General features: G+C 43.0%; 1 long non-coding RNA gene across 1 annotated transcript; it reads right to left on the bottom strand.

Annotated features, from left to right (window-relative positions):
• Window positions 1–66,577: 66,577 nt before the first annotated feature.
• On the bottom strand, window positions 66,578–71,867 carry LOC142358964 (uncharacterized). Its single transcript, XR_012762004.1, has 3 exons — window positions 71,739–71,867; window positions 67,695–67,814; window positions 66,578–66,970 (listed from the first exon to the last, which is right to left on the bottom strand). It is a non-coding gene; the product is annotated as an uncharacterized LOC142358964 (long non-coding RNA).
• Window positions 71,868–72,089: the final 222 nt, after the last annotated feature.

Genomic DNA, 72,089 nt, shown 5'->3' with positions numbered 1-72,089 from the left:
ACTCTTTCTGAAATTACACAAAAAGAAAATCCTGGTTAGTCCTTGCCTTCCACTTCTCAGTGCCTCCCTTCACAGTTTACATTCAGCTGGGAAAAAGCTGGGTAACGAGAGCAAATAATACTTCCAGCACTACTGTGAAGGGCACAGAAATATCTGTGAATAGGACAACACTTCACTAAAAAGGGAGTTTTTGTTGAATTCCTGTTCTATCAACATAATGATGACACAGAAATAGGTCACGACCCCTTAGCTCTGCACCCTTCTGTGGCTGTTAATAAGCTGAGATTCACGTGTACACCAGGACTTGTGCTATCCACCCTATCAGAAACATGTTGTGGCATTGAGTTTCATGGATCCCAATAACTTTAACGCTGATAGGGAAGAGACTCTTGCCTCTCTTGCCACTTTAAGCTGGCTTGGTTATTCAAATCTGCCGAGAGAAAGAGGAAATATGTATGTTTTTTTACTTTGGATTTAAAACCTAGGGCTTGGTTCCTGTAGATTCTGGCATGTGCCTCTGCTTTCTGTTCAAACAACCCAGACTGCAGCAGGAAAGCTGCTTTTAGCAGCGTTTATTTCTGTTCTTGTGCCTGCTGGTCATCCTCCACATATAGTACATAGCTGAAATGATAGTCCCTCAAAAACCGCAAAATATTTACTGCTGAGATTTGTGTTAGTACACTGGATTTTGCTTCAGAAGTGAGATAGTAAAAAAAAGAAAGAAGTTACCTGCAGCCCAACTGGCAAAAACCATAGAACAGGTGAAAAAGACTACTGTCCGAGTAGGTAACAGGGCCAGAAACTGAGTGTTTGGGTTTTATTGCTGCTCTGATCACTCTATGACCTTTGCTTCTGTTTCTCCATATATGACAAAAAGATAACTTTATACCTCCTTTAAACATCCTTTTGGTTCCAAAGTCCCTAGTCTGTTCTCAGTTTGGTCTCCTGTCCTAACAGGCTCCTCAAAGAAGGACTAGAGGACTGACACTGGATTTGCAATGCCAAAAAAGTAATAAGAAGTCTACAAGGGCAGGTTCTGCTAATGACAAGCTTTCAGCTAAGGCTAAATAACCAGGAAATCTATGACAGCATGTCTGCATCTGCTGTGGAGGGGCTGCCTGGAGGCCGTAATTTCACGATTGGTGTTTCCACATCTCCAACATGGTATAGCAATGAAAGAGCTGGAATTTTTATTTTATTTCTTTGATAAAGAAGAGTTAAATCCATCCATTCAAATAAGGGGATCTGACAGTACTTTGAAAGAGGAGCGAGTCAGATCAGAGCCAGGTCTGCTGATCACAGCCTGTTTTTCTGAAGTTCTCCAGAGGCCTGTCATGTAGCATTTGAGTCTGCTAGGTAATGGTGTCAACCCTAAAAAAAGGACACCCTAATGACAGATTTTTAGGTAGTATCCCATCTTTGGTACTCTGACCTGAAAAAAATGGACACCTTTCACATAGAAGTAATCTCCTGGCCTGTTGGCCTCTGCTACGGATTGTAGCAGAGTCACATAGAAGAAGCAGAGACAAAAAATAACTGGCTGCTTTCTGAATCCATACTAAAAGCTTAATATGATTTTTTGGATCTCAATTGGTACATCCAACTTTTGTTGTTAGCTAGGGAATGCATTAAGCTTTTCACAGCCCGAGGCAGCCACAAGATGCCAAGAGTTTGCCTTCAACCAGCGTAACACACTGCATGTATTATGCAAAGCCACTGAGTTACATATATGCAAGTGATTTGTTCCAAGGATTGTTAAGGATGTTGTTTCTTCTCCATGGTACCACTTCCAGTGCTTGACTTAAAGGCACACAAGTGCACTGTGATGTCTCCATGGGAAAGGTATCCCCAGTGGTTCTTTGCTCAGGGCCACTGCATGTATGTAGTATTCCCTCTAATGCTTTTCAAAGAGTAGTGCTAGGGACAGCAGCCGAGAAAAGTTGTAATCAGGTTTCCTGAGGAAAATGCAAGTTCTACTGACTTCCTATTCATGTCATTCTAATGATATATTTTATACTTTAATGTTATAAAGTACAAATTGGAGAACTAATTTATATTATATTGCATACCACATACAAGCCTCACTCAAGATGAGATTATCATCAAACTAGTATCTCTGGCATGCAGCTAATTAGGAAATCATCTTTATATGTTATACCTCTAATGTACAAATGCCTTGTCTGGTAAGTAGCATTTAGAATACACTGTATTCTTTAAACCTAGTAGTCAGAAGTTCCTAGGATGAAATTTAATGCTGATTTACAAATCAGTCTAGATGATTGACATTATTAGTGGAAAATGATACTTAATCTTCTAGACTGCTTTGAAAATACCTGTCAACATGTCTACTTTTTAAGCTTCTGCATATAGTCCAATTTTAGAACCTGGAAGAGAGTACAATACACAATTGTTTCAACACTAAGCAGTCAGCCAATCTTTTAAATAAAGATATTTGGGAAGAGGATGAATGCTTTAACCTTTAAAACTTCTAGTTATGTCTTATTTTAGTAATTAAGCAGGCTTTTCATCTTTCTCCAGTTTGTTCTGGTTGATGTCTCTTGTTCTGGAGAATAACAAAATGTGGAGCAAGGCTGTAGATATTCTCAACCTCATGGTAAATTCAGACCTCTTAAGGGAGGTCTAAAGGGATTTTTACCTATAGCTAGTATAGTTACTGCTAGGTGTGCCAGGAATGAAAAGAAAGAGGCTCCCTGTGAGGGTGGGGCTGGCTTACAACAGGCAGATAGCACCACACAGCCTACTGTGGTTATGTGCTCTAGGCACCAGTTCATCATAAATTAAAATATTAGTAACCTTACAGAAGGGCCCTTTGCACAAATGGAGAAGAAGAGGACATGTCAAGATGTTAATTTAACAAAGTAAGACTCTTTTTTCTTGAATGATTTTTGTTTAAACACTGGAGCCTTGCAGATTTCTCCTAGGAGGTTTGAATCAGTTTAGTGAAGGTGAAGAAAATCCATCAGTTGAAGCCTACTTCTGCCACTGCCCACCCTTCACAGCATAACATTCTGAGACTCTTTTATGAGGATGGTAGACGAGCGTTGCTTTGCTTATAAAATTATAAAGAGAGAAAGACAATTAAAAGCTAATAAAAGAATACATCTCTTTTTCATTATGTTATTTAATGTGATCATCTACTCTCTTCTTTTCTCACAGAAAACGAAAATCACCTCCTGTTTTCTATTTTTCCCCTTGATTTCTTTAGAGGATTGATTTATTTCGATCTTTTGATTCAATGCAACATTTGCAGTTTGGGCACTCACCGAAGGCATTGAGAGTCCTCTACTATCTGTCTGCATCAGATCTGTTTGGGCAGCTCAATTTTCTTTGCATGTTAGACTGTTCCTATTGTGGAAAAATACACTTTTTTAAAGATTGATAAAATGCCTCCAGTTGAGATTTGGCAGACGACAAAGTATTGGTCGATTCTAGTGCCCAGGCAATCACACAGTGTGATTTTATAGCTGTTTCAGGATACATCTAGCCTGCGTAAACCTCTTAGAATTTCAATATTTTTTCCCCCCAATTACACACGTAGGAAGATGTAGAAGAGTAACAACATTTGCAGCTTATTTCACATGGGATGTGTAAGCCATGATTTCAAGCCCTGAGTATTCTACTTGAATGACAATCTTATATGTCTCCAGATCAGTAATGCTACTTACAACGCAAACCCTAGCCTTACAACATTAGAAAATTTTATTTAGCAGAGTACATCAATAAGCAGACATTCTGTAGGTGTGGTTACAAATCAAGCCCTGACAACTTGCAAAGTACTTCTCCTTTCATGAAGATGTTTCTTTGCCTCACGTCTGCATGTTCTTTTAATGTGAACTCCTCAGTACTGGGACTGCTTGCTGTGTGGCTGCTGAGGAAGGATGACGATTAGCCAAATTACATCTGGCATTACAATAGCTGCACCTACAAAAAATTAAGCTAATATTTAGCATTTAAGAAGAAGTATCTTTAGTGAGAAAATGATAGTTTATAAAATCTAGCTTATACACAAGATATGCATTAATTTTAGTGAGACAGAAAGATTAAAAAACACTCCCATTTTATTTGGTGAATTTCTCAAAAGATTTTATATTTTCCTGAAGGTGAGATAAGTTCTGAGAAAAGCACTTTACAGGTTTTTTTCACTTTTGTATGGAGTAAATGTAGTAATATAAACTTGCAAATGATGTGATTTTTTTTATTTTTGGCTAAAAAATTATTTGAAATCCTTCTTATTAGTTCCTTGAAAATAATATTGCTTTGCCTGGAAGCTCACAATAAGAGCATGAAGAACAACTCTGGATTTGACTTCCCACCCAAAATATCCTATTGTTGAACCGTGTTGCACTTGTTATTAACCTATGTTTCCAGCCCTCAGTTCTGACTGTCAGTGGTATACAGTGGCAAGGAGTTCCGCAAATTAGCTCAGAAAAATATTTCTATTTAATACCTTTTTTTTCTTGGTTTCACTCCACCTGTTATCTAGCTATCAGAATTTTGATTTAATACTCTAGGTTGCCTATCTCATCCTATGATGAAAGTGTACCAGCTGTGAAATTTTGTAATGGGAATCATTCCTGCAATCGATATGAGCACATTTTTCCCAAACACCACAGAAAACCCACTATTGCAGAAACAAAGTGTAGCTCATAATCTGCTGAAGTGAGGCAGAGAGGAAGAAGGGTGCAAAACAAAAGGAACATTCTTGATACTTTGAAAGGGAACAAAGAATGCACTGAGAAAAATGAGTTAATAATGTAAAAATGGCAGGAGAAAGAGGGATTGCTTTTAGGTCGGAGGTCTGGTGTGAATTGTTGAATTAAAATGATATTCCAGGGTAAGCAAAACAAGTATTTTAGTCTGTTAATTTTGTATAAAACATTTGACAATAAGCATTATCCTGGTTTTTGTTTGCATTCAGTGATTTGTAATTTCAGCATCTACAAAGCCAGAGAGTTGAACGCAGCACTGCTGCAAGTAAGAAAGCTGGAAAAACCTTTCGGCAGTGCCACACCAGAGAGGACTGTGAATAAAAATTGTTTGAAAGGCTTTAAAAATTGGTTTAGTTTGTTTTGGAGACCAGCAGATGCAGCTTAAAATTTTATATGGATGTACCCACCTGTATCAGGAGCTCCATGTGCAACCTCGGCAGTTCTTTTTTCTTTTGCTGAAAAACTCATCCCATCATATGCCAAAATCTGAGCAACTGAAGGTCCACAGACACAGCAGTTCCTGCCGTTTTAATGCTTGATTAATTTGAGATCTTTTGGCTGTGGATAAATCACTGTGTGATGATGTCCTGGGTTTGGCCAGAACAGGGTTAATTTTCACCGGAATCCAGGAAGGGGCACAGCCGGGGGGTGGGGGCTGACCCCACCTGGCCAAACAGAGCCCGGTATTCCATACCATGTGACGTCACGCTGGGTTCCGGTGGGGGGGGGCGGCGCGGCGGGAAGGCACTCGCGGCTTGGGGGGGCGCAGCGCCGGTCCTGTTTCGGGAGAGCGGCTGTCTGAGTTGTACGGTTCGTTGTTGTGTTTTCTCCTTATTTGTATCATTGTTGTTCCTGTTTTCCCTCTGTTTGCTGTTCTGTTAAACTGCCCTTATCCCGACCCACCAGTTTCTGCCTCTTTCTTTTCATTCTCCTCCGCATGCCGGCGGGGGGAGGGGCGGCCGCGTGGCGCTTTTGTTGCCGGCGGCAGCCGAAACCGAAACATTTAATTGGCGCCCAACGTGGGGCAGGGATAACGGCAGGGCTGAGCAGCGGGTGTTAAAACTGTTTTCTTACGTTTTGTTAAATTTTGTCATACGCATTTTTCTGTGTTAAATAGTCGCCGGTAAAAATGTTTCTGTCTTTGATCAGATGGCTGTGGTTTTTGAATCCTTATTTGCAGTATGTATTCAATGCCGTCCTGTTCATCATCGCTGGGAAAAAGATCAGGATGATAATTTTGCTCTACTGTACAATATCGACTTATGACATGATAACATCAATGTGCATGAAATTAGGCTTGTATTTGCATGCGGCTCTGCGATCATTTCCGTACCTCGGATCCTATGTCTTAGAATTTGTGAATAATCAAACCCAGTCTGTGGGGAAAACCGAAGGGGATACCTTCCCCCACTCTTTCGCTCCCCCTCTCTCCTTCAGGCCAGTTCTAACGGCTTTTGATAATTTCGAGTACCCGTGGGATGCTCAGGGCAGCACTCTCCTTTTGTTATGCCTCCTGAATGGGTTTTGGTTTTTGTTTAGGGTTAAGCAAGTCGTTAAGAACATCGTGCAGAGACCTGCCCCGGGGCTGGATAGCTGTGAGTGGCTGGGTGTGTGGGACAGCATGGGCAGGTGTCTAGAGCAGTGGGCACCCCCGGTGTTTTTTAAACTCTCCCCTGAGGAAGTACAGGATCCGGACAAACTAGTAAAGTATCTGCAAAAAGTGTGCTGCCACCCTGGGAACTCCAGAGAGACACAGATCACAGCAACGTGCTGGGGTCTGGCCCACGCCTACCGAGCCCTGTTCAACACTGTTCAGTGCCTTAAGGGGGAAAGGGGGGGAAACGAAGCGACAGGCACTGCAGCTGGTGCTGCCCCCCCAGCCAGCCCTGCAGCCCCTCCAGCCCAGCAGGCAGTCCCAGCCCCCCCGACCGGCACCACGGCTGCTGCAGCCACAGCTGCAGGGTCTGCCTCGATTTCCCCAGCGGGCACGGCAGCTGCTCCAGCCCCAGCTCCAGCCACAGGCACAGTGACTGAGCCCAATGACCAACCTGTGCAGGCAGCAGTCGCCCCCGTAAAACTAAAGAAAGATGCAAAGAGAGCAGATCGCTCCGGGAGGGATGATGATGAGCCAGGGTCATCGCGGGAGATAGAGACAGAGATCATCACCCGGTCCCTGTCCCTGGGCGAGCTGCGAGACATGCGGAAAGATTTCAGCCGCCACCCAGGCGAGCACATTGCCACCTGGCTGCTGCGGTGCTGGGATAACGGGGCCAGCAGCTTGGAGTTAGAGGGCAAGGAAGCCAAGCAGCTGGGATCCCTGGCCAGGGATGGGGGCATTGACAAGGCCATTGGGAAAAAGGAACAAGTCCTCAGCCTCTGGAGGAGACTTCTGTCAGGCGTGAGGGAGAGGTACCCCTTCAGTGACGATTTTGTATGCTATCCTGGCAAGTGGACCAATATGGAAAGGGGTATTCAGTACCTGAGGGAATTAGCTGTGCGGGAGCTGGTTTACTGTGACACAGACGATGAGCAGGTACCCACAGACCCAGATGAACTCCAGTGCTCACAATCCATGTGGAGGAAATTTGTGCGGAGCGCACCATCCTCACATGCCAACTCACTGGCAGTTGTAAACTGGAAAGGTAAAGACGCACCAACAGTGGATGAGGTGGCTGTCAGACTCCGCCAATACGAGGAAAGTCTCTCTTCCTCCCTTGTCTCAGCTGTGGAGAAACTGGTCAAGCGACTAGACAGGAATATGTCCTACTCCCCACCTGTACGGGCCAGTGTCTCAGCTATTAGGGGCAGGCGTTTCTCTGCTCAGGAGAGGGAATACAGAGGCTATACACCCCGGGGCACCCTGTGGTTCTACCTGCGTGACCACGGAGAGGACATGAGGAAGTGGGATGGAAAACCCACCTCAAGTCTAGAGGCACGAGTACGTGAGTTGCAAGGTAAAACAATCACCAAAGGGGATTCTGTTAGGAAAAATGCCGCTCCAGTTTCCAGAAGCCAGCTCTCCAGACCAGGTAGACAGTTTGACCTTGATTCCGATCCTCTGGAGGTGACCTCCAAGTCATTTTTACAGCAGGTGAGCAGCAAATTCTCTGACGAGGATTAGAGGGGCCCTGCCTCCAGCCAGGTGGAGGAAAGGGACAACCGTGTCTATTGGACGGTGTGGATTCGGTGGCCTGGCGTGTCAGATCCACAAGAGTATAAAGCTCTAGTGGACACTGGTGCACAGTGTACTTTAATGCCATCAGAGTTCAAAGGGTCAGAGCCCATTTGCATTTCGGGAGTGATGGGGGGTCCCAAGAGCTGAGTCTACTGGAGGCTGAAGTGAGCCTCACTGGGCAGGACTGGCAGAAGCACCCCATTGTAACTGGCCCCGAGGCTCCGTGCATCCTTGGGATAGACTATCTTAGGAGAGGCTATTTCAAGGACCCAAAGGGGTATCGGTGGGCTTTTGGCATAGCTGCTGTGGAGACGGAAGAAATTAAACAGCTGTGCATTTTGCCTGGTCTCTCGGAGGATCCTTCCGTTGTGGGGTTGCTGAGGGTTGAAGAACAACAGGTGCCAATCGCGACCACAACGGTGCACCGGCGACAGTATCGTACCAACCGAGACTCCCTTCTCCCCATTCATCAGCTCATCCGCCAGCTGGAGAGTCAAGGAGTGATCAGCAAAACTCGCTCACCCTTTAATAGTCCCATATGGCCAGTGAGAAAATCTACTGGAGAGTGGAGACTGACAATAGACTACCGTGGCCTGAATGAGTCACACCACCGCTGAGTGCTGCCGTGCCAGACATGCTAGAACTTCAATATCAGCTGGAGTCAAAGGCAGCCAAGTGGTACGCTACAATTGACATCGCCAATGCATTCTTCTCCATCCCTTTGGCAGCAGAGTGCAGGCCACAGTTTGCTTTCACCTGCAGGGGCATCCAGTACACCTGGAATCGACTGCCCCAGGGGTGGAAACACAGTCCCACCATTTGCCATGGACTAATCCAGACTGCACTGGAAAAGGGTGAAGCCCCAGAACATCTGCAGTACATCGATGACATCATTATATGGGGCGACACAGCGGAGGAAGTTTTTGAGAAAGGGGAGAAAATAGTTCAAATCCTTCTGAAAGCCGGTTTCGCCATTAAGCGAAGTAAAGTTAAGGGACCTGCACAAGAGATCCAGTTTTTGGGAATAAAGTGGCAGGATGGGCGCCGTCAAATCCCGATGGATGTCATCAACAAAATAGCAGCTATGTCTCCACCAACCAGCAAAAAGGAAGCACAGGCCTTCCTGGGTGTTGTGGGTTTTTGGAGGATGCACATCCCAAATTACAGCCAAATTGTGAGTCCTCTGTACCACGTGACCTGGAAGAAGAATGATTTTGAATGGGGCCCTGAGCAACGACAGGCATTTGAACAAATTAAACAGGAGATAGTTCATGCCGTAGTCCTTGGTCCAGTCCGGTCAGGGCAAGATGTTAAAAACGTGCTCTACACCGCAGCCGGGGAGAATGGCCCAACCTGGAGTCTCTGGCAGAAAGCACCAGGGGAGACTCGAGGTCGACCCCTGGGGTTCTGGAGCTGGGGATACAAAGGATCCGAGGCCTGCTATACTCCCACTGAAAAAGAGATTCTGGCAGCATATGAAGGCGTTCGAGCTGCTTCAGAAGTGGTCGGCACTGAAGCACAGCTCCTCCTAGCACCACGATTGCCGGTCCTGGGCTGGATGTTCAAAGAGAGGGTCCCCTCTACGCATCATGCCACCGATGCTACGTGGAGTAAGTGGGTCGCTCTGATCACCCAGCGCGCCCGAATGGGAAACCCCAGTCGCCCAGGAATTCTGGAGGTCATCATGGACTGGCCAGAAGGCAAAGATTTTGGAGCATCGCCAGAGGAGGAGGTGACACGTGCTGAAGAGGCCCCACTGTATAACCAGCTGCCAGAAGATAAGAAACAGTATGCCCTGTTCACGGATGGGTCCTGTCGCATTGTGGGGAAGCAGCGGAGGTGGAAGGCTGCTGTATGGAGCCCTACACGACAAGTCGCAGAAACTGCCGAGGGAGAAGGTGAGTCCAGCCAGTTTGCAGAGGTGAAAGCCATCCAGCTGGCTTTAGACATTGCCAGTCGAGAGAAGTGGCCAGTGCTCTATCTTTACACCGACTCTTGGATGGTGGCCAATGCCTTGTGGGGGTGGCTGCAGCAATGGAAGAAGAACAACTGGCAGCGCAGAGGCAAACCTATCTGGGCTGCCCCATTGTGGCAAGATATTGCTGCCCGGCTGGAGCAGTTGGCTGTAAAAGTCCGTCACGTGGACGCCCACGTCCCTAAGAGTCGGGCCACTAAAGAACATCAAAACAACCACCAGGTAGATCAGACTGCTAAGATTGAAGTGGCTCAGGTGGATCTGGACTGGCAACATAAGGGTGAACTGTTTATAGCTCGGTGGGCCCATGACACCTCGGGCCACCAAGGAAGAGACGCGACATACAGATGGGCTCGTGACCGAGGGGTGGACTTGACCATGGACACTATTGCACAGGTTATCCATGAATGTGAGACATGCGCTGCAATCAAGCAAGCCAAACGGGTAAAGCCTCAGTGGTATGGAGGACGATGGCTAAAATATAAATATGGGGAAGCTTGGCAGATTGACTATATTACACTGCCCCAAACCCGCTAAGGCAAGCGCTATGTGCTCACAATGGTGGAGGCCACCACCGGATGGCTGGAAACCTACCCTGTGCCCCATGCCACTTCCCGGAATACCATCCTGGGCCTGGAAAAACAAGTCCTGTGGTGACATGGCACACCCGAAAGAATCGAGTCAGACAATGGGACTCACTTTCGCAACAGCCTCATAGACACCTGGGCCAAAGAACACGGTATCGAGTGGGTGTATCATATCCCCTACCATGCACCAGCCTCGGGAAAGATCGAACGTTACAATGGGCTGCTAAAAACCACTTTGAGGGCAATGGGGGGTGGGACTTTCAAAAATTGGGATACCCATTTAGCAAAGGCCACCTGGTTGGTCAACACCAGAGGGTCCACCAACAGGGCTGGTCCTGCCCAGTCAAAATCTCAGCGCCCTGTAGAAGGGGATAAAGTCCCTGTAGTGCACATGCGGAACATGTTAGGGAAGATGGTTTGGGTTAGTCCTGCCTCGGGCAAAGGCAAGCCCGTCCGCGGTATTGCCTTTGCTCAAGGACCTGGGTGTACCTGGTGGGTAATGCGGAAGGATGGGGAAGTCCGATGTGTACCTCATGGGGATTTAATTTTGGGCGAGAATAGTCCATAAATAAATTGTATAAAGTTAATTGTTAAATAACCCTGTCACTGTCTGTTATCACTGTTATAATTGTTATATTTTGTACCAGTAGTAGCATTTTAAGAATTCTCCAGATTAAAGAAGGATGGACTTTTTCGATGAAAACCTAGCAGAGCACAGCAATGATGGAACTGGACCTGGTTTTCAACAACTGGCATCCAGCAACTTCATCAAGATCAACATCTCCTGCAGACTGTGGGCACGGGCCGCACCAGATACATTAGCCGTGAGCTCCGGATGCAGCAAGTGACCGCCCATCACCACACATCACCTCCCCTGCCACGGAAGACCGTAACGACAGATGGAGCCCGAAGTCATGGATTAAATGAACTCAACGGACACTTTAGAGTGATGATCCATAGACTAAGGGAATGATATCTGGAGACAGGAGAAGTGGTGGTGATCAACTGGACAATGGGGGACCTGGGCATGACGTAGATGGCATGGAATAAGGGGTGGATAATGTCCTGGGTTTGGCCAGAACAGGGTTAATTTTCACCGGACTCCAGGAAGGGGCACAGCCGGGGGGTGGGGGCTGACCCCACCTGGCCAAACAGAGCCCGGTATTCCATACCATGTGCCGTCACGCTGGGTTCCGGTGGGGGGGGCGGCGCGGCGGGAAGGCACTCGCGGCTTGGGGGGGCGCAGCGCCGGTCCTGTTTCGGGAGAGCGGCTGTCTGAGTTGTACGGTTCGTTGTTGTGTTTTCTCCTTATTTGTATCGTTGTTGTTCCTGTTTTCCCTCTGTTTGCTGTTCTGTTAAACTGCCCTTATCCCGACCCACCAGTTTCTGCCTCTTTCTTTTCATTCTCCTCCGCATGCCGGCGGGGGGAGGGGCGGCCGCGTGGCGCTTTTGTTGCCGGTGGCAGAAGAAACCGAAACAGATGACAAATACTGGCTATGACAATGCGGATGACATACAGTGCGATGTCTAATAGTACCTGTCACTCCCAGAGCGGGTTACAAGCAGTGGTTTTTATTTGGAACCCTTGAGCAGATGTCCTGCAGGTGGTAATTGTACTGAAGTCACACAACCCTCTGCTTGGGGGCCCTCTTTTGCGTGTTTTGCCCAATACTCTCTGCATTTACTTAACTGCTGAATTTGTGTACTACAAGGAGCTACTATCTGCAGGTTTTTGAAACGCAGAAGGCTTGCTTGGGTGCAGAGAGGGCTGAAGGAGCTGGGTTTTGCCTGCAGGAGATGGGACAGCCTTCTGACGCAGGACTGGGGTGCAGGAGATCTGAGGTCTGTTCCTGGCTGTTTTGCTCCCCTGTGTCACCCCCACATAGAACTCCTCCCCATAACTCCAAACACTTGCAGAGCCCAGTGCTGTTTATGCTGGTGCATAGCCCGGCCGAGCCACAATGGGAATGCTGCCGGGAACTGTGGGAGAAGCTGAGAGTCCTCCTGGATTTCCACAAATGGCTGTTTCCCATGGCTTACAACTCAGCCAGCTTTCAGAGAGGATATTTTAAGTCAAAGCAGAGCATATTCTGCTTTCAGTGGTTTGCATTCCCCATTTCAATACTTTAGCCTAATCTGCTGATGTTTCGGAGCTGCTAAAATAAGATGTATGCACATGGAGAAAAGAAAAAGAAAACGTTTCTGCTGCCCTGATGTAGAGTTGCTGCTACCTTTGCAGCTACAGATCCTCACAGAGCGGGAATGAACTGACAGCAACTTTCAACCCATGGCTTCCTCAGGTTCACTGGCAGGTCAGAGGTCTCCCCAAAAGCAGCAGAACCTGTGTCTTTACCACTGAGGAATGTGTATCAGTGGTAGACCACCAGTCTTCCCAGGGCATCACAGCTGTAACCATAGTCCATGCAGTATACAAAAACACCTCAGTGCATTTGAAGTAATTCAACCTTTGCAGCAAGGACATGCACACAGGCAGAGTTAAACTTCTGCCCTCTGCATCCTTTACCCTAAGGCAACATTTTTATGCTAGCTGTCAGGACAGGGGCTAGAAGGGCAGCAGGTCAAGGCAGACAGGACAAACATGGGTCCCTGAGCAGAGAAAACTGTTGCTGTGATCTGTTCCCAACAGGCTGACACTTGGAGGGGTTGTCACACGCTTGTGCTGAAGTTAAAAGGCCTTATAAGGCAAAGCCTGAACAAACTGTTAAGCAGTCTGAAGTGTTCCTCAGTGCTGAAAAACCTCCAGGGAATGCACAACATACCCCTGGCAAAGATTACGGCATATTTTACCGCAAGCTCATAGAGTAACAAAGCAGATATTGTATCTTTGAATTTCAAGCTCTGTAGGCTGCTCTCAGCAAGAAAATTAAGATCAGATCACCTCCTTGGATTCATTTTACTGTAGCGGGACAAGCTGTACATCATTCACTGAATCAGTCTTTAAGAGTTCATAAAGTTGCACACCAGATCTTCTTGCTTACATGCAACATACAGAGAAAACAGCTGAAGCTTCGCCCCTGCTCCAGCTAATCTTGCCCTCCCCAAAGGCTCAGGGAGTAACACGGCTGACAACAAAAGCATGAAAAAAATGGCTGCGCCACTAAGGGGGTCAGAGCAGAGACGTTTTGCTGTGGTGGTGAAGCAGGTATGGCAGTGACTTCTCTGTGCATCAGAAGCAGGGGTGAAGGCTTAATATCTTCCCCTGAGAAGGCTGAGGACCTTCTACCCTTTTCTGCTGGAGTTAAAAGCCCTTGGAAAGAAAAGCCTGAGTTTTGCTGGCTTTTCTTACGCTTGTTGGCTATAGCTAGCTACAGCTTCTAGTAGTTTTTAGTAGTTTACCTCTAATCTGCCTTTGCTGAAGCTCTTTAATATACTTTGAGGTTCTTACTCACTCACAAAGCAGTAAACCTTGCCAGAAAGATGTGGGCCATCTCTTTCCTCTATAAACCAGATCAAACTGCTGCAAGTCTAACACCTGTGGCTGTGGAAGCCCACAAACAGACAGTTTCTCTGAAGTTTTTCTCTGTCAGTTCTGCTATTTGCATTCTTTTACTGGAACCTGTTTACTGTTCCAGCCCTTTCCTTGTTACTTTCTGAAGTTTTAAAATAAATCCTTTCCAAATGCTTTTTCTGTTTCTACCCAGCTGCCTGTTTACATTATGCAGGTGCTGACCTAAAACTTACATGAGCATCCAGAGGGAGAAGCGTATTTGGTCACTTTTCCAAAAATTAATATGGTTGTTCAGAACACCTTTATTAATTACAAGAGTAATAGAAAGGTGTGAATGAGAGTGTGGAACGACTTTAAAAAAGCAAGACCATTGCATTGAGATTTGTTTTCTTCCTCTTAGAAGGAAACTGCAAACCAGTTGAGGAACAGACCGGGCTTCTGTTGGGTACCCATGGGCTCCCCACTCATACAAGAACTGATCTAATAGATCTCCCTGCAAGAAGGGCTTGCAAGCACAGGTATCATTTGCAGGTGGTACCTCGTTCACGGATGCCAAAGATAGGATTGGAAGTGCTTTGGACATATCTGTAGTCCACCTCTCTGTGCTACGATAAATTCAGATACACTGCAGCCTATTCAGTTACAGTGAGACACACCTTGTCATGGACACAGAAGATGCACCCATACCTCTTTGTAACATCATACCAGCCATCTTCATCAGAAGACAGACTTATCCCACGTAAGTTTTGCTAGGGCACTGGATAGTGGGACGGTGGCATATTTGTAAGCAATAAATTTCATGGTAATATGGAAATCAGCAGCCAGCTGAAGTGATAGGGGTCAAAAGAGGAGCTGATATCAAAGTTAGCAATCTGCAGCTGACAACTGACAGTTACTAAAGAGGGTTGTAAAGTGCCATTTGTCCTGTAACCATAACAAAAACTAAACATTGTCTGTAAATATTCAAACTTTTCAGCAAATTAGTTTTGGCTATTAACCCACCATTTTGTGCATGGCTTTCTGAAAATTGATGGCTAATTGAACTGGCAGGCATGCCCATAAACACAGAGCCTTAAATGAATATTACAGAAAAGTACATCTGAAATCCTTCAACACAAGAACATTCTTGTTGAAGACATATGATCTCTAGGAAATGCCTTCACCTCAACTACAGAATAGCAGGAGCTGGTGGCCAGAAAAAGCCAGACTGAGGTATAGTTATTTTAAAAAACTGGTGGTAAAGGCAAGCATGTAGAAAAAACCTACAGAGAAAAGCAGTGTGAGCAAATACTAAGCAGAAAAAAAAATCACTCAAATCAGAACGGAGTTTAGGGATATCAAATCAGTGCTAAACTAAAGGTCAGAGGAATCAAAGTATAGAAATGGACACAAATTCTCTACTAGCCAAGGCAGATATAACAGATGGGTCAAAGCCTGTTATTAAGGTTGGTTCAGGCCAACTTGAAGTATGACTCTATTTGGTGTGTAACATACATGACGGCTTGCGTCTAGCTAAGGGCATGCAAAGCTTTCAGCAGACTCCTTTCGCAGTCCTTTTGTGGTGTAAAATAAACTCCAGGCTGACATAAACTGCTGACACTGGAAACTTCTTTATGTCTCCTCTATGTTTTATCCACAAACCCCATATATTTTCTAATCTTCAGCATCATTATCTGCAGCAGTGATAAGAAAAGAAGAACTCTAATGATTTCCAGAGCTTGTAGGAAGAGGTGGCTGAAAGCCAAAGAAACTTTTTCAGAAAATAGTACATGGATGCTGGGGTTTGACTTTGCTTAATCCCTTAGTATTTACAAATAAATAATACCAAGGAGGTAAGCTAGACAGTTAAATGCTGTGCATTTGACTCAGAACAGATCTTTGATAATGCCACCCTTGACTGGTGTTAAAACTGTGTATTCAGGAATGGTCCAGAAGCTCAAATACCACCACCTAACCTTTGCATACTTTGAAGATAATATCTATGTGCCAATTACTACCTTGTAGTTTTTGCTGCATAGTTTTGAACATAGATGTTCCCAAAAGCTGCTGTTTTCTCTGCAGATACCTGTGAAGGCAAGAGAAGCAGAGTTTTCAGCATTCAGTATTTTATATTTACACTATCAAGCAATGAAACTCAACAATAAGAAAAACATTTTTTATAAAGCACGTCTGTGTGAAACCTCTACCAACGGAAACCCCTGTACAAAAAAGGTACAAAAAGAAGCTTTGACCTCCCACCAGAAACTTTCTTGTTAAGCCTGCCTTGGTCCTAGAATAACTGAGAGTCAGATTGGTGGGTATTCTACCCTGTTGATGAACAGTTTGAAGCCTGTGCCTCATTCGACAGGATTTGTACTGATCTGGCCTATGAAAATGAGTTGAACTTTCATTTCCAAGGTTACTGTGGGTCAGAGACTGTTGAAGGCATGTATGTGGTAAGGGGTACTCTGATCTCTGTACAGGGGATTAAATTCTGTAGAGGTAGAAAACCGTTCTCTTTTATGGAATAAACCTGTGAGTGTTCACTGTCTTCTCTGGTTAGTGTGGGATTAAGAGCAGAGGGACCTGAGTGAAAGTGAAATTCTATTAAAAATATTTTTCTGAGCTGACTAACTACAATGCTATTAGAAGGGGAAGCTGCATGGAGGGATGAATTGCTGTTTGTCTGCTTTATGATTCATTCATCTGATTATGCCAATTGAAACAATTTGCTGCAGTGTCTTTTGTACACAACCAGGAAACACAGAGGCTCTCAGAGCTCCAGCAGTTCTCTCATTTTCATATGGCTTGGTACCATTTGCATTGATCTGCATGTAATTAGACTCCGAAGTGTCCCACATCACACACAGAGGGACTTTTCTCAGGAAAAGCAGGCAAAGTCATATCAGGTCAAATTTGCCCAGTCCATGTAAGCCAGCCTGTGATGCTGGAAGACTTGTAGGAGACAGCCATGCGTGCATTTGAGATCAAGGAAATCAGTGGAGTTGTACTGACTTGATGTGGCCCAAGATCCCAGGATAGGTGAATGTTTGTTACTATGAACCTGTGCAGGTTGCATGTAGAATCACAGAGGTTTGAACTTGTTCTCTCCCGCCGTCCCTCAGAGCAGTGATCTAGCCCTGAGTAGGCCAGTAAGCTACTCATCAGGACACATTACAGAAAGCCCTAGGCACATGCAGCCTTGCAGCTGGCTTTTTCTCTCATGACTAGATCTTTCCATGTGTCCTTGTTCTTGCCAGATAAGAGCAGAAGATCTCTTTTAAGTGCTTCTTGGCTGACGCTGACCTCTTAATAGACAGATAAAAAATAGAGAGATTTCCTCCTCCTGTTTTTCCTCCTCCCATCCACAGTTGTCACTTATCTCACCAGCTAAGCCAATTATAGTGCCTCAGAAGTGTCCCGATGAAGAAAGGGAAGCAGCCAGACGGACACCAATTGAATTTCCTACAGGCACTATACAGAGGTTGCTTTGTTCCTGCGACAGAGCCATTACTCCCTTGTGCCACTGGTGACTCAACTGAAGACTGAGTCCTGTGAAACAGTAAAAACTGTGCAATAGTCCTAAAAATCCAACAAGGACTGCACAGACACAGCATGAAATTATTGATTTCCTTATCAAGGAGTCCAAACTACACCCTAACCTATAGTGTTTCAGGAAGCTGAAAAGGGGGAGAAAAATAAAGGAAGAGGAGGGGAAGGTAATGGAGAGGAAAGGAGGGCAGCACAAGGTAGGAAAAGGAGGAATAAGTGATCATATATAAAATCCACTTCCTTTGTGTGGATGGCTCATACCATCCGTTAGCTAGTAAAAAAAAAAGCCATCATTATTTGTATTCCAGTAGCAACCTGGCCTTGGATTAAGACTTGAATTGTGCAGGTACTGCACAAATATTAAACAAAGTGCAGTCTAAGGATGTGGCTCCTCTACAGAAAGGAAAAGCATGTCTATGCTAGCTTAAATCCATCTCACTTGGGTAATAATATAACATGGCCTCTGCAATACAAGCTGGAGTATTGGGTAGCTATCCGATTCAGTACCTAGGGTACAATTCGCACAGATGTTCTGCTGCTACCCAGCGCAGCTAACAGAGAGCTGTTGTGGACCTGTTCCTCATGCTGCAATCCCACCTTTCAACTGTGGCTCAGATAACACCTCAGTAACAGTGGGAATGCAGAGCAACAGCAGGGACCCAGCAGCCTACCAAGGGCAGCATTCAAACAAGATGTCGGTAAGTTTGATGTGAGTTTTAATGACTGCAACAGGTTGTCACCTGAAGATCAAAGTCCTAAAGCATTGTCAGTCTATACTATAACAAACCCACATCAGTACTGTTTTGTTAATATAATTGCATCAACAAACCTGCACCAGTGAAAACTCTAGAGCTAATGGCTGTACCTGGCAAAAGAGTGTTTTGATTAGAAGAATTTGCACCATTGTCATCATGTGAAATGAGACCAGACAAAGTACACAAGGGGTTTTGCTGGAACAGCAATTTTACAGAGCAACCATATCTGTTACCAATAGAGCACTGCTGTCAATGTCTTCTAGTGTGGGACAACCCAGCCGTAATTTCTTTAAAGTGTGTATTCTATTGAATGTTCATGATGCCTTCAACATTTGCGTATAGTCGTTTCTAACCAGCACTGCTGTCCCCTGAATATTGTTTGATAGCACAGGAGGAAGGAATGTAAGAAGAAAGGGAAAAGGGAGGAAGTGAAAGTTTTACCTCAATCTTCAAAGAATAAATGAGAAAACCTCCATTTTCCTAACTTCAGATTGCTGTTGGATTTATTTTGTGTGTAAATTTGTATAAATTATGTTTTGGACGCAGACATCAAAAGTGTAAGAAACTTGTGTAAATGTGTATGTATAGTTTAAAATGAAAGGTGTGGTGTGGAAGATACATTGCTTTGGCTAGCAGCACATTCGTATGTAATTAATACCAAAGACGAGGGAACAGGCTTTTGCCCTTTAGTTTTATGCGCCTAAACTGGGATCCATGAAAGTGGCTAACTTTCAGTTATGTCAGGCATGTTGTTGCTTGAAATAAAAATCTCATCTCATCTCATCTCATCTCATCTCATCTCATCTCATCTCAAGCATCTTTCATTGAAAGACATCCCTCACAAGAAAAGCAAATCCCAGAGCAAAACACTTTAATTGATTCAGGTGATTGCCACAGATGTTTATTTTGCCCAATGAATCAAAATCCTTCCTACAGCTATTGACAAGACAAAGGTAAAATCTCTTTTCAAATCCAGTGAGAAGACGTTATTAATGTATGATAATTATTTGGAGAAGTCATCTTATGTTCCTCCCGGGGCACAGCATCCAACAGTTTCAGGAATGTGTCAAACAACAAGTTGAAGTATGGAAGTTTCCTAGTTTTCTAAGTAAAACTCTGGCCCAACATTTGACAATCAAGACTAATTAAAGACAAGTGGGGATAATTAGAATTTCAGTGCCTGTAGTGAAAAGCAAGGAAGAATCTGTTCAGAAAATAGAGTGATATTTTGTTGGCTAGTCTAGTGAATAAAACTTTAGCAGTACTAATCAAGCTCAGGGAAGGCACTTTTAGCAGTCTACATTTTTTTTTCTTGTTTTCTTGTATCAGCTCATGCCACTTAAAGTAAAATAATCTTTCTCCCTGCCTGCTAGATCAATCCAATGAAACCTCTGTATTAATAATGAAATGATGCCGTGAAAAGCTGGAGTCGAAGACTCAATAGTCAGCAGACTATTAAGCAGGTATTCTTTATTACGGCACTGGGCACACGGGGGATCTCTCCTCCAAACATGAGTGCCAAACACCCTGTCATTTCAGGTTAAATACAATCACAATATACATATTCATTATATTTCCGAGAAATACTTAGCATATTCATGACTTTTCCAAGAACTAATTAGCATTCCTTAATGTCTTTCATGCATGTCTGTTAGTGTCCTCAGGTGGTCTTTGGGGTCCTAAGATGAAGGCTTATAGTCCTCATCAGTGTCCGCTGGTTGACCTTTGTTTCTGCGGAAACTCAGTTCTAAGATCAGTGTACCGTGTCCTTCCAGGTTGTTTGGCTCTGGTCTTGTTGCCCTCTTGGTGCCTCGTTATCTCTGTAGCTTGGTGCATCTGCCCTCCCAAGGCCAAGCTGTCTGGAGTAGAATTATTTAGGAATCTCGCTATCTTAGAGCTGTCCTCTTGCCCCCCAAAACAGCAAGTCAGGTTTGTCTTACTTAGGAACCACTTTACCTTAAAGCTTTCCTGTCTTCTCAAAACAGCAAGGATCTACTTTAGTTTAATTACAATCACTCTGGTAAGTGGAAATTTTACATTTACGGGTATAAAATCCATCCTTTGACAGAACATTAGCATTCCTGGAAAAAACTGTGAAGTCACTGCATCTAAACACCAGGTGTCTCATCCTCAGATCAGGACAACTGTGAACTTTCCCTGTATGAACATCTCTTTCTCAGAAGTAAAAACATGACTTGCAAGTATCCTGGGAAAGTCTTACTGATTTTTCAGGGTACTTTGGGGTGTTTTGTGTTATTTTGTAGTGCTCTTACTGGTTCACACTTCTTTCAAGTAATTCACCACCACACTGTGAGGAGTTAAAGGGCCGAAACACCATCACTGGTGCCAGCTGATATTATGCTAGGGAATAGTGACTTGACTTGCTCTTACTTGCCCCATTGCAGGTGTTGCTGCATGGAGCCTTCAGCCATACCCATGAAAAGCATCCCTCCCTTCTGTTTATAGGAAGATGCACACTTGGGATGATGACATTTGACAGTGTCATCTGGCCATCTGATACCTAAAATTCCTGTTCTAGTTTTTAAGACTGAGCCTCCTCTTTTCCAGCTCCAGGAGTTTCAGCTGGGATGGTGAGGGGTGACTGACCCTTGCTACAACATCTGGGTACATCACTGTTTGGCTTCCAAGCAAGACGTAGCAAACATGCTTCTCTACAAAGGATGACTTACCCTCCCATCCACACTCCTTTTACATGAGATCATATCCATTAAAACATCAAAAGAAAATTCAGTTACATAATTTCTTATTGAACACAACAGCTCCTCAGCTACTAGTGAAAGAGTCAAGTCTTAGGTACACGCAGTCCCTTCAGATGTCTCAGAAAAGGTAAGTAAGCAATGATCACGTTAGCCAAGCCCTTATGCTCCTTTCCTACTTTCTGATCTGTATCTGCAAAAACAATGCTGTCTGATGCATTTCACAGCTGCTTACCTGTTGTGTACCCTGCAGATATTTTACTGCTACAGTACATCATGAGTTGATGGACCTTCCATTAGTAACTACTGAGGAAGCTCACAGGAAAACTTAGGCACCATGCTATCTAAAAACACAAGTTTATAAAAATGATGAAAAAGGTGTGAATAATTGGAGACACATTAGTTTTTCCTGAATTCAGGTGCCTTATAACTTCTGAGAAGCAAGGTACTTTTGTGAGTTTTACACCTGTTTACTGCATCATCAGTACACTGATACTGGAATTCTTAAACAGAATGCATAATAGAGGCAATTTTAGTCAGACTGCTAATGTCTGTGCGGTTAATTCTCTAGCTCATCAGTCTCACTGAAAGAATTGTTAGTACCACGCATGCTTTGGAATCAGGGAAGGAAGGGTATTCTTTTGGCATATTTCCAAGATGTGAGTCTGGCATCCATGTTTCCAAAGCGAAATAAAGTTATGTCTTCTTAAAGAAGCTTATTAGCCTATATTAAAAATAAAAATGAAAATAAAATAGTATTTTAGGGTATACAGAATTGAAAGAAGCCATATGAGGCAAGCTTAGTGTATTTTGGAAATAAGGATCTTCTGTGGTGTCTCAGGATAGTCACATGAAATCCATTGTCATCAGTGTAGACCATTTAGTTCAGTATACCTATGTTTATCTTCTGTGAAAGTGGTGCTTGCATTGTCAAAAGAAGACAGTCCATTTTAACTGCAAATTACTCAATTTGCAAGGATGTCCTGCATTCTTTGACTTCAAACTCATATTGATGGCAAAAATAATTATTCTGGATAGCATCCAATTATTTAAAAGGTTAAATTTTGTTTCCTTGACCTATATTTAGTGAAATAAGACTCACTTCTCTCTGCAGCTTTGCATGTAACAACAGTCCCAAGCCACAGTGCCTGATAAAGAATTAAATACTTCAAGTCCTGTAGCTCAGCATTTAAAGCTATATAACTGTTACTTTCCACTCTTATCCCTGATTCTCCACAGCATTTTTGGTGTAGGAAACGATTTTGCTGATGGAGCAAAGGGCAGTCAGATGTTCTGGACAAGTGTACAAATTACAGCCCCAACAAAGTCATACAATGCAAGAGCAAATGTGCTGGGCCAGCCCAAAGAGCCATTGCCTAGTGTGACTTAAGAGGCCCTTAGGGAAGAGGGTGTGCATTAGAAGTGCAGTCATATATATGATGCTTCCTCCAACTGGTCTCCCGGCTTCCAATCATTCGAGGCTCAGAAGCTTTTTGAGCTGGACATAACCCTTGGACTTTGCTGCCTTTTGAATGTCAGTAGCCCTTTAGCACCAAGGCATCTTTCAGCCAAAAATGCCTCTTCGAGCCATTCATGCTTCATCGATTTTTACCATGCTTCCCCCAGTTCATCTTTTTCCAGGCTAACAAATCTCATCCTGCACAACCATCCATTGCAACAAGTGATGACTCCATCCCTGTGGTCATCTTTCCCAGCCTTCTCTTAGTCTTCTCTAATTAGTGGCAATATTCCTCTAATTCTTAATCACAGGTTCTTTACATATATCTTCTTAAAAAGTGCCATGGGATCTTTGCATTTCCATTTGAGCAGCTTCTTCAAAGTGCTGAGTTTTCATATCATGCTGTGTCTAGGGTATGCAAGCAAATGAATTCAGGCTCTGAAGCAGCAAAACTTTCCTTCATTTTTTGCTTATCTAACAGGGGGTAAGTAATCCCATTATCTCAAGCCTGTGAGGGTCTGTATGGTGAAGGGCAGCCTTCATCCTGCAGCCTGGCTGTGTGATGAAGCTCTTACACAGGATGTGGAGATGCACTACTACCTAAAAGGGCACTGCCTGGGTGTAATCTACCTGCCTTCTTCGCATGCTTTTCCTACACTCAACATGAAATTAGGCTGCTGTATTCACCCGGAGAATCTCATGACAGTAAGATGTTCCTCGTTATTATATTTAAGAACCATTTCAAAAACCAGTCTATGTGAGATCTGGAGGGAGCAGTAACTATTATGAGGCCTGATGACACTTGTTTCTGTGTTCAAGAAAAGCACATTCTGGGCTGTTTGGGGAAAAATGTTAATTTTATAATATCTCCCACTTGGCTCTGGCTGACTGTAAAATACCACTGCTGTCACAAAGGGGCTTTTGCTGAGAAAGGATTTCTGTACCACAGCTCTTTCGGGTCATCTTGTTTTACTTGCAGCAAGCTAAAGCACTATTGATTATTTAGTTTTTATTATTGACTTTTACTTTATTGCTTTTATTGACTATATTACTGTTGACTATTGCTTTAGACTAACAGTGTTGACTTTCAGCAAAGAGAACCTCAGCTTCTGCATTTTACAGCTTTTACTCCCAATTTATGTAAGATCAACAGAGAAACATTGGCCTCATATATTACCACAAAGCTCTACCTTTTTTTATTTTAACCTTTTTAGGTATGAAAAAACTCAGACGTTTTGTAATCTCTGAAAAATACCGTTCTGCAGATGATAATGTTCATGGGATTGCATTTCCTTCTGGAAAAACAGCGTCGTGTCCCTCAGTCCCCTTCTTAATTTTCTTGACATCCTTTCTTCACCTAGCTACATGGAGCATGGTGCAGTGTGCTGTTGGCATTAACTTGCCAGGCCAGCTATGGGTGAAGAAGGGATGTGTAAAGTGTGTGGAGTATTAAAGTCTTGTATAAAGAGAGATTGGCATCTTAAATGGATGGAGGTGCCACTGAACTGACAGGACAATACATGTATAAGGGACAGAAACAATCTTATGCTCTTCTGCTTAAGAAAAATTACGATGCAAGTCCATCTTGGTGAGGTTTGATCACAGGTCCTGTACAGAAGTGGGAATAGCATCTCCACAACATCTGCCATGGCAGTCTACAAACAGTGCTGGGAGTGATACTACAATGTAAATTAATGAGGACAATATGCAGCAGCATGTATCCGGCTGCTTTTCTGAACAGTGGTTGTCAGTCAGAGCTTTGGGCTCTGCTGCGAGACATGACTCATGACAGGACAAGCAACAAAATAAACAAAACTTAGGTTTTAAAATCCTTCTTGGTAGATTCTTATTCCAAAGGAAATGCCTCCCCTTTTGAGAGAGCTATTTTTGGAAGAAGGAATAGCTGTGTTGTGGAGTCATGCATGGCTAGAGCAACGCTACTGCAGAATTAGCATTTTCAATTATAGGTTTTCTTTGTATCCTCTGAAAATGCAGTCCTTTAGTCAAGACATTAGAAACAATTTTATGCATGGCTGATTCTAGTCCGCAAGCAGGAGCAGCACTCAGAGCTGCTGATCAGGGCATTAAAAGGTTTAATGATGAATAACTACCAGTCTGTGAAAAATCAGCTAACATTACTGCGTTATGTTGCATTATAACTCCATACTGAAATGTTCCATTAACCACTAGAGTCCAGATGCTGTTTTGGTTTGCTGACTGTATTTAATTTCACTGTATTAGCGTTGGTGTGCCCTAGAAATTATTTTGTCTTTGCTTTATGTCTAGTACAAATTTACAGAGAGGGATGATGCAATTTGTATGTACTGTACTTTCTGCTCAGATTATGTAATTTTTATGGAACCTTTCTAATATAAATGATCCAAACTTGTATTCACTGAGTCTGCGTTTGTTAGCTGAGCTTTGTGCCCTCATTGCAAACATCACAGACTGTCATAAAAGAGTGTGAAAGCTTACAGAAAAGCAAGGAAATAGAAACAGGACCAAAACAATATCAGCGCACACAGGATCAGTGCATGGAAGTGCCATAAACCTGCAAAGATCTTCATAACTTGTACTGTCAGTAGGAAAGGCCAACCACTTTTTGTTTCATTTGAATTGCACAGCACCATTCACCGTGTTTTAAAATCCTTCAGAAATCAGAGGAGATCTGTCAATGGGTGTCAGTGATGAGATATCAGGACTTTCCAGTCCCCATCTACGTTCTGGGTGCCCCTACCTGCAAAATGCTGTGTAGCAGGCTGCTTGGCTGCTGCTCACCACAAAGCAAATCTAAACTACCACAAGCTAGATGTTTATCATGGAAAACTACAACACAGCACTCTCACCATGCTTCTGGCTTCTGTGCCAATTAATAAATGTCATCTGATGCAAAAAACATTCCAGCCAACAGTCAGGTTTCTGGTTCACGTAGCCTCCTTTTGTGAAAGATCACTATCAAATCACCACCTATTCCTACAGAAGTGCTGCTGTAAGACCCAACCCTGCACACGACCCTCTGCAACTGAGCAGTGTCAGCTTCAGAAGAACAAGTAGAAGTAGAAGGTCCTCCTCAGCCGGGAGCAGGATGACTCATGGATATTTTTCCTCCCCGATGTAATGTTGAGAAACGTACCTGGTCAACATGTTCAAAAACACAGTGTTGAAAGGGCAGTTATTGTACCCAGCTGGAACAGATAGGTTTTTGTCAGATGGGAATCCTATTTGTTTCCTTTTTCGTTACCATAGCATGGCAGAAAGCTTGAGAATAATTATTTGAACCACAGAAAGGTCATTACAACTGGGCAAGCTGAAGAACACCATGAACTGAAAGTCTGACTCAAGGATTTCTGCCTTGACCTCATTAAAAGCTAGCATGCTGCCGCTGTTGTAAAATGGAAAATGTCATTTTCTTTTTCCTTTCAAACTATATGTATACATATAAATGTGTGTCCAATTATTTCACAATCTTTATAAAAGTTTCAAGGAAAGTACGCAGCTAAGTCGTGAGAGAAGTTTCTGGAAAAAATACGTAGATGAGAGGGCAAACCATTGGAAGTCATGCAGAGATCTGTGCTAGCCAATGTATTCATAAACAACCGAGGAAAGTGGGTGTGTTGTGGAATGGTGACATTCAGGGTAACAAGTAGAAGTGCTGAGTGTGAAGAGCTGCAGAAAGATCTGAGTGGTTGGGTGAGAAACCAACATGAAATTCATTATAGGGAAATTAAATATAAAGTGTCCCACAAGGGGATATATCATCTGAGCTTTCCACATAAAATAATGGTCCCTGAGTAGATCATGACTTCTTAGGAGAGAGGTCTTAGGGTTAGGACAGATAGTGCCAAGAAAATGTCAGCTCAGTGTAAAATAGTGGTTAAAAAAAAAGGCAAGCCAAAAGCTGGCAAGGAACAGGGAACGAACCAACGGATATCACAGTGCCACTGAATAAATCAGTATTTTGCTCACCCTTTGAATACTGTGTGTAGCTCTGGTACTTTAATCCCAGGACAGATATAATGGAGTTGGGACAGGACAAGTCAGGGATGTCCAAAGACAAGGAATGGTTTCTGTATAGGGAACTGCTGAGTAGGTGGGGACATCTCAACCTGCAAGAGAGAAATTTAGGGGGTATTGTAGACATCTATCCACAAAATTGTGAATATCAGAAAAGGGCTGATTGAGTTCACTGTTTTCCAGTTTTACATCAAGAGGGCATCAAATTCAGACAGTGGGAACCAGGTTAAAAACATACAGTGGGAGGTTATTATGCAGGAAACAGGTCTGTGAAACTCCTTGCCAAAGGATGTTGCTGGACTGCAGGTTTAGATGGCCCAAGGGCCACTAGGGCTAACTAAATACACAGAAACACATGCAAGTGCAGGAAACACCCTGAAGTGGAAATACTTGGAGGCTGGCAGAGCGCTAAAGAGAAGTGTCATCTGTATTTGGCCTGTGTGTATTGTTTCCGAGGTAAAGTGACTGCTGGAATCAGAGTAGAGAAGAAGATAGACCTTTGGTGTGGCACAGTGTGGATGGCCTCAGGTACATCACTCTCCAAATAATCTCCTGCCCCTATATATGTGTCTATATATATATAAGTGGCAGAGGGCGAGGGGCTAATTTTCTATGCGCTCATGGCTTCGGAAATAGTACTGAAGGATGGAGAGGGAGAAGAGTTGTCTCACCTGATATAGTTATTTGTATTCATCTTGGTGACGTAAACCCAAGAGTTTTGGTTTTATTGTTTGGGTTTTTTTAAAAATCTTTTTATCTGCGGTAATTTATCTCAGCACGTCTTGTAAAGACTTCCTTGCTCAAGAGCTTTCTGAAACAATCCAACACAAAGTGGAACAATACGGTGACAAGTCATACGGTGTGCATTACATCTAACTTAACCTCATCAACATCGAAGCTGTTTATCCATACGTTTATACTGTATAACTGAACTTCACCTCCTGCAAGGAATATTTCTCTTTGTGTTCAGAGAAAAAAAAAAAAAAATGTAAAAAAAATTACTACAAAGGATTGTGGTCAAAGTCTTGTGAAACACATCTTCAGCAGTGTCTCCTGCCCTGACAAAATGTAGGCTCTGGAAAAACTCTGAAAATTTGAGGAGTATTGAACACAAGCGTTCCTCCCTATAGCAGTGCCCTGAAACACCACCATCTATACATACCTAGGAGTTGCTTTCACAGCAAGTTTGAAAGTAGTCTAAATCATGGCTGCTGCTGCCACATGCTGCCTCATCTTTCCACATACGGCAAAGTTTTCCCTCTCAGTCTCCTACATTGGTCTGTATAAGTAGGCAGTAAGCCAGTTCAAGGAGTTGATCCATCGAGAGATAACCTGGCAAAGAAAAATTACTATTTTTAATTCGTATCAGTTCCAACATGTGCAAGGGACAGGGGCAATGCCAGGGAGATGGTCTGCCTGGTCAGTCACTGGTTTGCACCTTGCTCACCTCAGTGAATGCTGAGATGAAAGGACTGTTTCCAGTAAAGAGAATATTATTTTTTAGTGTTTTGTAAGGATAAAAGGATAAAGCAAAGGCTATGGAGATTTAATAACTTCAATAGCTCAGTCTGGACCACTGTCCTTTGCCTAGCGGAGAGGGATTTCAAGCAGTTCTTCTGTCCTTGGCAGCACTTTTTCTATTGTGAAAGGCTTTCCTTACATGTAGCCTGGCAAGATTGTCTTTCCTTTAATCCTTCTTCTGTATATCTGCGCTGCAACAGCAAAGGAACTTGGGAAAACATCCCTGATAGGACTCCTGACTTTTTAATGACTGTGTTTCTCTTCCTACATATAGGTTTACATATTTTATGACACTGCAGACCAGCCCTCAGCAATTCACACTGTCTTAACCAAGAAACAAATATCTTATCTGCTCCGACCTCCAAAATCCAAGCTATGCTGGAAAGGTGACTTTGATTATAAATTGTAACCACATGTTGTATTAAAGAGCATGTCAAAACTGATCTCTTTGCAATTTGCATTTGCGCTAGCATCTGGAATAATTTAAATTATAAATGAAAAACTGACCTCTGTGGTTAGTCAAATCAAAAGGCCTGAAAGACTTCGTGTTTAAAGAGTCATTTTATTCCAAAACAGATCAGGAAGTTGGAGAAACCAAAATCTGACCAAATCCTTCAAAAGAAAGTAAGTAGTACAAAAAAAAAAAAAAGGAAGAGAAGAAGAAAGAAGAAAAAAGAAAGAGACAAAAAAGGAGAAAAGGAAAAGGAAAAGGAAAAGGAAAAGGAAAAGGAAAAGGAAAAGGAAAAGGAAAAGGAAAAGGAAAAGGAAAAGGAAAAGGAAAAGGAAAAGGAAAAGGAAAAGGAAAAGGAAAAGGAAAAGGAAAAGGAAAAGCACTAAGCCGTTTGCTAAAAAATTAGACAACAAAGCACAGACAAAAAAAAAAATAATGTATACATTCTGCCAACACTAAATAATGAACTTGTCTGGTGACCATTTCAACAATGTACTTTAACACATACCTGATTTCCTACCAATGACTTAGTTGAAAATTAAGCAAATGTTTGGTGTCTTTAACAGGAAGGGTTGGGATTATTCATGATGTTTAGTGTTAAGGTCTGGATGGCACTGGGGCCATAGCCAGGGCAATGTACTCCGTAAATGCAAAGTTCCTTGTTGAACAAGCCTCTGCTACCAGGACTGCTGGTAGTGGTCTCCTCATGGGGCTGCCAGCTCAAGTGCCCCAGCCCTGCACCAGGTAGAGGCGATTTCAAAGAGAGTTAACCAAAAACTGCATGAGGTTTGGAAGATTTCCAGTGGCTTTCCTCCGTTACATGAGTAAGAATTGTTAAATACATGCAGTCAGCACTGTGTGGAGCAATTCTGCTGAAAAATGCAATATCTTTTCCCTTGACTTAGGCAGGGGATTAATTAAAAACACATATACATTTACTATCCTGACAGAACTCAAGCTGATTTAACTAGGTCGGCTCTAAATGTGACCAATTCCCTGAGCATCAATCTGAATTAGCATACCATGTTGAGAGGGTCGAGGCTAGTTCTTTCTTTGGCCAGGATGTCTTGAGATCAGGGAAAGACCTTTAGCTTTTAAACAAACGCAAAGTTTACCAGATTACGTGGGGCACATGAGGATAATACAGCAGAGCATGTAGGCTTCTCTGCAAAAGTGGGAACTGTAAATGTCAGCTCAGTATATGAAGAAAACAACTAGCCTTATGAAACTCAAGTTACTCTAAGATGTCAAGTGGAGATTGGCTCTCTAGTGTAAATCCTGGATATTTATGCTATAACTGTTTTCTTCAAACATGTAACGAGCAGATCCTTGCTTTACCATTAGCTAAGCATTGGCTGCAGTCTCAAATCCTGGATATGACAGGAAAGGACGAAGCTTAAATTCATAGGCAAAATTGCTGCATAATCACGTCTCAGCCTTTAGAAATGAATAGTCTCATAGCTCACTATCAAGTCAGTAATTTTTCTTTTTCTGAAGAGGAAAAAACACTGAGTGGCTATAAAGAAGGGCTATTACTATCCTATTCTATTTTGAAAGGTACTCAAGCGTTCTGGAAATAAATCACAAATTGGTGTTCTCTGATAGAAGTATAAAATCACATAATCAGGCCTTTCTCAGCAGTGGATACAGAAGAAGTGGTTTCAACCTTATAGAAGAGATCTGTAGAGAATAAAAGTAATGAGCACTGTATAATTTAATATTTCTAGTTGTATTTCAGGAAAAAATATATGTGATTCTCATTGAGACATTCCCTAAACATCTAGTTCCTGCAGTATTTTTGAACTACACATTTCATTTGTCTAAGAAGACAGCTTATGGAAAATTACTAATAGGGAGAAGGAAGCGTGGGTTTCTAGTAAAGAATCAGGAAACATGAATTCCGTTCCTGGCTCTGTTATAATTCTCCAGATGACCCCAAGCTATTTTCTTAACAATCGTGCACCCTCAGTTGAACACACTAGCATGTCTTTTCCCCTCGTACAGTCTCTGGTTGTCTCACTCAGCAGCAAGCTGTTTGGAGCAGGCCAGTTCTCACTACACACTAAGTAGGTCCTATGACAACGATATCTGATTTTAACTGTTACCAGACACGTTCAATGAATAACATCCAAGATAGAGATGGAAGCATCACAGAGGGGAAAAAAACCAGTGGCACGGGCACTGTAGGGAAATGTTATAAAGGGATATAAAAAGTTCTGTCTTACGGGCTTTGTGGGTGGAGGGGAAGGTAAACTGAGCTGTGATGTGAAGGTGGAATAAGGCTCTGAAATGCATGTAAGGCATAAAACACTAGACTCCCAAGACAAGAAGAACCCATCTTGTTGCTTTCCCTTTTCCTCTTTCATTTACTGTTTTGGGAGATGCCCCTGAGAGTGTGCTCCCCAACTTCTACTGCCAAACACATGCAGGATGAAAAAAATGAAATAAAAAGGCAGGCAGATCCTCATAAATTTGAAGACTGACAGTTTTGCGAAGCTGCAAAAGCAGCACACGACAGTATATCTCCCAATCTCCAACCATTGTAGGCTTAGGAAAAAAATCACCAACATTTTCAGAGGGAATAATGCTAATCTGTAAAATTTGCTTGGAAATCACTCAGGGGTAACATTCATTTCATTACTTTATAATCAAACTCCTCCTGAGGGTAAATTGAGTGCAATTTTTCTTTTATCGCTACCCCTTCCTTCCCCTCCCCCATGCACATGATTACTGCTATGTAAAAGCAGAGAGGATAAAAAATCTTCTGAGATAGCATATCTTTAAAGGCCACAGCCAAGTCTAGAAAGCTTGGTTCCCAAAAGGGAAAATGTTTCTCTGAGTTAAATCATTTCAAGATTCTCTTTCTGTCACTTTCATCTGCTTTCCCATCCTGGCATGTTTAGTCTGAGTTAACATGTGGATGTTGTAGTGGTGGGTTCATATAATATACCAGTACCCTTCTCACCTTCTGCCTTCACCTGATCTGGAGGGGAATGAGTCCTCTGATAACACTTCATAGCCCAAGTGTCTCCTCACTCCAAGAGCCTCACCAAAAATAAACATCAGTCTGATACCATATGAATATAAACTTTTATGTGATATCTATAATACTATATATAGTCTGACAATGTATCTGTGTAGTCTGATACTATATATAAAACAATATATAATAATGAGAACAAAGAAGGTATTAAAAATGGCTTGGAAAATCACTCAACCTTTACCATAGATGGCTTTTCCAGTGTATTTAAGCCCTAAAATCCTCCCCTATGGCTTGAACAAAAAGATTTCCACTTCTGTGTGCCATCTCCTTGTAAATCAGACCTGCAAAAATAAACAGGGCACAGCTCCACTTGCTGCAGAGAGGAGTATGAAAAGGAAGGGGTGAAAGGTGAAGATTTGCAGCAAAGCACAACTCCTGTGCTCTGCTACTGAGTGCCAGAGAGCTATCTTTTCTTTTTCCTCTCCCTCCTTCCCTCCCAAATTGGTCTTTCCCCTCCTGCCTCCCAGATTCTGGATTCTGGATAAGAAGAGTTTTTTCCCTCTCCTCTGCAGCACAGGGAACAGTCACAGAGAGAGGAGGAGATAAGACCCTGCCACAGTCTTATGGATAGAAAGATTTCTTCGGTATCTTCTTGACACATGTGCCTTATGTATTCATGATTAAGCTGACAGACTGCTTTTGGGCTAGGAAATATACCCCTGCTCCCTCAGTTCATCCAGGACTACTGTCTGGTTTTCCTGTTCTGTGCTTCAGAACACGACAAGACACAGCCCACATACTCAGAAAATCACCTACTGCTGCAGGGACAGGGGCAACGTGCTCCTCCTATCTGCCTGCAGCACTGCACAGTTGTACTTTCTGGTCATCTTTCACGGACCTGACGTTCAAGGCTTTGACAAGTGTTTTGAGGCTTGTGACCCAGGACGCAGGTTTTCTGCAGTAACTGGTGGATGTTCTGGAAAGGGATTGATAGAGGGGATTGTAAGAAACGTGCAACTATAACAAAAAAGCCTTAATATTTTTTAGTTTTTAGCAGTCTTTAGTACTGTAACTTGTATTTCTGCATGCATAGTGATCTAACGATGTAACCGTTACACTAATCCCTGTTTTCTCATTAAGGAATGTAGTGGAAGGACATGGGCACAAGCTATCATAAGCTAGAAGCATGGGGTAGGGGCCTAGACCAACAAATACACTTGATTAAACCTGGAGATTGGGTTTTTGTTAAGACTCTTTCAGGTGATCCCCTTGGAGAGAAGTGGAACGGACCTTATCAAGTGCTGCTAACCACTTTTACTGCAATCAAAATCCGAGAACAACCAGCTTGGATTCATTATTCAAGGGTCAAGAAAGCCTCTGTTCCCTGGACTGTAGAACAACAGTCGCCTCTCAAGATAAAAATAACATGACGACCATGACAGATCTAACTCCGTGGGTAATGATGGTAGCCATGAGTCCAGCTATTTGATAAGCTCACCTCATGGCTACCAAATTTATCCTGGTTAAAGAACCTGTTTTTCCTAGCTCTTGTGCTAGTAGGTGTATGTGTTTTGGCTTGCATAATGATTCAATGCTGCAAGTTCTGTAATCGATTGGGAATGTAAGAATGGATTGATCTGATGATTATTAAGACTTTTTGATCTAAAAGAAACAAAAGTCTTAAAGAAAAGGGGGGAATGATAGAGGGGATTGTAAGAAACGTGAAACTATAACAAAAAGCCTTAATATTTTTTAGTTTTTAGTAGTCTTTATTACTGTAACTTGTATTCCTGCATGCATAGTGATCTAACGATGTAACCGTTACACTAATCCCTGTTTTCTCATTAAGGAATGTAGTGGAAGGACATGGGCACAAGCTATTATTTAGTCGTTAGACAAAATAATTAAGTGAAATAAAAGTGGTCTTAGTTCTCAGCAAATAATTGGGATAATTGTGGGATAAAAGAGACTCCTAAATAATTCTACTCCAGACAGCTCAGCCTTGGGAGGGCAAATGCGCTAAGCTACAGAGATAAGGAGGCACCAAGAGAGCAACAAGACCGGAGCCAAACACCCTGAAGGACATGATGTACGTGATCCTGGAACTGAGTTTGCACAGAAACGAATGTCAATCAGTGAACAGCATGATGAAGAGGATGGGCCTTCATCTTGGGACCCCCAAAGACCACCCAAAGATGCTAACAGACATGCATGAAAGATATTTACATATGCTAATTAGTTCCTAGAAATATAATGAATATTTACATGTGTCATTGTATTTAACCTGAAGCAACAGGGTGTCTGGCGCACATGTTTGGAGGAGAAATCCCCCGTGTGCCCGGCGCCTCAATAAAGAATACCTGCTTAACAGCATACATTGTACTGTTAGGTTTTTCCTACCGGATCTTTGAATCAGGATCTCCAAGTCAGAGAGGTCTTGGAGGTTGCTCTGCCTGTGAGCTGACTGTCTGGGTCTGCAGGTAGGGCTTGAACATTGAAGCTGTTTCTGAAAGAGTCACCATCCCTGCACTGTTCCTGTTACAGTGTTAAGAGAGTGTGAGCTCCAGAAGTTTGAGATTAGTTCTCGTTAATAAGAGTGTTAAGGTGTCATTTTGCTTTTTACAAATTAACCTAAAAATATTGAGTGGTTTGTAAAGGAGGGGATGCTGTCTCCACCATTTTTCAAGCCCTGCTACATTGAGTCCCTTGCAGAACAGATGGGTAAGGTGTTGGACACCAGATGTTCGTAGTCTACAGGAGGAATCCTTATATTTCCCAGGCTTGGGGTGGGCCCATTAGTATATTTCAGGGCTCACATGTGTTCAAGTTTTGTGAATGTTTCACTGAGGGCAGCAACCAAAATTACTTCTACAACTGTCAAGGTCTTACTCTTAAACAGCAGGAGCACAGAAGTGTGTTTCAGGTTTTAACCTAGACCTTATGGTGCCCTACCTGGTCTCCTATATGACAACTTTTAAGGACTGGAGAAATAATTTCTGCCTTGAAATCTCTGCTTTGTTTCTCCTCTCTCCTTGGCTTTCTTCATCTATTGTGCAGTCCTCCTACATCCTCTCTAACTGTGCATTTATACAGCACAATGTTTGGGGAAAATTAGTAGACTTTATTTAATATTTGCTTCATTCTCTGGATATTATCATAACACCATTTTTGTGAATAAATAATACAACAGCAATCTTTCTTTCCCTAGGCACTGTAAATTAGCTATTTCTGGATAGACAAGGATCTCAAGAAAAAAAGACACAGAAGTGCTGCTGCAATTTCATCTATTTTAACCAGAAAATTTTCAGTGTCAAGTCAGACATACACACCCCAAAAGGAAAAAAAATATTTTCCATTTGCATCCAGCAGAATGTAAGCATCCTGGGTAAGTTTAAAACTGCCTCCAGTAGTGAATGAATTCACCAGTCGTGGGACACTGTTCAGACAACATGCACCACTAGATAATCGAGACCAAACTGATCTTTCTGTGAGCCTCACTTTTTGTTTTACAAGATCACAGTGGTGGCTCCATCTACGAACCATCAAGCAACTTACATGGCTCAAACAATACTGTTTGCTGTTCGCAGGAATCTCCATTTGCTGAAGTCTGGTGACTTCTGTACTCACCCAATCTGCTGTAGGCCACAAGTCCCATCACTCATAAGCAGCTTTGCAGTTCCCAGTGCTCCTCCTCAACCCGTGACTGGGGAACTCCAAACAGTGAGAAAGGCTCTTTAGAGAAGGCATCTATGGGCCCAAGAATCTGCAGAGCAGTAAGAACAGAGGGACCAAAACCCCTGCTTTCGGATGTGGGGAGGAGTACAACAACATTACAGAGGAAAGCAATCCTCTCTGCTGGGAATGGGTGAAGAGCAAGAGTGAGAATGACCAGAGAGTGAGAGCTGAAGATGAAACAACTTCCCACACTAGTGCAAAGAATGAAGAAACTTGATGAGGTTTCTTCCTTCTGTTGCTGCTTCTTTCTGCAGCTGATCATGAATGAAGACCTCACGCCCAGACACAAACCCACATTTTCTTAATTTGGTATTTGTTTCCTTCAAAATTTTCATGTGCTGGTCAAAGCTGAAAGGCAAAACCCAGTGCTTTTCATCTTCCTTCTCCTAACTTTGTGCATTTCAATGCACCAGAAGCATCCCAACAAAAGCAGACAAGGCCCTCTCCATGTTCTTTATTGAGTAAGCAAATCAAAATCTCCTTTTGAATAACTGGAATGAAAATAACTTCACTATTTCCCCCAGTTTTTGACTAATGCTTATGGTGTCTTTGCTTGCCTGGGTGCAAAAGCAGAGGACAGCACCTTGCTGTGGCCAAATGCCGTAGACTGTGAGGTGACAAAAGAATCAAATGACATTTTCTGGGTATGTCAAGCTACAGGATAGTCATATATAACGACATTACCTCAGCTTTGAAGAGCCTGGAATATTCTGTTCTACCACACTGATCGCCTGTTTTGATAAGGCAGAGGTTATTGTTATATCGCTACATCCTAATTAAAGTTTTTTTTGTCATTTGGCAAAACAGGAATTCTAATTAAGGCAGAATAAATATACTAACTGAAAGGCAAATATCCCTCATATTTTCTCCTTCCTCCAGTCCTGGAATTCTGCACTGAAACTGGGGATATTTTATGAAGGTTAAACAAAATATTTAGAGCAAAGTCTGCTTTTTATAAACCCTGTCTCTGTCTAACCTTTCACTCTCAATAACATGAAGAAAAATATACAGTACTGAATGTCTGGCGGCAGCTCCCAGCAACTGTGAGACAGTTACGCCGCTGCTAAATTATTTTAGCTGGAAGTTTGCAACAGTGAGATATTCTTGAGTGTTTCGCCTCTGTTCCTACGCAGCAATGTTTAGTGAGAGATTTTTGCTTGAATCTCGCTTTGCACAAATCTTTCCCCATTATTTATCATGACCATCCATTTTACAATGATGCTTTTAAAAGCTGTTGATGAACAATCTTTCTGTACTTGCTATTCTTTAATGGAAACCTTCTGAAACCATTCCAAGGATCTTGTTGGTTTGCCTGCCAGATAAAGCCTCAGCCTGTCTTTGCCCGCCGCTCCGTTTTTGTTTTGTCAAATTTAGCTCTATTTCTTGATTAGGTGCAAGTGACTGAACAAATTTTGTCTGGATGATACGTACTCACAAACATGCACTTATTACAAGTTAAAATGAGCTACTGCATGCTTATCATCCTCTGATTTGGCAAAAAAAATATAAATCAATGAAATGAGGTGAAAGCAACTCCAAAGGTAATAAATATAATGAAATCCTTCTCTGAGGCCTCATATGGTGATGGACAAATAGTCCTTTTTTTTTTTTAGGACACTTGAAGACTGTGACTGCAGTAAATCCTTTTTAAAGAACGGTTTGAAAATAGATAGATAAACATTGCTCAGGTTGGAAAATCAGCACTCCAGTTCTGCTGTGGACTGAGCAAAGCACTTAAGTTCGTGCTCAACTTTAAGTCGCTGCTGAGCCAGGGCATTGATAACGGTTTTCTTTTAGTTTCAGGGAGGACAGCTGTGTTTATTTCTTTTTCTCCTTAGAATGGAGCAAAAGTGCCTGCAGGTCTGGGTTAGATGTCTTTGTTAAACTCCTATATAAATCTAAATAATAAACCAAAACCAATAAATTATTTTGGCCAAAGTCTTTCTCTGCTTTAATTTAATAATCTGATGAACCATTCTTTCTTGCTCTCCATTGCTCCATATGTGCTGTGATGAAACCTGTACTTCTTAACCACTCAGTAAAACAAAATGCTTACATGAAGTCTCCATGAAGATTTATAATGCCCTTAGCCATTAATTTCCTAGCTTTTCAGTTCTTGGTTTTGATAAAAGCTGGCACCACAGAGCAATATGAAAATGATGGCTCTGGCTCTGCCCGCACCCAGCAGCACAGCCTGAAAAGGGAAGCCAGGACCCATCCTTCTTCAGCCAAGAGAAGGAAGTTTCCACGCTAAGATTCCTGCTAGATTCTGAAACCAAGGCGCTGCTTACCCTTACCTACCTACTGGTCTGCCGTATGCTGTCTGCCAGTGGAAGTCAGTGAAGCCTGCTGAGCTTCCAGGACCTCAGACACCATCAGACTAAGACTTGTGATGGTCCAAAGACCACCACTTCAGGAAAACTTTTCCGAGGGCCTCCTTCCTTCCTTCTCCTCCTCACAGTTCAGGAAATGCTTCTCTACAGCCAAGGTCTGTGCTGTGATACTGAGAAGTCTGGGCCGCGTCCCATTTATGATTGAACTCAATGATTTTAAGGGTCTTTTCCAACCTAAATGATTCTATGATTCTATGATTAGTGCTGCCAACATCCTCAACCATTCTCACCTGTCACTTAGCTGCTTAGATACACATTTCTCATGCATTTTACAATCAGAACCCTTTGGGTCAGTAATTAAAGAAATATACTATATGCATATTTGTATTTTGATCAAATATTTCTGTTGTTACTAGAGAATAACCTTCAAGTTTTCTATGTATACATGTTTAAGAGAAATTTAAGTAAATAAATATAAATAAACTGCTATAATGCTGAGAAGAATCTGGTTATCAGTTTGCTTTCCACTGGGCAAAGAAGAAAACATCCTCCAGAGTTAAATTTTCTAAGACAAGACAAGGGTCTTTAGACCTGACAAGAGTGGATAATTAGATTATATACATGCTAGAAAATACACAGTGTACCAACAGATGCTTAAAGTGTTTATGGTGAAGGAAATTTTGCTGACCAGATTCACCATCAGCAGATACCAAGCACAGAAATTATTGCTTGGCAGTACTGAAAGCAGACAGTTTATTCCAGCTAGAGGACTGGCCCCATTTTCATTCACACCATTTTTAAGAGAGGATTCAATGGTGTACACCAGAATGAAGAAGACGTATGCCAGGGTGAGAAGTAAGCTGGATCCCACACCCACTGACAAGTGCTCTGTCATTCTTCACACCTCTGTGCATGCAGAAACCACATGGAAGGAAATGGTGTAGCTCCCACTCTTAATTTTAGCCATTTAACTATGTCTCCAGATCTCAGGAAGGCTACCTCAGGTACCTTGATGCCAGCCACAGAAATACATCATTATCATGGTTCAGTGGCTAGCAAGTCTGGTAAAGGCAGAGAAATCTCAAGCAGGAAGCCCTTAGTGTAAGCCTGTTGTTGGATCCCCTTGACATTGATGGCAATCTCAGTAATCCAAGCAAAACTAAGAAGTGGCAGATCAAAGTCCTGCTGCTGCCTCCACTCCCTGAGATCACTATTCAGCTGCAAAGCTATTCTCAAATAAAAGCCAGATGTTGAGCTGGCTCCATTTCCTGATTAGCTGAGATGTCACTTTGGAAGCCGACTGCTCTTGTCCCAGTCCTGAAATTGAACCAGCCTTTCCGGTGGAACATCAAGGTAAATAGAACAAAGGGCATAAAATTGGTGTTGTTGGTGATGAGGACAGATTATGTCTTAGAAAGTGGCCCTCTCACAGGGATGGGGTAAATTTACTACGGGAGAGTAGCTGGTTGTTTGTGCGGTGCATTACATCATCCTCTTTTAAACCAAGCAATCTGCAGAGCAGACACGAGCAATGCTTCTTGCGGCTAATAACACTAAACACTGACAGAGTCCCATAATGAAATACATTGCTCCTGGTTGGAGGCAAAAGGAACAAAGGCAGCTTGTATCTTAACACTGGCAAGGCTGATTTACCTGTACTTTCCTCTGAGGATGAAGAACTTGAAAAAAGCTGATCAAACATGAAAAAAACCCAGAAGCAAAATCAAGTGTTTATTCTGAATCTTTCCTTTTGAATGTATGTTTCTGAAAATGCAGTTTTGTTTAAATTTGCAACATTTTGATTGTTCTTAATATTTTTCTATTTGTAATTCTTGTCCAGAAAGACTGTGAGTTCTTTGTCAAAGTTTGAACTTTCCAGCAAAAAACCTCATACAACTTGAAATTCTGGAAATTTTGTCTTGATTTTGGCAAAAGTACCTTGCATTCCTGTACAATTTAGTGTGCGAATATTGTGGAAGATAGCTCTCCTGAGTTATAAGCCTGTGTCTCTTAAAAAAAACCACCAAAACAAAAGTGTGATAAAACATGTTTAAATCAGTTTTCTCAGCTAGTCTTCTGCTTCTCCATTTCTGTTTTACACAGGCATAACTCCTCCAGTCCATGTGCAGCCAGCTAGTTTAAGCTGTGGAAAAGATGTGTTGCCAGGCCAAGCGCTTGATTTTAACACAGTCCTACTAACACCCACTGCTTGCACTGACTTGGTGAGAGCTCAGCCCGAGACACCCTCTTTAATTTTTGTGCAATAAACAGCTGCTATCAAAAATTTTAAAATTCAGGATTTGGCTTATAGATTACAAAGCACACAAATATTTTTTTTGAGATGTAGCATTAATGTGGGCAGCAGTTTTAATATACTCCACCCGCCACCTTGAAGCTGAAGTACCCCTGGAAAATGATTTTATATTTCCTAAGACCTGGCCCTTGGATTTCAGCATTAATATGTTTGCTTGCACTGGACTCTCAGCAGACTGCATGGATCTGCTCCCTGTCTGAGAAAACGCATGTTTCACAGTTTGTTTATTCTTCACTCACAGCTCTCCTTTATGAGATCCCACTGTAAAGCCTTAATTCAAATTTCTAGCTTCACACCCACATCTCTGGAAACTGACTGGGCTTTTTCAAAAATACATCCCTGGGGCTGCAGAGGAGACTTCAGGAGAGGTGGCGAAGCATTGTATCCCCCAGTTTCAGGCTTAATAGCAAAGAAAATGCCAATTGTTCTGCCAAAAAAGACTTGTTTAGAAATATTCCTTCTTTCCAGCTTGTAGGTACCGTGCATGAAAATCATCCTACAATTACTTATTTTCAGTTTTTGCTCGCTTTAATTCTGTGAGCTCATTAACAATGACTGCAGATTTAATGACCTTTCTCAATTCTTTAAAAGGTCTGGGACAAACCCAGCTCCAAGCTACAATGATAAATATTAAATGCTGTAGTAAAAGAAATCACGTCATTGGTTTTCACTGTGCTGATGGCTACTCACGAAAACAGAATATGACGCTCTATTTTAAAGAAAGACACATTACTGCAAAAAGCGTGAAAACAAAATATTGTGTTCTTTCCTGGAGTGGAAAATACCACGACAGTAGATGTAGGGTTTCTGGAGAAACAGGGACATATTGTGAGCAACCCAGACACCCTGAATATGGACTCGATCGGTTTGTAGTAGTACAGGCTTCAAGCAGCACAGGCCTCAAGGCCTTTCTCAGGCCGGTTGTGGGAAAGACAATTGTTCTCAGGCCAGCTGCAGGTAAACAGTCATTCTATGAATACTGACCAATCATAGTTTGAGTATTGATTATGTAACCGGGGTGTTTTGTTGGTAGATGTTTTTATGTATAGTAACCAATCATAGCTGAGTGTTGCACTGAGTGTTTATGTATAGTGACTAATCACAATTAAGTTCTGTCTATATAATCTAGATTCTTTACTAATAAAATTGACTGTTATGGATCATATTGGTTGAGTCCTAGGTCCCGCCGCAACAAGTAGAAAAGACTGCAGCCCTTAATGCCTTTTTTGATATTTTCCTGTTTTAAAAAAGTTTCCTTTATTTCATTTCACTGTTTCACTAGGCTCTCTGCCCCCACGTGGCTCCTTACAGGGGAGGTTTGGCCATGCACAGGAGAAGGTGACATCTCCACGCGTCCCAACCAGCCCACTAGAAATTTCGGACAGGAAGAACTTATCCTCCAACACCAAATGACAAATACTTATTCCTCTTCCCCATTTGCCCACAAAACCCTCATGATCTGAAGGAGCAGTGCTTTGGAGCAGTGATTTAGGGACCTACCTGCCAAAGCATGAACGGCACTGGGAAGAGAGCATAAGGGTGGGGGGTGGAGCACTGACACGTCTTATCTCTGCGAAGGCTGTTTCCTCATTTTCTTCCAGTGATGAATGAGAATACAGTTTAAATCTCAAAAAAAAAGCAAACTATTTATAACCTATCTCTTTACAAGTACACTTTTCAGAGTAGGTGACAAATGCCAGAATACAAAAGCACTACACAGAGTCGCTGTTTCTCATTTAGAATCATTTTAGCAGAAGGAGCATCTAATACTGATAGTGATAAAAAAATTTTGCTATACTGCCACGTAGTATGCCAAAGGTCGAACATACAGTGGATTCAAAGCAGAAATAGAAGCATTCAAGTTACCCCCCAAAACTTTTGAACTGGCAGAGAATTGCAGAAAGAACTGCAGTTTTACTGCCCTTGTGAATTTGTGCTTCATTAATAACAAAAATGCATACTTTTATTGCTGGAATGACAACTTGGTTAATGAAGTGCTGCAAAAAATATGAGGAGTACAGCACCACTCAAAAGTAAGGTGTAGTATCACTGCAGAATTGCCACAACTATTCTGTCTCTGAGTTGCTTTCCTCTCAGTATGAAAAGAAGTACAGTAAGAACAATAGCCAGACTTTAGTTTAATTTATTTAAGTTTAATATAATTCAATATCATTCTTTTCTATTCTACTTATACTTTATTCCCCCCCCTCCTATTTTTTTTTCATCTTTAATCCTTTTCAACATGAACTACAGAAAGAAGGAGAGGGTGAGCTACAATCCTGTTCCCCAAAGACCTCTGAGCACTTCCAGAAACAAAACGTGCTGGGATGACTCGGCACCCTTCCACGCTGACCCTGGGTCCAGTCTGCCTGGGAGGATCAGCACTGGTATGTATATGTCTGGTCTCAGGCCCCAGAACTGCACAGCAGAGGAGAGGAGGAAACTCCTGACCTGCAGATACCTTGCGGCCTCTGCTAAAGAGGGTGATGCTTGAAGCAGCAGCCGGAGTCAATTTCAGCTTCAGGTGTAGCCTTGCTTTTTCTATGTCCTACTTCCTGGTCCTTCAGAAGAAAATGAAATAAATGAAAAAGAACTGAGATATTCAAGGGGCAACTCACCAAATCCATAAAATATGTGCCAGGTCTGGTGCAGTAACCTCATTTTCTGTTTTCTTTTTCTATGTGTGTGTCCTTTCCCAGCTCAAGCTACCTCCCAGATGATTTTGTGGCTGGCCCGAGAACAGCTTTGATATCTACTTACTTCATACCAATGGACTGGCAGAGCATTTGTGTAAAATGCAGTAAAGCAGTTTAGAATAACTGTGTGGCTGTGCCAAAAAGGTACTTCACTGATGCATCCTAACAGCCTTGATTTTCAGTGATTAATGACAGTGTTCATTGTCTTGGTTGCCTCATCACACATTTTGGGTGTTTTCATTTGACATAATTTCTGCATTATTTGTACACGGCACTCTGTGTTGCTGCTTATAAACGGATAGAACTTGCATATTCTATCATACAGTTACATCTTTCAACTGCCTTAAAATGAAGGAGTTTTACATGCAAGGTCCAAAGCTACTTCTGTTCCTTTTTCAATGACAATTTAGGGAAGCAGTGAGACTGAGGAGTTTTCAACATAAAATAACTTAGCCACATAGAGTGCTCTGAAAGGTAGCATCTCAGAAACCATACTGCTGAATTTGGAACTTCTATAAAAACACAGAAACTGAAAGAACGAATTGTTCACTTTATTTTTTTAAACAATGCCTGGCTGAATGGAATGCATTATTAATCATGTGAAAGTCCAGAACTGGGAAGGAAAAATACCACGCAGTGCCACCCGGTGTTTCCATTCAGCAGCATGGCACCTCAGGCACGAGGCTTTGGTGTGCTTGACGTTCTGCAGAGAGGATTTGCTGCGAGTGTTGGGGCATCCACGTCGAACAAAGGGAGCACCAAGCCTCTTTGATGCTGACCTCTTTGGAGCAGGACCTCAGTGACCTACCCAATTGCATTTGGTAGTGCACATATCTTCACAGAGCACTAAGCACATGGAAAGAAAAAACTGGGGCTAGATTTTGTATGGGGTTCCCTGGTGTCATTTTCGGCTCCACAATGTCTCTATCAGCCTGCAGCAAGAGTTCCTCATCTGTTTTCAAGCCATCTGAACTTGTGTGGTTTCAGAGAATAAGTCAGAAATTAGGTTGTGTGGAGGTTTTGTTCCTCTTTGGAGAACGGCAGTATTGATAAAAAATAAGAAGGCCCCACAGTAGATTTGATAGCCTAAAACCTATGCAGCTTCCCATATACAGAAATGTATGGATAGTGAAGAAGTGAGACATTCTCCTGGAGAATTATGTACTGCATCCAGGTATGTTCTTGATTTTGTGCTTCGACACAAGGAGGGATGGACTCCTATTGTGTGAATAATGAGGCTTGTGAACTCTTTATTTACCCTGCAGCACACACGTATGGTGATTCAATGGGCCTTCTGTTTAGTTTATAGCCCATCCTCTCACCCAGAAGCAGAGAGTAATGATCACTACCTGGGGACAGTTGCAAAGCATACGTGGAAAGCTTTTCAACCCTAAGTCTCTAATCTCTCCTGTTAGCCACCACTGCCATGTGGCAAGGCTATTACCATCCCTGACTCTGAAGCACAGTTCATAAACTCCTTCCACATGGTTTATACAAACCCCTACAAGGCTGTGCTGCATCCTTCTGCAGGCAATAAATGCATCAGCCTTCACTTCCCTCTTCTCTTGCTGAGCCCAAGAGAAAATTATTTGTCAATGTTCATTTATGAAATAGTAATTGAATTCTTCTGATGATGATTAAAGAAATTACAGATGTTGACATGTACAACTTAAATGAAAACAAAATGCTGACCAAACTAGAGTCATGTGGAGGGACCACTCTTACCTCCTGATGCAAACTACAGATTCCAGATGAATCCCAGATGCTTGCTGGGGTATGTACAAAGAGGACTGTGTTTATTGTCACTGCATGGTTATCTCAGCAGTATGTCCAATATAAAATGATGAAACTTGCTTTCAAGCTATTTATCAGAAGAAAAAACAAACCTAAAAGCTTAGGAGTCTAGAAGGTGTCTTGACGGACAAATGGGAATTTTAATAGAAAAGATATTGAAAACCCTTGGAGTTGAGACTCATGCTAGTTGAAAAGGGCCTTTATTTATTTTGTTCACTTTTTTTGTTTCTGTTCATACTCTGTCAGTCTTTCTAACTCGGCTCTAACATCCCATTAGAAGAGTACGAAAAATCTCTGAGCAGAAATCCAAGATATTCCTTCTGAGGTGCATCGCATCTACACTTTAAACTTTTAATGAGAAATGGGCACTTCAAGGTGAATTCAGTTGTACTTCAGGAAAAATAGTGGTTTCTCTAAGTTTTCATAGAAAACAGAGGTGTTCAAATTTGAAAGATTATTAAGGCTCATGACTATTTTTTTTCCTATTAAACACACAGCTTTTATAGAATTACATCCTACTCAACCCTTTTATTTTTCTGAAGAAGTCAGGTTAATTGTAGAAGCTATAATAAGAAGTTACCCACACAACAGGGATTTTGATAATTTATGTCAACAAAACTTGAACATGATGGGTCAGACCTCCTGGTTATGACTGGAAGAGTTCTGCTGATTTGCACTAGCAGAGCACCTGTTCTGTAAATTACGCTGTTATTTTTACTATATACTGAAAGAAATCACTTATTTTTTTTTTAAAAAAAAAAGCACTCTTTACACAGATCCCCACATATAGCTTGCAAATCTGCTGGCCAGGCTTTAGGCTGGAGCACACACTTAGGCACAGGAATGTAATTTGGGGAATAAATCTTCTGCAGTGGAAAGGCTGACATACTCCAAACTATTCACAGCAAATGCAATGGAATAATGGAAAGGGAAAACATGTAAAGAACAAGATGTATTTTTACAGGAAACTCAGTGAGAAACTGCATTCCAGTAATAATGGGTATTCCCAAGAGAAAGCAATTTAGCTTATTATATTTCTTGCCCAGTAATACCTTACTGTCATTAAAACTAAGTGCAACTCTTATGTTTGGGGTTTTTGCACAGATAGCCTTTGGCAGAACAGTCATCTTAAGGTTTATTTTCCATGAGCCAGTATGCCTGGTATTTGATTCCTTCTTCCTTTTCTGGGATTTACAGTCAAGCTGCAGATTTCAACTGAGGTCAACTTCCAAGATTTCTGGAGCAAACCTTACTCTACTAGTGAGAATACTGGAATATTTTCTGGCTATGTTTACCCTCATTTTGTCTTTAATTCAAAGGTACTTGTTAGCCAGGTAGAGGAATAGACAACTGCAGCTGTCTGCATTTAGACTTTTACTCAGATTTTTAAATACATAATCTACAAAGAAGTAAGCATGCAAATGTTTGTTTGTAGCGAGAACTGAGTAAGAATACTCATAATCAACGATTAAACCAGAAAAAGATTAAAACCTCTTGTTTTCTTTTGTGCTCAAAAGTTCAGTCATCAGGCTCATATGAAAAAGAGGCAGGAGAAAAGAATTTAAAGATTTGTAGATACACTTACTCCCTCCCCTAGTATTCAGTCTTAACAAGAGGAAGACAGCGGGGACTGTAATTCTGTTAAAATTTGAAAAAAGTGTTTAGAAAATAATCATTCTTTATGTTTGCATTTTGTATTTTGTGAATACAAATGAACCTCTGGGATATTTTAGTTAATTTCTACATAGATTATAGATTAAATGTTTGGTTTGTGGAACACATTTTGTAAGTGTAAGTGCTCCCTAGGGGGATAACACTATTTATGTTTCTGCATTCTTTCACTTTTATTAAAAGACTCAACTACATAGGACAAGGGGGAAGCATGTTCCAGACATTACAGGTCTTAGCAGACCTGGAGTGACCAAATCGTTGCAGACTCTTGGGAGTGCAACTGACTGAGTTAAAGGCATCCTTACACAGGTAATTTTGAAGGCAAGTTGCGGGTCAACAGCAAACTACAGCTGCAGAAAAAAATCTCCAGGAGTTTGTAAGATGGCTGAGCCTTAGCTGGAGAAAAAGCATCATGATGTTTTGCCTTGCTGTGAGAATTGGACTAGGCTTGCCCTTTGACTGCACTGACTGCTTGCTAACTGCCTCTTCGTGCCCCTGCTTTGTCCAGCTTCAGCTGGACAGAATCATTTGTGCTGTGTCTTGGTCCTCCCATCACTGATGCATCAGCAGCCCAGTCTGCAGACAAGCAAACTTGGACAATGCTGCCATGGCAGCGGGAAGGAGAGTCAGAAGATAACGGATGAGCAGTTTAAAGGAGAGGTTACTCCCATTAGCCATGGAAAGCATTTTCCATAGCAGTCATGGACATTAATAACACTGTCGATTACACCAATTAACAGTCTTCCATGGTAATATGAATTATAATTAGTAGGAACATTTTGCTAATTAAAACTTGAATTAACCTCAGTATCAGCTAATTAAATTAGAACTGCAATCAGTTTACTGTAGAAAAAAAATTGTAAAGCTTTTTTCTCCCATCTCCCCCTGCATCCCCTCCTCTCCCCCAAGTCTGTCACTAATCGTCACTCTCCACAGTGCCATTTTATATGAACCATGTACAAGCCTTACCTGTGCTGTGGATTTGTTGCCCTATGAGTAGCCTGCTTAGCTGTACTATCAGGCCCCTGGTAGGAATACAGGGCGTGGCATCAGGAGATTTTTCTGCTAACGAGGCGTAACTTTCAGATACACTAAGGTGAGCTGACAAAAACTGCCTTCTGCTAGCGTAGCTACATTAATAATGTTTTTCTGTTAGGTTTGTTGTTGTGGTTGTTGGAAACTGGAATAGTGATGTTAACCAAAGGTGGATATTTCCAGCAGAGACCTAACACCATGCTATTGGTGAACTTCGTAGCATTATCCGGGCTGAGAAAGTCTCTGAAGGTCGAGGTGGTTGGCACAGTTTTTTTCTTTCAACCCTTCTCCACCTTTGTGCATTTTCTTCTCGCATTGCTATCCTCTAGGAGCAGCATTCAGAGGACATCATGGGGTCATCACACACCCTGTCTTCACATTCTGGTTTCGTCACTATATGATTATGGCAAATTCATTCTCCTTCCCTACAAATTTCATCATATTTGAATCAAGAGAGTGGTAACAAGAACATTTATAAAATGCATGATGACAAATAGGAGAAAAGTGGTATTTCTAGTTTCTCTCTTCTATGCACTTCAGAAACAACCATGGAATAAACACTCCTCTTCTTGAACTAGATTTTTTTAACATAAAAAAATGCAGAGTAGTCTTACAAATTTTTATGTGCTTATTACACAGAAGCAACAGGTACAAGAAGCAGGATTATAAGAGTTGCAGAGTTAATTTCAATAAATATCATCAGTCAGCTTGCACAGCTGTTGGCTCAGAGAATTAACAGTCGTCACTATCAAAACATTCAAATGTTCCCTTTTTATTTACTTCACATCAGTAAAAGAATACAACTGCAGTCCTTAAAAGACTACACCTGTAATGTATTACAGAAGAATATTGGGAGTGGGGAAGTGTAATGCTGTTCAAGGATAGATTTCTTGAAGGCAGGGGGGTCCAAGAGTGCTGGTCGCTGTTTAAACATCACTTCCTCCATGCTCAGGAGCGGTGCATCCCCCTGAGAAAGAAATCTAGAAAAGGAGGCAGGAGGTGACCCTGCTTCAGCAGGAGGGTTGGACTAGATGACCCACAGAGGTCCCTTCCAACCCCTACTATTCTGTGATTCTGTGATTCTGTGATTCTGTGACCTGCATGGTTAAACAAGGAGCTTCTAGCAGAGCTCAGGTGGACGAGAAAGGTCCATGGAATGTGGAAAGAGGGACAGGCCACTTGGGAAGAGTACAGGAATGTGGTCAGAGCATGCAGGGATGTGACGAGGAAGGCCAAAGCCCACCTGGAATTGAAGCTGGCAAGGGATGTCAAAATCAATAGGAAGGGCTTCTTCAACTACATCAGCAGCAAAAGGAAGGCTAGGGACAATGTGGGGCCGCTGCTGAATGAGGCGGGTGTGCTGGTGATGGAGGATGCAGAGAAGGCAGAGCTACTGAATGCCTTCTTTGCTTCAGTCTTCAGTGCCAAGGCAGGCCCTCAGGAATCCCAGGCTCCGGACGTAAGAGAGGAAGCCTACAGAGAGGATGACTTTCCCTTGGTTGAGGAGGACTCTGTGAGGGATCGCTTAAGTGATCTGGACGCCCACAAATCCATGGGCCTCGATGGAATGCACCCACGAGTGCTGAGGGAGCTGGTGGGTGTCATTGCTGAGCCACTCTCCATCATCTTTGAGAGGTCCTGGAGGACAGGAGAGGTGCCCGAGGAATGGAGAAAGGCCAATGTCATTCCAATCTTCCAAAAGGGCATGAAGGAGAACCCAGGGAACTACAGGCCGGTCAGCCTCACCTCCATCCCGGGTAAGGTGATAGAGCAGCTCATCCTGGAGGCCATCATCAAGCAAGTGGAGGAAAAGAAGGTTTATCAGGAGTAGTTAGCATGAATTCACCAAGGGGAAATCATGCGTGACCAATATGACAGCTTTCTATGATGACATGACTGGCTCGGTAGATGAAGGGAGAGCCATGGATGTTGTCTACCTAGACTTCAGGAAGGCTTTCGACACTGTCTCCCATAATATCCTCCTAGGGAAGCTGAGGAAGTGTGGGCTGGATGAGTGGTCGTTAAAGTGGTTTGAGAACTGGCTGAATGGCAGAACTCAGAGGGCTGTCATCAGCAGCGCTGAGTGTAGTTGGAGGCTGGTAACTAGTGGTGTCCCTCAGGGGTCAGTACTGGGCCCAGCCTTGTTTAACTTCTTCATCAACGACCTGGATGAAGAGTTAGAATGTACCCTCAGCAAGTTTTCTGATGACACCAAACTGGGAGGTGTGGGTAGATACACCGGAAGGCTGTGCTGCCATTCAGCGTGACCTGGACAGGCTGGAAAGTTGGGCAGAGAGGAACCTGATGAGGTTCAACAAAGGCAAATGCAGGGTCCTGCACCTGGGGAGGAGCAACCCCATGCACCAGTACAGGCTTGGGGCGGACCTGCTGGAGTGCAGCTCTTTGGAGAGGGACCTGGGTGTGCTGGTGGATGACAGGTTGACCATGATCCAGCAGTGTGCCCTGGCAGCCAAGAAGGCCAATGGCATTCTGGGGTGCATTAGGAGGAGTGTGGCCAGCAGGTCGAGGGAGGTTCTCCTTCCCCTCTACACTGCCCTAATGAGGCCTCATCTGGAGTACTGTGTCCAGTTCTGGGCTTCCCAGTTCAAGAAAGATGAGGAGCTACTGGAGAGAGTCCAGCGGAGGGCTACAAGGATGATGAGGGGACTGGAACATCTCTCCTATGAGGAGAGGCTGAGGGAGCTGGGCTTGTTCAGCCTGAAGAAGAGAACGCTGAGAGGGGACCTAATATATACTTACAAATACCTGAAGGGTGGGTGTCAGGAGGATGGGGGCAAGCTCTTTTCAGTGGTGCCCAGTGACAGGACAAGGGGCAATGGGTACAAACTGAGGCACAGGAAGTTCCGTCTGAACATGAGGAAGAACTTCTTCCCTCTGAGGGTGATGGAGCACTGGAACAGGCTGCCCAGGAAGGTTGTGGAGTCTCCTTCTCTGGAGATATTCAAGACCCGCCTGGACAAGGTTCTCTACAGCCTACTGTAGGTGACCCTGCTTCGGCAGGAGGGTTGGACTAGATGACCCACAGAGGTCCCTTCCAACCCCGAACGTTCTGTGATTCTGTGTGATTCTGTGTGATTCTTTGTCTGCCCATTAACATATAAGTTATTTCTCCCATTTTTTAAAAGAAAATGCAACTGAGGTTCTATGTGCTTGTGACCACTTCTGCTTACCTACAGTGCCTGAAATAAAGCACCCAATGAGAGAAACTATGAGGAAGGAGAATGTGCTGTTCCAGGAGCTCTGAACTGAGGAAGAATTTAATCTTAGAAGCCATTTAGATACTACAGAGATGGTTACCGTAACACTGAGTGGTGTCAGATGGAACGTGTGTTTCTCTTAGATGCTCAGGAAACACCAGTATCGCTTTCCCATCATGCCAAGAAAGCACAGCAATTAAATCACAGACATGTTTGGGCAGAGCTCTTCGTGTACAGTCACGGGTCTGTAAACAGAAATGGCTGTCGAAGTGTGACATCCATTGAAGCAAGGCTTTGAAGAGGAGCAAGGACATGGGACTGCTGTAACACGCTAGTGGAAGAATTAGTTGCTGTTAAGGATATGCTGTCATTAAGGACTGGAAAACTTTTGTGTCCAAGCGTTATTTCTCTGGGAGCTTCACCCAAGCTTTGATCATGCTAATATCACCAGCAGTTTTCCAAGGAGATCTTTTATGGGAGGTATTGAGGTAAATGTCTCATCTCACATTAGATGTTCACAAGGAAGAAGGAACTGGCCTGGTGGTGTGGTGCTCTGGGCTGTCTTTGCTCCCACTGACTTTGGGAAGAAATATTTAGAGATCATTGTCAGCATTTGTCAGGGAAATTGCTCCAATTTCATGTTGCACCAGTACATCATGTCTTGAAGTAAAACAGCCTTGAAAGGAATTGTGTGTGTGGTTTGCTTTGCTTTCTGAGTTGGATAAACAGTTCATGAGTTTTCATGGGGATATTAATCTCTTCCTTGCCCTCCTTCACCCTTTTACACTAAAAGCAGTGGATTTTACAGCGCTCTCACAAAATGAAAGCTGTCTCTGGGGTGGGAACCTGCAGATCTGAACATAGCTTCCTTGTCAGTCTGAGCATGCAACTCATGCTGTTTGTCCTGATGACAGACACAGGCTTTTCAAGCAATATCCTTGCTTCCACCCGTTGTCCAGTCTAACATCCATTAAAGTCAAGAAGAAAGACTCCTACAGATTTCACTGGTCACAGCATCTCAGCCTTTCTCTTGTAATTGCCTAGTCCCTTAACTGGTTTTAATTCTGAGCTAATATTCCTTACAGCATGTTAAATCTAAAGATTTAGACAACCTCAACTTTGTAGATCATATAATTTGAGGCTTGATGAGTGAAAATGTGCATGTAACTGAGGAAATTGGACATATTCATCCATTAGAATTATGCTCTTCACCAGTTCTATGGAGTTGGCAGAACTTTCCCTTATATGATGAAAGGGAATTAGAAGAAAGTCTGACTCAAAGCAATGAACTGTTTCAAAGCAAAGCTGGATTCCTTGAGGTTAAGCAACAGTAAAATTTGCAATAGGTACATAGTTGAGAGGCTTAGATATGCTTGTTGTTTTGGCTCATGGCCAATGATAAAAACAATGTCCGTGAAGCTTAGCAATTACTGATGGTAGAAGTAATTCCATGAAGAGATGTTGGCCTTTAGACAAATGTGGGGAAGCGGGGAGGGGTGGGAGAGGGTTGTCTGCTAAACAATCTATTTTTCTGCCAGGATGAAGCAGAAAGCAAAGGACTCTTTCACTTTGATTCAATTCTGAGAGCACATACAGAAGCTGTAAAGCTGTTTCAGGTGACCATGCTGGTAAACCACCCCAGCACTTCTGTTTGAGACAGCCATAAATGTACCTCAAAGTGAAAAGTCCTTTCACAAGCTCTCATGTGGTGACCAGACTGAAAGAATAGCACAAGTCATGTCAGTGTTTTAAGTTGCAGCAGAGGTGGAGAGCCATCCTTAGTCATACTGGGCAGGAGGCCTGTCTCCAGGCAGGCAGGGAGGACTGGTGAGGTGTGTGCTGGTGATCAGCAAATCACACAAATAAACTGCAGGGAAGGGATTTCAGGATGCTCTCAGTTTCTGCCCAGGGGAGTCTGTCAACATAGTGCTGTAACATGGAATCACTTTCATAGAATCACAGAATGCTTTGGGTTGGAAGGGACCTTTAAAGGTCGTGTAGCCCAACTCCCCTGCAGTGAGCAGGGACATCTTCAACTAGATCAGGTTGCTCAGAGTGCCATCCAGCCTGGCCTTGAAAGTTTCCAGGGACGGGGCACCAACCACCTCACTGGGCAAACTTTTCCAGTGTTTCACCACCTTTGTAGTAAAAAATTTCTTCCTTATATCTAACTTAAATCTACCCTTTCTCAGTTTAAAGCCATTGCTTCTTGTCCTATCACAACAAGCCCTGCTAAAAATATTTTCCCCATCTTTCCTATAGGCCACCTTTATAAGTACTGAAAGTTCACAGTAAGGTCTCCCTGGAGCCTTCTCTTCTCCAGGCTGAACAGCCCCAAGTCTCTCAGCCTTTCCTCAGAGCAGAGGTGTTCCAGCCCTCATATCATCTTTGTGGCCTCCTCTGGACCCATTCTAACAGGTCCATGTCTTTTCAGTGCTGGGGGCTCCAGAGCTGGATGCAGGACTCCAGGTGGGGTCTGACCAGATTGGAGCAGAGGGGCAGAATCCCCTCCGTCGCCCTGCTGGCCACGCTATTGGGGATGCAGCCCAGGATGTGGTTGGCCTTCTGGGCTGCAAGTACATGTTGCCAGGTCATGTTGAGCTTCTCATCCGTCAGCACCCCCAAGTCCTTCTCGGCAGGGCTTCTCTCAACCCCTTCATCCCCCAGCCTGTATTGATACTGGATTGCCTTGATCAATGTGCAGGACCCTATGCTTGCCCTTGTTGAACCTCATAAGGTTCACACAGACCCACCTCTCCAGCTTGTCCAGGTGCCTGTGGGTGGCACCCCGTCCCTCAAGCATGTCAGTTGCACCACTCAGCTTGGTGTCATCTGCAAACTTGCTGAGGGTGCACTCAATGCTGTTGTCTAGGTCGTTGATGAAGATATCAAACAGTACTGGTCCCAGTACGGACCCCTGAGGGATGCAACTTGTCACCAGTTTCTATCTGGATGTTGAACTGTTGGCCACTACTCTCTGGACGTGACCATCCAACCAATTCCTCTTCCACTGAATGCTCAATTTGTCAGCCATCCCAGCAGCACTGCTCCTGAAAAACAAACTATAAGATAAGGTATTCCCTTCAAAGGGAAAAGAAGAACTTGCTTCTTGCATAGGGATTAGTTTGGCTAGTCAGACACATATAATTTGGCCCCTTTAGAGCAAAGAAAGTATTACTGCAAACAGAGATTCTGCAGACTTTGGTGTAATGGTGAGTTCAATCAGCAGAGTCTGTGATCTCTGTTCTTCTCTTTGTTCACCCCTTTTTCATGTGTTCTGTAAAAGTACAAAATGTGGAACACACCTTGGAAGATAAGATCAGTTGTCCTTTATTAAGAGACAGTCTCACAGAACTGGCACAGAACAGAGTTAGGCAAGTTGATCCTGGGATGTTGGGTAATTGAGATTATAGGGCTGGTTGGATCAAAACCTCCTTTCATTAGTTATAGGCTGAATCAATGCACCTTCCAATGATAAGGAAACACCACTACATTGTCAGAAAGCACCAAAGGGGAGATATTTGGATATTGCTAGATCCATTCTTCCTAGACCAGTGGCCTGTCATGTCTACTCCAGATGCTGTATGCCATGGAGAGAAAAGACAGGAAGAACTGACTCCTCAGTCTGTGAATGAAAGAGTGAAAAAACCCCCACGGTGTCCTGGTATTTGGGCTTTAGAGACATAAATACAGGTGGAAGAGAAGCTTTCTCCTTAGAGGGGCTGGAGTCATCAGTGTTGATGACAAAAAGGTGGAATCTCTGCAGGGAATTTTGTCCTATTGAGTAACACTTCTAGGAAGAAAAAAATCAAGGCTGGGCACTTTGGATGCTTGCTGTTATAGCTGATATGTGCTGATGTAAAGAGGCAGGAATTACTCCCAGGGAGGCTACTGTGTTTCATAGCTAAGTGAGAATGAAGGAAAAATATTTAATACAGCACATCCTACTAAGGCTTCTGGGAGTGAGTGAATGCTAGACCTGCGCTGAAAAAGCCTGTTATAGCTCAGAAAGGCATAGAAGCCCTGGAGAAAGGTATCAATGTGATCTTCCTCAAAGAAATTGCCACTGTGTGTCAGTAGCTTCCAGAAAGGGAGAGGATGAAACTGCAGGAAGGGAAAGAAAATAGGTCTCCAGTTATATAGTTTGGACACTATTTTAGCTTCTTGTGTTTCTGGCAGTAGCCCATCACATCTCAGATCTTCTCAGGTTTGAATTCTTTTGATAACATGCTTCTCACGGTCTTAGTCCCAACTACACCAGACTTCCAGGTAAATTTAGGCTGTTAGCCTCCAGTACTGTCAGTTTAATGGCTTTCACTGGAACTAACATAACTTTAAAATATCACACTCCTGAGATACATACAATTTATATGTCTGTACATGTTGAAACAGTCCTTATGTTAAATAGAATGCTGTATAAAATGTCTACATTTGAATAATTACGCAGCTGAGGCTATTTTATGACTTCAAATATTTTCCACTTTATCATGTATTTCAGACTGCATACCCACCTGAAATTTGTCATTATTTATAAAGGTTTTAGTTTCCCTTCCTCTTTTTTGGGGGGAAAGTAAAAAAAAAAAAAAAAAAAAGAGATCAAAATAAGGAGCTAAAAATACTTTTTTTTTCCCCTGTGGAATTATATCTAGAAAGCTTTTACACTGTCCAGGACTCTACAATGTAAAAGAGTTGAAGAGAATAGTTATAACGGCTACTGTGAATTCAGCACTTAAATGCTGGAATAGCTGGCTAAAACAGCAACATATGCAAAGGTATAAAAGTCTCTTTTTTTTGTTGTTGTTATTCCCATTTAATGAAGTCATTAAATAATGTCTTTCTAAAGGATTTGACATAGATCAAAATGAATCAGCACAGGATGCAGAAATGACTTGAGTTCAACATCTTACGCTGCACGGAAATTTGGACTACATGATCATAATAGCTCTTTCTGAGATTAAAAATTTATAAATAGCTACCTGCTTCTAGTGATTTCTTAGGAGTGAAATTTGGCTTGTTGGAAACAGGTCTGTCACCATCAGAATCGACTGCTTATTCAGGCAGACAAAAGGAAAATCTGGCACTGATAGAGTACTAGCTCAATTATTATGCTCAAACAGAATTTTAAATAACACTTTTGGCCTGCTTGAGATTCTGTATAACTGAAATGCCAATTACATAAGTCTGTAATATTAGGCATTAAATCCTCCATACCGTGAGGTATAGTAAGCTATTTATCAGCTGGAAAACATGACTCAAAAACCTCTGAGCATATACACAATACTTTTATATACAGGACATTAAAGCAGACTTCTATTAAAAACCAGCAGTTTACTGTAGTTGTAGTGTCTCAAGTATTATGGGATTACATACTACTCTGGAGGGGAAGAAACCCTTAGGTGTTTTTGCTTGTTTTGCTTTCTCTTTTCCTGGCAGTGGGGAGGGGATGAAACAGACCCTGATTTGTTGAAATGCTATAAAGGTAACCAAACAATCGTTAAATTCCGGAGCCATTTGTCAAGATCTGCTCAGGCACAAATGCAAACAAAGCTAACTGCAAATTAATTCCATTTATGCTTTATTACAGGAAAAAATGTTATCTCCATAAGAGCAAAGTAGGAGCCAAATAACAGCTGTGCTGAGCTCCGTGAGAAAACTGCAAATATTTTACCTTTTCTCCCCAAGAAAACTGTTAAATATGGTTACTTTGAAAGGAAAAAAAAAAACTTTAAAAAAAGTGATGTTCAGGTTTTTGTGACTTTTCAGCTGAAGAAAACTGTTTTAATATGTTTTCATATGCTGATTTTCAAGCCAACTTTCTGTGAGACTAATGTTACCTGCATCTCTCATGACTCGTATTTCTGCAAATGCAGAAGTTTGTACAATTTTCCTGTTGATATGAAGCTGCCCCCAGATGGAAGTCCTGGCTCTAAAATGCTTCTTTAGTAATGACTGCCAACTGTTCTTAACACCTGTGTTTGAAACACACCCAGACCTGGAAGATCTTGGACACCTGGAGCAGGAGATGCCAAGGTGCATCTGAAATACGCTGTACACTGGAGAGTGAAGCTGACCATTAGAGGCTTAAGGAGGAGCCCAGGAAAAAACAGTCCTTCGTTTGCAGAGGAACAGCAGGTCTCTGCAGTCTTGTTTCCAGAAATTGCACGGAGATGGAAATTCACTGGCATATAAGATTGCCTTAGTTTTACTACTCCCATCACACTTTTGCCATCTTTCTCTTCTATATTGGAGGTCATAGAGTTCCTCATCTGTAGAGAAATTTCTCTGTGGGCAGACTCTTAAGAAAGATTCAAAATTAATCCCAGAGAACATTAGTAATATGTTCCCTTGTACAAACAGACAGGAGCAAAGATAAACTAAGTCCAAGGTTTAAGTCTGGGACTCCTCTTCCTTTTTTCATGCAAAATGACAGAAAAAATAGCTGACTTGACAGTAATTTCACCTCTGAAACATAGTTGGGTGTTCTGTAATTGTAGGAGAAAGACTGTTCTTTAAAATTAGTTACCTTGCTGATAGCAGAACAGGAATTTCCCCAGCGCTCTGTTGTAATTGGTCCCCTTTGTGGTGTCCTGTGGTGGAGTGATGGAGTATTTGTGTGGAGGAGCCAAGCCTGATTTTCGTCATCAAAGACAGAACATGTTTTGTCTGATGGGAAGCACCTGTCTCTCGTGGGCTGCTAACAGCTCGCTAGACTCATCCAGGGCAGCAATGGGAGTTGGGGAGGGGGGCTGCTCCAGTTGGGAAACGTCTCACCAGTGGAGAGGAGACTGGGCTGCTCAGCCTGTGAATGCCTCCCTGAGTTAGGCAGGGTTTCACCCATCACACAAGGTTGGCAGTCCTGGAGGACATCTCATGCCCTGGCTCTCTTTAGGTGCAAATTTCCCAGGACACACCGAGGATGTGATGATTTTAACTCAATCTCTTTTAAGACTGTGATTTTTCTTACTTGCTAATGTCCAGGAGATTGCATTTCTTTGTTCCTAATCAGTTATAAAGCCTGCAACCCGAGTTAACTGAGAAGTGAATTTAGCTTCAAATTCTCCCGCTCCATACCTAGGTTTTGGTACAAGTTGTTGTGAATGGTTTTAATTGCTTTGGCTGTTGGAAGATATTTCTCAAACCTATCCCAACCGTGCCGTGTGTGCTCAAATAAAACCTTCAAGCCTGTTCTATAGACCTGAAAATGACTCTCGAAAGCAACTGTGACCTGCTAACTGGAAATTACTGCTCTTGGCCCTGATTTGAAAATGGACTCGCTGAGAAACAAGACAGAACACCAGTGTCTGTGTGTGCAGCCACCTTGAGACTCCCCTGGCTTCCCTTTGGCCCCAGGTTTTGAAGTAAGTACTTGTGCCAACACAGAACTGCTTTCCCATATTTGTGATTTTTTATGTAATGCAGCATCATGATCTCTGCACACGAAGCAGTTACAGACCATAAAGTTAGAGGAGCACGTTGCTCTGCACATGGACTAGACTTCTGGGTTGCAAAAGAGTTTCTCACAACCCATTTCAAATGCACGAACAACAGTGTCAGAGCTATCCTCTGTTTGGGCTGCTGTCAAAATGCAATGCAATTAGGCCTGATTGTCACTGTTATCTTTGAGCATCTTTCCAGAGATCCCATGAGGATCCAACAGTTGACTCATGACTGCAATTAACCATCTCATTGTATATTTGTAGACATTTGTAGCAGCCGTGGAGGGGAAAAAGTGAATGTGTTGCCTAAGTAGAACAGAAATGTGTGTCCTGTCAGGCCTTCTAACCATTTTTCCCAAGCTACATTTAATTTTGAAAAAAAAATCTTCATTATAAATCAATACCTACCTCATTAGAACAAACTGAGCAGTTGCACTAATGGCTTACATTTAATTGACATAACTGGGTAAAGGAAATTAACAGTGTACCAGAGCGATATTGGATTACCCAATGTCATTAATCCTTTTTTTAATAAAGGAGCTTTGGAAAACTACTTTGGGAAAAAAAAATTGAAATGCTAGGTTAACTCGCTGTTCTTACCAATAGAAAATGTCAGGTTCTTTGGCCACTGTTGTTAAATCAGACAGGCACAGAACTCCTGGTAGGAGTGATATATAGAGGGGTTAGATGGAAAGGCTCATTTCTGACTGTGGGAAGATCGAGGATCTTGACAGAGACACAAAAAGGCAGCAGCCCAGCAAACTGTCCGATTAACTCTGCACTGTGGGCTGTCCCCAGCATTATCAATGAGACTGCTCACATTATGTCTGGTTTCACACAGCCTATGGGTTTTTTTTTGCTTCTGTGGGAAATAGTAGTTCAAGTGTTATTGATCCTGAATACAGGCGTCTATCCAAGGCTCAGCGTAACTGGTGTCTTACTCAAAGGAAGTATGGAATCCAGTTTCAGGCTGGCCACTAGTGGAGAATCCTGCTGCGAGAGCTTTTTTAAGTCTTTTAGCAATTAAGGTCTGCAATGTTGCTAGCAGAAGAACTAGTGGGACACTGTCAAGCAAAGAATTCTATTTTAAAAGTTTTTCTTTAAATGACATTTGTCAGACAGTAAATAATCTATCATATGACAAATGCGTACTTCAATTATGTGGCTGAAAATACAGTTATTAAATATATTAAATAAAATTCCTTAAAGAACATCTATTAATTTAAATATTAATTTTTAAATGCTTTTTCTCTAAATCAGCTCACAAACATTGCTCATTTTTATATCCCCTCAGTGGCATGGGCAATACAAAACTTGTGAGCAGGATGGTTCTGAATTTTCTGTCTGATTACCTTAACTGCAATGCACCTCATAAAGGCATGATGTCTCAGCAGATGTGCTTCTCTTTTAATGGCCCATTTTACATCCCAAGCTATCTCTTATGCTTTGCAGTTGTGGACTTGTTTACATCTATGCAGAGAAGTGTAAAGTGCAGACCTAATAGAAATAGTTCATTTTGTCACTCTCCATGTCAATGCAGCTCCCGTATGCTCAAAGTCTTAACAAGGTTAAAGCAGTGGTTAATTAGCACATTGAAATTAAAATCTAGTGGCGTATATGTTTACAGTTGGACTTGATGATCTTAAAGGTCTTTTCCAACCTAAAGGATTCTATGATTCTGTATTTGATACGCTGGAAAAAGTTTTGATGCTGTGTTCCCAGCCCAGCCTCACCTTGCCCTCGAGCACTTTTTGACCTTGCCTGCCACCCATGTCAAGGGGACCTGAAATGCTCCGTATGGCAGTGGAGATGCAAAGCACAAGCTGTTTACTGGCCATCCTGCTATGGCTGCACTGAAAGCTGAAATCACTTCCCTGCTAGTAATCAATAACCACAGAGCTTCTGCCTACTGAAACTGCCCACTACTTGCAACTCTGCCCATCAGAGGTGGCATTTGCTCCCAATGTAGGGAATGCTGACGTGTCTAGGAATAATCGTATTGGAAGTGTATTTAATACAGACAGATGGAGGAATATCTGCTTAGGAAAACACCAGAGAGCTTCCATGTGATGGAGCAGTTCCAGTGCATGCAACCTGATTGTATGCAAGTTAGCTTTGTAAATTAATTGAAAGGCAAGGAGGCAAGGGTTGGCACCCAGGTTACCTGCACACCCTCCTCTCTGACACTGAGACGCTTTCTCCTTAAGGAGATGTGATTTGCAGATCCCTTTGAAGTAGGAAATGTCTCTTTAATCCCAAAGGACAGACAGTAAATGGAGACCCTGGGTGTATAGCCGGGAGGGTTTTACAGGACCAAGTGGGGAGTACAGGCCATCCAACTTACGTGAAGAAATGCAAAGGAAGGTAAAGCGAATTGTGGCAGGTGAAATTATTTTTCCTCTGGATTTAACACTAAAAAAGGACAGCGGGCTTCTTGAATGAGTTTTTTTTATTACCTTGAATCCCCATCTTATCTGAATTACATCTGCTGTTATTATATTGCAAGATAAGAATTTTGCTTTATATGTTCCTGGCTTTTTTTTGTTTTGGTTTGGCTTTTTGTTTTTTTTTTTAATTATTTGTGTGTTGTGCTTGTGAAATACCAAGATAAACACTGTTCCAGTCTGGTAAGTAGTTGAATTTCTTACTGCAAAGGATACCAATATCTAATTCCATGAAAGTTTTTAAAAAATAAGTAAATTTTAAACAGGAATATTTTAAAACATTTTTCCTTCTCCTATATCGATTTTTTTTTACTTGTTAAAATAAAACTGGTGTTTGTGAGGTTTTTAGAGCATTCATAGTAAAGAAGTAAGATTTTTGATGTTTTCATCAAAAAATTCAACTGAAATAAAATTACTCTTTATAACAGGCAATTTCAGTAACAATTACATTTTTCCATAAACATTCATCATGACTGAAAAATGCTTGATGTTGTTTTGAGATACGGAACTTGGAAAAAACGTGACAGGTGTGGTTATTATGATACCAGATACAAAATTTAGAAACCTAAAATATTGCAGGATGATTCTCAGAGATGTAACATTAATATTATGCAGTTATTCGTGCCCTCGTTAGGCAAAATCTTTGACTGCGGAGAATTTCTTATTTATCTTCTTACCTTGAGGAAGAAATTTTTCATTGTCTGAGGTATTAAGATCAGGGTCTCAGCAGCACACAGTGCAAAAATCTATATATTTATGCCAAACTAGACGTAGTCTACATGAAGGACTCTCTTCGTGCAAATTAACATTTAAAAACCTCACCTTTCTTTTCCCCCTATATGTCAGTGACACATACTCTGTGTACTCTAACCTGTAGTCAAACTTTGTACAGTTACAATTTGACAAGTATGAATTCTTGTTAAAAAGACTATTTACTGAAAGCAGACTTCTTACTTGGACTGCTGCTTACTTGCAGAGATCCAAAATAAATACACACTAAATCACGACAGTCTCATACTGTGTGATTTATAACAGTATTAAATTGATGAAAAAAATCCACTGTACTGTTTTAATAACAGTTCTTGATGTTTTCTAATTAAAATAAAACAAAGGCCGGCACTGTGTCTGCTAGTCACGCGCACAGCACGGTTCACAGAATCACAGAATATTTGGAGTTGGAAGGTACCTCGGTGGGTCATCTAGTCCTACCCTCCTGCCGAAGCAGGGTCACCTACAGCAGGCTGCACAGGACCTTGTCCAGGCGGGTCTTGAATATCTCCAGAGAAGGAGAATCCACCACCTCCCTGGGCAGCCTGTTCCAGTGCTCCATCACCCTCAGAGGGAAGAAGTTCTTCCTCATGCTCTGACAGAACTTCCTCTGCTTCAGTTTGTGCCCATTGCCCCTTGTCATGTCGCTGGGCACCACTGAAAAGAGTTTGGCCCCATCCTCCTGACACCCACTCTTGAGATATTTATAAACATTTATTAGGTCCCCTCTCAGCGTTCTCTTCTTCAAGCTAAACAATCACAGCTCGCTCAGCCTCTCCTCATAGGACAGATGCTCCAGTCCCCTCATCATCCTTGTAGCCCTCCGCTGGACTCTCTCCAGTAGCTCCTCATCTTTCTTGAACTGGGGAGCCCAGAACTGGACACAGTACCCCAGATGAGCTCACTAGGGCAGTGTAGAGGGGAAGGAGAACCTCCCTCGACCTGCTGGCCACACTCCTCCTAATGCACCCCAGAATGCCATTGGCCTTCTTGGCCGCCAGGGCACACTGCTGGATCATGGTCAACCTGTCATCCACCAGCACACCCAGGTCCCTCTCCAAAGAGCTGCACTCCAGCAGGTCCGCCCCAAGCCTGTACTGATGCATGGGGTTGCTCCTCCCCAGGTGCAGGACCCTGCATTTGCCTTTGTTGAACCTCATCAGGTTCCTCTCTGCCCAACTTTCCAGCCTGTCCAGGTCACGCTGAATGGCAGCACAGCCTTCCGGTGTATCTACCCACACCTCCCAGTTTGGTGTCATCAGAAAACTTGCTGAGGGTACATTCTAACTCTTCATCCAGGTCGTTGATGAAGAAGTTAAACAAGGCTGGGCCCAGTACTGACCCCTGAGGGACACCACTAGTTACCAGCCTCCAACTACACTCAGCGCTGCTGATGACAGCCCTCTGAGTTCTGCCATTCAGCCAGTTCTCAATCCACCTCACCGACCACTCATCCGGCCCACACTTCCTGAGCTTCGCTAGGAGGATATTATGTCGAAAGCCTTCCTGAAGTCTAGGTAGACAACATCGACAGCTCTCCCCTCATCTACCGAGCCAGTCATGTCATTGTAGAAAGCTGTCATATTGGTCAGGCATGATTTCCCCTTGGTGAATCCATGCTGACTACTCCTGATAAACCTTCTTTTCCTCCACTTGCTTGATGATGACCTCCAGGATGAGCTGCTCTATCACCTTTCCCGGGATGGAGGTGAGGCTGACCGGCCTGTAGTACCCTGGGTCCTCCTTCTTGCCCTTTTGGAAGATTGGAATGACATTGGCCTTTCTCCATTCCTCGGGCACCTCTCCTGTCCTCCAGGACCTCTCAAAGATGATGGAGAGTAGCTCAGCAATGACACCCACCAGCTCCCTCAGCACTCGTGGGTGCCTTTCATTGAAGCCCATGGATTTGTGGACATTCATGTCACTTAAGCGATCCCTCACACAGTCCTCCTCGACCAAGGGAAAGTCATCCTCTCTGTGGTCTTCTTCTCTTACGTCCGGAGCCTGGGATTCCTGAGGGCCTGCCTTGGCACTGAAGACTGAAGCAAAGAAGGCATTCAGTAGCTCTGCCTTCTCTGCATCCTCCGTCACCAGCACACCCGCCTCGTCCAGCAGCGGCCCCACTTTGTTCCTAGCCTTCCTTTTGCTGCTGATGTAGTTGAAGAAGCCCTTCTTGTTGTTTTTGACATCCCTTTCCAGCTTCAATTCCAGGTGGGCTTTGGCCTTCCTCGTCGCATCCCTGCATGCTCTGACCACATTCCTGTACTCTTCCCAAGTGGCCTATGCCTCTTTCCACATTCCATGGACCTTTCTCATCCACCTGAGCTCCGCTAGAAGCTCCTTATTCAGCCATGCAGGTCTCCTGCCTCCTTTTCTAGATTTCTTTCTCAGGGGGATGCACCACTCCTGAGCGTGGAGGAAGTGATGTTTAAAGAGCAACCAGCACTCTTGGACCCCCATGCCTTCGAGAGCCCTGGCCCACAAGATTCCTCCCAGTAGCTCCTTGAAGAGGCCAAAGTCAGCCCTCCTGAGGTCCAAGGCTTTTATCCTACTTATCGCCCTGCTTCCTCCACGCAGGATCCTGAACTTGAACATTTCATGGTCACTGCAGCCGAGTATGCCTCCAGCCTTCACATCCTCACACCAACTGATATTTCCTGGGCTAGTAAAAAAGGCCAGACTAAGTCAGGCATTGATTAAACTAAGCAATTTGCAAATAACTTTTTAGTTGAAAGGCGGTCAAAATGCAAAGAGAGCTTCAAGAAAATGAGGCTAATGCAACAAATCACAATTGGGAAAAAAGATGGAAACTCTGCAAGTGACTTAACTCATGTAAAAGCTGAAACAGGCTTCCTGACTTTTGCTATCTCATGTAATTTGTATCATTAATAATGTAAATGTAAGAACAACTTTAAGGACAACTTCTCCCCTATTTAGGCTAAAGAGTTCTTAGAGCATTGCTTTGACATTTTCCCCCATTTGCCACTTTCAAAATATCAGTAATCATGATCCTGGTCTTAATTTACTGGAAGGCAGAGGAAAAGAGATATTGGGTGTATTTATTCTGAGCACTGACATTTGAATAACAAAGGACATAAGAGTACAAAAATAAATGTTATTTTTGTTGACTATCCAGTGAATATCCATTCCCTAATGGGCCATTTATGTACCCAGAAAACAATTTAGCAGTTCAACCGAAAGCCTCTTTCTCTCTTGCTGTTTCTAGAATTTGACTTCTTGAGTTTGCACTGCCTGTATTTCTCCCACTCCGCATTCAGCAGAAACTACCCCAACAGATGTTCTAAAATTCTTCCTCGCACTAGCAGAGTCAACACACAAAACATTTTACCAGTACAGCTATAGAGGTAAAGACTGTGAATTTGCACCAACACTTAATGTGGGTAGCAAACCCCCTTGAATAAGAAAGGATTATAGTGACACAGGCCACTTCTGAGACCCAGAGAGCTTACTGACTCCCCCCATATTTACCCATGGAGTTTGCCAGTTTGCCACCATGCCTAAAACTGGCAGATTTGGGGGGCAAAACTCAGCGTTAGTCTATGCCACAGACACAACACAAAACCGATGCTAATGAGGTGACCTTTTCCCAGAAGAGTTCCCCAATCTAGCAGTACTTAGACAGAAAAAGATATCAAAAAAACTACTCACCTAGGAAGACATCAGATGTGCTTTGACACATAGCAGGCACATAGGTTTAAAGAGAAGATTAGATTTGGGACTGTACAGAGTGGAAATGTCACATTCAGAAGAAGAATCAGGGGAAACTGAGAAGTTGCACAGTTTGACCTCGGTTTGCAGCCAAAGGTCTAAGAGACAGCTTTACTGTTGCTGAGTAGGTGCCTCATGCCATGCATGGTGCTATTAAGGTTTTAACAGTCATAAATAACTGTAGGATTACGGCAGAATTTTCAGCAAACCAAGACAAGCAACTTAAAAGTTTTAATTTCTGTGAAGTGATGAACAAAATGACCAGCAGCACTGACAGACGCTCCAGTGGCTCTCCGCATCGTGGTCATGCTGTATTTCCACACCTCCCTGCAGAACTGGCCTTTGTAAGGAGGCTCAACTGGAGAAAACTGGGAAAAGCTCTCCTGCTCCCTCCTGCACAGCAAAGGGCCCACACTGCTGAAAGTGGAGAGGGTGGAAGTGGAAATGGAAAGGGCGAAAGTGGGAATGGATAACAGGGTACCGGTTTGGGCAGAAATGTTCAGTCACTGTAAATCTCCTCTGCATCTCTTTGTTATCTTCTTTGCATTAGCAAAGGTGCAAGGAGGGCATATGCATGCCTTTCCATACATATATATGCTCTCACTCCTCCCGGAATACTACATAGCCCATGCACTTCTGGGATACTTTACCTCTGAGGAACAACAACCAGCTGAAAGATGAGTCAGTGACTGACCACCTTCTGCACGAGGCTGGGAAACAGGAGACCGCACACTTTTACCAGATTTTGGTATCGACTACTGTTGCTACAACAGCAAAGAGCACAGACCCTCAGTCTTCAGCAGAGGAGAGTTAGGCAGTCCAATATAACCTAGAGACTTTTTTCCACAACAATTTCATACCAGCCTTCAATGCACAACCAGGCTCTGAACAATGCTGGGTGTATAACAACCATACAAGAATGAAAATTAGTGTCATGGGTAGCCAAATAGGGAGGAAAGAGCATGCAATATGCAGATTCATTGGGCATTCTGGCATGGTCAAAGTGCAGCAAAGCCAGCCTTGGTTGTCTCATCAATGTCCCACCACAAATTCAAAGCTTGTTTTTCTGTATTTACTGAAGAATACACCTCTCACCATGCTGCGTGCAAGCGATTTGTGCACAGTAAACTTATGTCTGAGGTAATTGCCATTCACCAGCAACAAACCTCTGTGCAAATATATTTTCCCTCTGAAGTTCAGGGCTGAAATTGTATCTGCTTCATTTTTTTTCAAGACAGTCAAAAATATGCTGGAAATTCAATGCTGTGTCAGATGACTTTAAAGAATTTTCCAGCTCTTTCCATTTCCACACACTACTCCATTAAATAATTTCTCTCAAGATAAGATCAAATGTGGTTAGAAGCTAAAATTCTATGTTTAAATTAACCCTGACCTCCTTTCTTTTTGTCTTCAAAAAGTCTGCCAAATTCTTCTGACTGTCATACATTTAAAGGTCCATTTGTCATTGGTATAAATTGACATAAAAATGAATCTTCACTACTTTTTTCTTCTCTCTTATAGGACTCAAGAGAATATTCTGGTGCCAACAAGAGTGTGTATGCAACAGAAGAGTGGGGAGGGGGGGAAGCTTGTTATCTGTATAAAACAACCAAGAAAACTAATTTCAACAGCTTGAAGGCCCTTATGTCAACTGAAGGTGCCAAGGCTTTGTAGCATATTTTTTTCCTAACTTTTTTTTTAAGAGTAGTCTGTTTTTCTTTCCATAAGCTGAAAAAATATTTTTATTGTTTTTTAAAGGTTTTTTCTTATTTTAATATTTTCTCAAACCCTGTTAAGCAGGAATGGTCTAAGATTTTGCTGAAAGATTCCTAGAAATCTCAGACTTGATTGTTATGAGATTTTACAGCTTACTTGAAGAAAGTGGCAGTTTCAATAGTCAACAACAACGGCTTCTTTTCACCCAAATGTTCCTTGTACACTGGAAGTAAACAGAGAGCAACATCAATAGATACAAAGTAAACAGTTAAAAGGTATGATTAAAACCCTTTATTCTGCAATGGTTAGCTTCTGCCCTTACACTTTCAACAGATTACCACTTAACTGAAGAAAGAACACAAACCCAGCCCCTTGCATAACCCTTTCTCATAAATATATTAGAAAAAGGACTGAAGGTACAGTTTGCCATATAGTTTGAAAGGCCAATCCTAATAGCAGGCATCCTCGGTAGAAGAGACTAGGAGAGACACATCTCAAAGGAACTGGAGAGTTTGTATCTAGCACATATCTAAAGCTTCATGCAATGAGAGAAGGATACCAAAAATTAACAACTTGAGTTATAGAAGCAAGCCTTTATGGTATCAAGCTTTCTGGTGGAAAACTGATTGTGTCCATGGCAGCTGACATGACAAAGGCTTCTACATAAAGTAGAGATGTTTTCTTTGATTTGAGTAGGTTGTTCAGAACTTGCAGCTGAAAAAGGAAAAAAAAATGTATTTGGGCTGAAACTCAGATGTTTTTAGACCTTGGGTGCATAAAATTTGAGGCCAAAAGTAATAATTTTGCATGACATATTTCTTGCTTGCAGGGCAGCTGTTTGAGGCTCTGGAGCCTGATCGACAATCTAAATTAAATTCAGGGGTAACTGAAATAAAAATAACTGACCCTCATTTCTCCTGCTACAGAGAATCCAGTGACTGCTGTGAAAATAATGTCACCTGATAGGAGCAATAGGTGAGCTAGGTATAATTCTGCTAAAGCATATATAAAATTCAGAAAAAGCCATGTTCTTAAAGCAGCCTCTCTGCCCACTGTTATTATCTGTATGCCGAGCAAAATGTTCATTTGCAAGGCCACGAAACAGTCAGAAATATACACAAGAGTGCAGAATAACATGGTATTGAACGCTAATAGAGAAAGCCCTTATGTAGCAGAACTGGTCAAGAACAGGATTGATGCTGCAATTAGTTATTAAAAGGGATCTGTACTATTTGTCATATGAAGGGAAATAGTGTGTTGCCTCTTTTTCATTCTGCCTTAAGTCTATTTTAAACTTAAGAAGCCACTTCAAAGACCCACAGACCTCTGAAAGAAAATACCCCAAACCCACCTCTTTGCATGGAAAATATGAAACTATTGAGGGGGAAAACCTCAAAAATTTATTCCCGTCTTCAGACAGATTCTGTCTGTTACTTACCCTGGCTACAGAAATACCCCTCCTGGGGCTGCAGTGGGAAAATCCCACACTCTGTCTCTCCTCTTCCTCCCCATTCATTTCTGTCTTCTGCCTCTGACAGGAGAAGGGCTGAGTCTTCATCTTGGTCAGAAAGATAAAGTGGTTTCATTAAGCCAAAGCAGACTCAACATTCCCCTCATTCTACCCCAGCTCAACAGCAAGACAGATCCTACACAAGCTGGGGCTCACCTGGACTGCCAAAGTGCATGCTAGAAAGAGTTTGAGCACAGATGCCTGAATTTTTTGTTTGTTTGTTTCGGGGGGGACAGGACAGCACTTCATCAACACAGGAATGTATTTTTCACCACTTCTATGTGTTTTACCACCAGAAGTACATCAAATATGCCTGTATACCCTCTGTATCCAAAGTTGAAGCTATTTCTTATGCAGAATTTAATCTTATTATCTGAAGTGATATTTACCTTCTTTAATGGAGAAACAAAAAAGAGAAGAGAGGAAATCGAGAAGCTTGAAAGTCGAGCAAACCTCCCTGGGACATAATTTAAGTAAAAAGCAATAAATTTGCCCTTTTTCTGCCTCCTTTACAATAACAAAATTTAAACCTTAGCATTTTCTCATGCGACATGAAACCTGCTTTCTGACCAGCTCTGTATAGGAGATACTAAGTGGCTGTAAGCCCTGGTGCAGCACAAACGGCCATAAAGACTCCTTGTCAAAGCAGATAAGGACAGTGCCCTTCAGGGGACTTGAAGCTGCTGCAAGGGCGGGCATGATGAACGCCCTGACAAGGTGGACAGGAAGACTGAGGAGCAAAACCATGGATGGTGCAGCAGCCAAAGAGGAACTGGAGACCTTGTGGGCAGCCTGAACTCAGTGTTCTTCAGAGCTGCACCTCATCCCAAATGAGAAAAGTGCATCTGCCAACCCTTTCCAACTCATGGCTGGGTTCATCGTCAAGTGCCAATGTTTCCTCTGAGAGCACCACACAAATGTCTAGGTCACTGCCTCACCCACTCTGGCCTGGGAGCAAGGAGTAAACCACAGGTCCCAGCTCTGAAAAGCCCTTAGTGTGTGACATTTCTTTTACAACGTGGCCTTTTGTTTCTATCTGAGCACAGCTCTTTATTTTCTTTCTGTTCTTGATGATACCTGGGAAGCCCAAAAGCCCTTTGGCAGAAGTATTCTGGCCCTTTGGGATTCACTGCTGTCATGCCTCCTGTATGGCAAAGCACGAAGCCCATGAAATGAGGTAGAAGGAAAGTACTAATCATCAAGAGAAGGGAGGACAGAGTGAAAACATAGAAACTGTAATTTATGAAGTTAATTTATCCCACAATACTTTCCATATGCTTATGCTCAAGGAGAGATTTACGTTGTGTGCAGTCTTACCGTTACTTAAGTACTGTCCCTGAAAGTAAGTAACGTAATTTCACTGAAATGGCTGTTGCATTGGCCTTTTTCTGTTCCGCCACAGCCACTTCTAAGCCGCTGCATTCCTTTCCCACAACTTGGCCGTTCCTCCAGCTGATGAGTGATGGGGGCAGCGAGGAAGGACAGCATAGCTGCCTCAGCTGCTGAGCTGCACGTCCCGGGAACAGGCCAGGCAGCGATGCCAGTGGGCTGCACCCCTGCTCCAGGGTGCTGTCTGCTGGTACTCAGACAGCCAAAAAGGAAGCAAGGTTTAGCTGGGACAGTGAACTGAGAAGCAAAAAATTCTCTTCTCCCTCTCTCAGCGCTGTCTCAGCTGGGTGCTCACACCAAGCTTTCCTCTTGATTCATCTCACAAAAACTGCAGCAAGACTGCCTAACATGTGGGGCTTTGACACTGAAAATTTTCTCTTGATTACTGGGGGAAAAGAAATTCATGCATCAGCATGCAAAACCCCTCTGAGATCTGCTGTGGTGTGGGGAGTTGTGACCGTGTTAATGCCCACTGAAATGCATGTGGCATGTTGGTATTTTAGCAGTGGTGTTTGTGTTTGGTGTGAGAACTGCCATTGTTTGGTGGACATGGAGCATGCTACACCTGTGATGAAAAAACACGGGAGGATATCAGGGTAACTTACTCCTCACACGTAAAGTTGTCCTGTGGAGAGGCCCAGGGCCAGCCATCGGCACAGAAGGGAAGTGGTGGGACAGGTTCAGCAGTTTCAAGGATGAAGAGAAGGCATGGGAGGAAGGGTGACAAACCACGAATAGAAAGGTGTCTGGTAGGCAGTAGCTGTGCAGGACCCTCACGGTAGGTACTCATGTGGGTGAAATGAGTGGATTACATTGTACGTGGCTGGTTCCCACAGGTAGGTGGCAATGCAGGAGTCACAGATGGATCCACCAAGAGAGTAAAGAAGGACAAGAGCAGTGCTTGCAAAGATGGTATTTTTCACAAGTACAGCAGACTGGCTGCATATTTAATCCCAGGAAAAAAAAGAAGCGATCTTGCCAAGGCACTGCTGCTAATGCAACACCTTTACCCCGTGCGCTCCCTCACTTTGGATCACAGTTATATCCCTTTTCTCCTGCATGGATTTAAGCAGGTTTAATCAGACTCCGACAACACTGTAACAGCTTTCAAGATCCTAGAGCCTTGGAAAAGTCTGTCCTTCAAAAATAAGATGGCAAGTTGTAGACACACTGAGCTTTCCTCAAGCACATTGGCAATAACAAAGACACGAGCCCGGTCCATCTTCCTGGGACAGGGAAGAAGACATATAGAAGTGGTCACTTAAACCTCCCTGATCATGACATCGTTTTTAAGAAAGGCTACAGAACAACAGAGAGACACTTGAAGCAGACACTAGGGTCAACAACAGTGCTCTATCATCCTACCCTCCAGGCAAGCAGGGGGAGCGTAAGAAGGCAGGTATGGGTTAATGTGCCACAGATAAGCCCCTGAGGGCTTGACTTCGCTTCCAGAACAGAAGCTAACAAAACCATGGTTCTCCACAAGCCTGGATACTTTTGTTGTGGATGTAAGAAAACACTTACGTCCTCGTTTTTGCTAAACTCTTGGGCACAGTGACACCCGGTGGCAGTGACTGCCATAGCCTGCTTGTACGTGCTGTGCTACAGGCGCCTTTTACTCTCCCCAGTGTGCTGCTTTGCCTCGCTAATTTTCCAGAGACCATCATCGCAGCCAGCAGCAAAAGGAGGGCCCTCAGCTCCCACAGTAAATGCTTCCCTGTGTGCCCATGGCTGCAAAACCTGAGGAAGAAAGAGATTTCTTGGCTGCAGCAAGGATATGTATGAAAAGGTTTGTATATGAACAAACCTTGTTATGGCAAGGTGACCAATCTTTCAGATTACAAGATGCGTCTTCCTCTCACAATGTCCCTGAGAAATAACGATGTGCTGTCATTCCTATTCTGGAAAGTGGAGACTGAATCACAGGTAGTCTGCCCAAATTTCTTACCAAAGGGGCCAACAGCAGAAGAAGCACTGGAGTCACACGCCCAGTGCTTTCCCCTTTAAACCGTGTTTCCCCCCCTGTTCACCACTCTGAGGTGAAGGCAGTGCTACGGGGTCAGGTTTGTGCTGGACGCACATTGACCTGCTGCGAGACCCAGGGCAATGCAACTCCCCTCTCTGCAGCCACTGCTTGTGGATGGGGTGGTGCTGAGGCACCTGCTCGGGAAGTGCACAGCTCATCCCCTTGCTTGTCCATTAATCCCTCTGCTGCTCACAAACCCACCTGTCTCCTCCGCTTCATGCAGGGATGCTCAGAAAGCATTTGGTCAGTTTTTGGTACTGTGTCTTTCTACAGCTCCTCCCTGTTCCTAGGTTAGGGTCTCCGCTGGCTCTGCAGATAGCCTGACACGTTAAGCATTTTAGTACCCTGCCTTCCTCTGGTCAGACTTTTTCCCTTGCTCTTGTCCTCTCGGAGTGACTCACTGACATTCCCAATTTGCATCCCGAGTCTCACGTCCCTCTGGTTTGCAGCGGGATGCCCGGAGCAGGGAACCCCAGGAACGCTGGGTTGGTGAGAGGGGAGCTTGGAGCTGCGTGGGAATGCCTCTCTGAAATAACTCCCCACCGGAGCAAACCTACCTGCACGAAGTCCCAGGGTTGTGACACCTGGCTGCCTGCCCAGCCTTGCCCCACGCTGCCTTCTCCTGCTCCGCATACAAGAACATGGGAGAAGATGGGTGTCTCCGGGGTGGAGAGCCTGCAGCTAGCGCCCACAGGACCAAAGCAGAGCGGGCAGCTCCTGGAGCTGCTGGATCGCACTTGGTGGATCGGTTGCCATGGAAACATGCTGGGGAAGATGGGTGGCAGCCATGGGAACAGAGAGCATCCATGCTCACACGACTGCCGGGATGGGGATTTCCTCCGCAGCCCGCGCACAGGGTGTGTGTAAGCAGCGGGGCGAGACTGCACTCGCTGCTTCTCCTCTCGTCT

The sequence above is a fragment of the Opisthocomus hoazin genome, chromosome Z (assembly GCF_030867145.1).
Source record: "Opisthocomus hoazin isolate bOpiHoa1 chromosome Z, bOpiHoa1.hap1, whole genome shotgun sequence".
Taxonomy (NCBI): domain Eukaryota; kingdom Metazoa; phylum Chordata; class Aves; order Opisthocomiformes; family Opisthocomidae; genus Opisthocomus; species Opisthocomus hoazin.
Note: the sequence above shows the minus strand (reverse complement) of the source record. Positions and strands in the feature narration are given on the sequence as shown.